At 40.5% G+C, this 72,089-nt stretch overlaps 2 protein-coding genes and 2 non-coding genes across 7 annotated transcripts; 1 reads left to right on the top strand and 3 right to left on the bottom strand.

The window, feature by feature from the left end:
- Nucleotides 1-23,551: 23,551 nt before the first annotated feature.
- On the top strand, nt 23,552-43,514 carry pole3 (polymerase (DNA directed), epsilon 3 (p17 subunit)). Of its 3 annotated transcripts, none has more exons than XM_061887555.1 (5): nt 23,552-23,926; nt 33,009-33,094; nt 39,896-40,014; nt 41,053-41,185; nt 42,799-42,947. In XM_061887555.1, the coding sequence occupies exons 1-5, from the start codon at nt 23,861-23,863 to the stop codon at nt 42,803-42,805; spliced, it is 411 nt and encodes a 136-aa protein (XP_061743539.1). In that variant the 5' UTR covers nt 23,552-23,860; the 3' UTR covers nt 42,806-42,947. The 3 variants fall into 3 exon arrangements, with proteins under 3 accessions (XP_061743539.1, XP_061743540.1, XP_061743538.1); XM_061887556.1 differs by lacking the exon at nt 42,799-42,947 and adding an exon at nt 41,412-41,430; XM_061887554.1 differs by lacking the exon at nt 41,053-41,185 and having other exon boundaries at nt 23,562-23,926; nt 42,799-43,514.
- Nucleotides 43,515-47,874: 4,360 nt separating this feature from the next.
- Nucleotides 47,875-54,792, bottom strand: rpl12 (ribosomal protein L12). 2 transcript variants are annotated; one of them, XM_061887552.1, is made up of 6 exons: nt 54,626-54,792; nt 52,381-52,454; nt 48,654-48,752; nt 48,460-48,541; nt 48,309-48,395; nt 47,875-48,022 (listed from the first exon to the last, which is right to left on the bottom strand). In XM_061887552.1, exons 1-6 carry the CDS (start codon nt 54,660-54,662, stop codon nt 47,904-47,906), a joined length of 498 nt encoding a protein of 165 aa, XP_061743536.1. In that variant the 5' UTR covers nt 54,663-54,792; the 3' UTR covers nt 47,875-47,903. The 2 variants fall into 2 exon arrangements, with proteins under 2 accessions (XP_061743536.1, XP_061743537.1); XM_061887553.1 differs by having other exon boundaries at nt 54,528-54,676.
- LOC133543218 (small nucleolar RNA SNORA65) lies at nt 48,100-48,229 on the bottom strand. Its single transcript, XR_009804343.1, has one exon. It is a non-coding gene; the product is annotated as a small nucleolar RNA SNORA65 (small nucleolar RNA).
- On the bottom strand, nt 52,215-52,341 carry LOC133543219 (small nucleolar RNA SNORA65). Its single transcript, XR_009804344.1, has one exon. It is a non-coding gene; the product is annotated as a small nucleolar RNA SNORA65 (small nucleolar RNA).
- Nucleotides 54,793-72,089: the final 17,297 nt, after the last annotated feature.

The raw sequence follows: 72,089 nt of genomic DNA, 5'->3' as shown, positions 1-72,089 counted from the left end.
TCCAACCGGTAGGAGGCCACCAGAAAGACCCAGGACACATTGGGAAGACTATGTCTCCCGGCTGGCCTGGGAACGCCTCAGGATCACCTGGGAAGAGCTGGACGAAGTGGCTGTGGAGAGGGAAGACTGGGTTTCCCTACTTAGGCTGCCGGCCACGCGACCCGACCTCGGATAAGCGGAAGAAGATGGATGGATGGATGAGTGGATACTTCCTCTCCACTCCAAACCAGAATTGAGAAAGAGTCTGAGTGGTGAACCTCAGCTTCAGGGCGGAGTCAGATGTCAGTTCAATAAACTGGTCCTCCTCAGCAGACATGAAATCAGCAGGTGCTGCAGGTAGATTACAAATTAATAGGCTTACTTTATTTTTCATTACATAATAAATGCAAATAAATCTGTTTGACAACAATCATCTGGACACAACAATCTGGACTAAAATTTCAGTTAGTAAGTAGCATACAACGCAGATAAAATGCATGTATAATATATGAGTATAACATTCAATAAAAATGTCAAAATACCAACCTGCTGCATTGAATGTATCCATAACCCACTTGTACTGAGCACTGTTGATGGGGAAGTATTTGTGAAACATTTCTCTCAGGGAGGAGATGTGTTGCTTGGTGCACGGGATCACTGTGGTGGCACCAGATTCAGTGGTTTCAGCAACCTCACCCAGGTTCTCAAAGGCATCAATATTTTGTTGGTCAAGGCGCCTGCCCCATCCCTCGAGCTTTCGGGAGAACGCAGTGATTTTGTCTGCCAGTTGGGGTATGTGCTTATCCTTGCCTTGGAGCTGAATATTTAACTCATTCAGCTTGCCAAAAATATCGGTGAGGTAGGCCAGCTTCAACAGAAATTGTTCATCACTGAACTTGCTTGCAGCCTCATGCATGCGCTCCTCCAAAAAGATCTGAATCTCTGCCCTGAGCTCAAAGACGCGCGACAGCACTTTGCCCCAGGAGAGCCACCTTGCTTCACTGTGAAACAGAACGGTTGTATGATCTGCTCCCATCTCCTCACACAGTGCAGAGAACAGTCGCGCTTTCAGTGGTCGTGTTTTGATAAAAATTTACCGCGCTCACAACATCTGTTAAAACCTTATTGAGCTGCCTTGAAGCGAGTGCTTCCCGGTGAATGACACAGTGCGTCCAGTGCGCATTTGGCGCAACCCTCTTTATTAGAGCCTGCGGCCCGTTTCTTGACCCTGCCATGGTCTGTGCGCCATCAGAGCAAAAGCCCACACAGTTTCCCCATTTAAGATTGTGTTCTTTGAGGAAACTGTCCATTATTTTGAACAGCTCATCAGCAGTGGCTCTATTTTTTATGCATTTGCAAAACAGCAAATCTTCGCACAGTGACTCGCCATTCACAAAGCAGACGTATGCTATAAACAAGCAGTTTTCATTGCTGTCAGTAGCTTCGTCCACCTGTAAAGCAAAGCGACTTTCTTTTAATTTGTCTATGAGTTGTTCCTCAAGATCATTTGCAATGTCGCATACACGTCTCGCAACTGTGTCGTTTGACAGTGGGACATCTTTTAATTTTGCTGCGCTTGTCTCGTCAAGCATGACTGACACCATGTGTATTGCAGCGGGGAGAATCAGCTGCTCAGCTATTGTGTGTGTTTTTTTGCATTGTACAATTCTATATGCAACTCTATATGAAGCCATTTGAGCGTTACTGTTTTCGGATGCAGCTTTTACCATGCGCTTCTCCTGTTGACGGTACTCTGCCAGTTTTCTTTGAAAGAATTCAAGTGGCTTATTGACGTGATAAGGGTGTGTGGTCTCCAGGTGCCTGTTTGATTTGTTGGGTCTCATGCTGTCTGCTGCTAGCGGTTTTAGACACAGTACACACAGAGGTCTCTCCTCTGCCCCCACCACCGCTGCCCTGAATCCAAGAGCAGGATACCCTTCGTCATATTTTCTTTTCGGTTGGCTTTTTGGTTGATTAGGAGCGTCAGATTTTGGTTTCTCTGCAGATGCTTGCTCTGACTCGACGACTTTTGAGCTGCGAGTCACAAATGTATCCATTTTGTGTTGTGGTCCACACATTAGCATGCTACCCATCCGCACGAAAGTTTGTTCTGCTTAGCCCCACCCCCATTAGTTGCTGTTGCAATGTTACGACTTGGAAATGAGAGGACCCAGGTGCAGAGAGGAAGATTCCAAAAATAACAGCTTTTATTTTTAAATAACTTTTTAACCTCCGGTAAAAAAGTATTTCACAAAAATATATACAACGTACGGAAAATGAATCCGAAGATGAACACTTAACTCAAAAAATCACTCCAAAAAATAAGGAGGAATACTACTTTTAGAAAATAACCTAACAAAAATAGAATATCAAAAAGATTTAACAAAAAGCGCTCCAACAGGAAGAAAAATAAACTCTAATAATATATAGAAATACAATATCTATGAATAAACAAAAAAATCACTCAATCAATGAGGAAATAAAACGAAATTTGGAATGACAAAAAACTCACCAGTTAGGTCGACGAAGGAAAATTAAGGACGCTCTAAGGAGGAAAAAAGTAAACTCAAAATTTCAGCAAAAAATAACTGCCATGATCAAAAATTAGGGAGAACAAGAAAAAACAGGAGCAAGGCAAGGAGGGAATCAAGGACATGGACGTGGACATGAACATGTACGCTAGAAGGCACGATAGACGAGACGATCTTGCAAAGGATAAACGGAGAAGTGAGCTTAAATAGGATGTGGGAGTGATGGGGAACAGGTGGAAACAATCAGGAATCAAGGATGACGTCAGACTGGTGACACAAGAGGAAGGACCCATGATCTGAAACAAGAGGGTAGCTTTTCAAAATAAAATACATAGATCACAAGACAGAAAAATAAACAAGACTTCGCTCACCGCGGTGTGACATGATATGTCTGTCAGACTTTCGCTCCTACCTCTACAGGAAAAAGGAGTAATTTACATTTATTTATATAGCGGATTTCACAGACAGAATCACAAAGTGATTTTCAGTGTGTATAGAAAAAGAAAGCACAGTAAAAAAAAAAAATCTAAGAATATAATAAAAAAAAAGAAATTAAAGTGAAATTTCCTCCTGTTCCTCACGCCCCACCTGTAATGCCTATATTCCCCACCAGTGGGCCGCGCCCCACACTTTGAGAAACGCTGACCTCTAGATTCAATCTGCATGGGACCACAAACATCACTGTGAATCAGCTGCATCTTGCGTTTGGAACGGATTCCGCCAATCGACCTAAATGGCTTCTTAGCCAACTTGCCTTCCACATATCCTTCACAAAAGGGAATATCTTTTTCTGCAGAAAAGTTCACCAGATCTTTGAGTTCTTTAAGCTTGGTAGTGTGACCAAGGCGCTGGTGTCACAAGCTGACCGCTACAGAAGCACTGTGAAATACAGTTTTACTTCCTTCAATATCCAGCTGATATAGTCAATCAGCTCTTTGTTTTCCCATTCCTTGAAGTGTTCCACTTTTTCCACATACAGTATATAGCAACGAGACTTTCTGAGCTGCACTGTATTCCCTTTCTTGGAAGCAGCTCCCACTGAGAATAAATTCCCAGACAGCTTTGGAACATACAGCACATCATACATTGTGACATTTTTTACATCACTTAATTTGAAAGTCATTTTCAGCTTGACATTTCCAATTCCTAGGGCGTCAACTATCCTGCCGTCACCCAGTTTCACAGACTGTGATTTTGTGAACTGCTGGTATTCTTGAATAATGTCTTTATCACACGTCATGTGTTTTGATGCTCAAGAATCAATTAACCACTCAGCCTGTTGTGGTCTGTCACTGTTTGCATCCCTGATCACAAAGGCACTTTCAGAGGAATCTTATTCATCCTGACACATCATGTGCTTAGCCTTGTGGATTTTCTTTCGAGGTTTATTTTTCAATGTTGGACATTCGCGCTTGATACGGCCTTCTCTACCACATTTGTAACATATCCACGTACTTTTGTCTGCTGCTCTCACTGTCTTGGAGGTATTCTGCACATTTCCCGGAAATTTTGACGACATGGCGGATGCACCACCTGACGTAGTACCACTGGAATCATTAGCATTCACTTGCTTTTGCTCTTCATTTATTAATGCTTGCTGAACAAACTTCAATGTCAGGTTGTCAATCTTTGTTTCTAGTGCAGTGACAATTGTACCATAACTTGGTGGCAAGCTACCCAACAGTGTTACAATTTGGTCTTCATCTTCAATTACAGATCCAATTGCTGATAGCTGATCAGTTAGCTCCTTCATTTGATTTAAATGATCAGTTAAAACCTCTCCTTCCTTCATTTCACATCTGAAATATTTTTTCTTCAGGAACAGTTTATTTTTTTTATTTTTTTATTTTTTTTTGTCCTGTCCAGCTTCTCAGGCAAATCATATAGTTGATGTAAATGCTCATATCGGCTATTCAGATTTACTTTACAAAAGAGAAGTGTAAGATACTTCTCTTGTTGTCTTATTTGAATGTGACTTTATTAAATGTATTTATATTATCATTTGGTGCAGCCGGGCCGGAGCAGGAGGGGATAGAAAGAGAAAAAAAGGAAGACAGAGGGGGAAATTGTGGGGATAAGAGGGGGATTAGACAGAGAGACAAAAACAACAACAGCAAATACAACAATAACAACAACAACAATCGAACAACACCAGCACATACATAATATGTACAAATATGATCGTAAAAGTGATAGCAAATAAGCAGTTAGTGAAATAAATAATATAGTAATGACAATGAGCATTTTTACACTAAAACTGGAGCAATACAAATACCAATAGAAAAAGCGCTATTGATCATGAACAAAACCAATAGATTACCTCTATTATCAACAATAAAGTTGTTCAAATGCAACAATACGTATACATAATTATAGCTAGAAAGATAATTTAAATAAATAAATAAATAAAAACAATAAAAGAAAAAAGAAAAAAAAGGAAAAAAGAAAAAGGAATACAGTTTATTAGCCAAAGTATCCCTCTCAAAATGGGCTTTCAGCGTGGTCCACGCCTCTTTGGGAGTTTGACAGTTTGTTATCAGATACAACTGGGGTGTATTTACATTTAGCTCTAACATAGAGAATGTTTTCTCTCTCCGTCTTGTGAATTCCGCCTGTGCTGCTGCGTTAGCATCTGCGGCTAGCCTCTCCGTCTCCATTAGCATGCTCCATATTCCTTCAGCCTTTAGCAAGTGTTCCATCTGAAACTTCCACGTTGCCTAGTTCTCTGGTCCGCTCAGTCTGTTAATAAACATCTTTATCCTCCATTGTGAGTTCCCACAATACAGTTTATCTTCACACAAAGTCCGTGCACAATAGCCTTTTAGCGACGATCTGGGCCCATAACCTGTTCTTAGGCAGAGTTTTTATTTAACTGGCAGCAGAGATAATACAGCAAGTGCAAATACAAAGTGGAATGAAAAAATAAACAGTACAACAGTCCCATCTATTGGAAAAACTACTGCATTACAACATTATGTTTGAAAAACTGTCATATTGAGTGTGACCGTATACTGTCATAGTGAGTATAACCCATTTTTTGTATTTGTAAACCTTTCCAAAATACCTGATTCTGGTAAAACGCACATAAATTCAATAATACAGGCTTTGTTAGACAGATTTTTTGTTTGGTTTTGGAGTTATGTTTGTATACCTTTCATATTTAGTATGATATTTATACTGTGATATTGAATAAAAAAAACTAACTTGTGTCCTTGCAAACATTACAAAATATATTTTTTATAGTAAAACTAAGAAAGATAAATATCTCTTGGCATTATTATTTTGCATGAGTTTTTAGAAGTTATGTTTGAATGCATTCACGGTGGTATAGGGGTTAGTGCGTCTGCCTCACAATACGAAGGTCCTAATAAATATTTCTAGGCATTATTAGCCATTTTGCATGTGTTGTTTGTAAGTTGTTGAGTTGAGTTTAAGTTTATTTCGAACATGCAAGCATACAACATGATACATCACAATTTCCAGTTTCTCTTTTAACATGTTGGAAAAGGAGTAGGAAGAAGCAGAGTTTATTTCATCCTACCCCTTTTCTTTTACATAACAGTTGAACATTTTTTGTTCACTTCCTGTTCTCAATGTAATCACAATATACTCCATAAGTAATCGCAATAGAAATAAATAAATAAATAATTGGTGAAGTAAGTTTTATTCCATACGATGGGATAAGTAAGATTATTTTGAGAATGAAAGAATGAATGGGTTAATAAATTCAGAATGTTTATCTTGGTTCTTCTTTTTTGTACTTTGTAAACACTTCCAGTTTGAAGAGTTTCTTGAAGTGGATCATATTAGGACATTGTTTGATTGCTTTACTTAATCCATTCCATAATTTAATTCTACACACTGATATACTGAAGGTCTTAAGTGTTGTACGTTCGTACAAATGTTTTAAATTACATTTTTCTCTAAGATTACATTTCACCTCTTTTGTTGATAAAGAATTGTTGTATATTCTTGGGTAGCAGGTTATAAATTGCTTCGTGTATAATTTTAGCTGTTTGCAATTTCACTATGTCGTGGAATTTCAATATCTTTCATTCAATAAATAAAGGGTTTGTATGCTCTCTATATCCAAAATTATGTACTATTCTAACTGATCTTTTTTGTAACAGTTAGTGAATGAAGTGTACTTTTGTAATAATTTCCCCATATTTCTGCACAGTAACTCAGATATGGAAACACTAGTGAGCAATAGAGAATATGAAGTGATTTTTGGTCTAGAACATATTTGGCTTTAGTCATTATTGACGAGTTTCTTGGTACTTTATGTTGTATATTTTTTACATGAGATTTCCAGTTCAATTTATCATCAATCATTATACCTAAAAATTTGGTTTCATTAACACTTTCAATTTCTATTCCGTGTATTTGTAATTGTGTTTGACTTTCTCTTCTACTATTACCAAATAGCATTATTTTAGTTTTACTGAGATTCAATGCTAGTCTGTTTTTGTCAAACCATTTTTTTAATTTGTTCAATTCTTCTGCTATTGTTTGTATTATCTTCAGTGTGTTCTCTCCTGAACAAAACGCTGTTGTATCATCCGCAAATAATACTAACTTTAAATCTCTTGTAACTTTACAAATGTCATTTATATAGAGATTGAATAATTTAGGTCGTACTATTGATCCCTGAGGTACACCACAGGTTATATTTAGCGTTGTAGAAGTGTGTTCGCCTAGCTTCACGTATTGTTTCCTGTTTGTTAGATAACTTTTTATCCAATTTAAAACTAACCCTCTGATGCCATATCGTTCTAGTTGTTTCATTAAAATATTGTGATTAATTGTGTCTAATGCTTTTGTTAGATCTATAAACACTGCTGCCGCACATTTTTTACAATCTATTGCATTGGTAATTTATTCTGTAATTTCAATTAGAGCCATTGAAGTTGAAACATTAGCTCTGTATCCATATTGGTTCTCTTCGAGTATTCTATTGTTATTTATGAAACTCTCTAATCTGTTATTGAACAGTTTTTCAATTATTTTAGAAAATTGTGGAAGTAAAGAAACAGGTCTATTATTTGTAAATAGATGTTTGTCTCCAGTCTTATAAACTGGTGCAACTTTAGCTATTTTCCTTTTGTTTGGAAATGTACCTGTTTGAAATGATAGGTTACTAATATACATTAATGGTCCTGCGATCTCTTTACTAACCTTTTTTATCGTTTCCATATCAATTCAGTTGAAGTCTTGAATTTATATTTTTTCACGATTGTAACTATTTCCTCCTGTGTCACATTACTGAGGAACATGGAGTGCCATTTTTAATAATGCTATTGAGAATGCCCCATGTTGCTCTCATATTATTTTTGTTCCTGTCCAATAATTCACTGTAATATTCTTTTCTACATGATCGTAGTATGTTTGTTAACTAGTTTTTATACGTTTTGTACTTAATTTCTGCCTCTGTAGTTCTTTGTGCTATACATTTTCTATATAGTGTATTCTTCTTCTTACAAGCATTTTTTAAATCATTTTGTCATCCATGGTTGATTATTCTTTCTCTGCTTACAGCTGAGTTGTTTTGATGGACAATGTTTGTCATAAAGTATTATGAACCTGTTTAAGAAATGTTCATATGCTTCATCAACCTGTTCTTCATTGTACACATTGTCCCAATCTTGCTTTTGTAGCTCCATTTTGAAAGCAACATCCTCTTCTTTGTGATTTTAGGATATAAACTGATGCTGTACATTGTATCAATGAAGTCATCAATAGACTTTTGCTTGTTAGGGTTCAATAAGTCAATATTAAAGTCACCGCATAAGAAAATCATTTTTTTTACCATCGTCCATATAAGTTGCCTAAATCCATTCTTCAAATGTTTCTATACTTGACTTAGGTGATCTGTATATACAACTGATAAATATGTTTTTGCATTTTTCCTGACATATTTCAATGGTAATACATTCTAAAATATTATCTAAAGCAAATGACATGTTTTTTACCACTTTGTAGTTCAGGTTCTTCATCACGTACACAGCTACTCCTCCTCCATTTTTGTTGGTTCTGTTAATATATCCTTCAAGATCAAAATCTATTCCTTTTTTATCCTTAATCCGTGTTTCTGTGACGGTGATTACTTTGAAGGGTTCGTTGATGTGTTCCAAAAAGTTATTTATGTTGTTAATGTTTGCATACAAGCTTCTGCTATTAAAATGAATAATTGACCATTTGTTATCACATTTAATGTTGCTATTGTAATAATATTGCTATTGGAGTTTGCCCAACCAGTCTACATGTGCTTTGTGGACTTGGAGAAGGCATTCGACCGTGTCCCTCGGGAAGTCCTGTGGGGAGTGCTCAGAGAGTATGGGGTATCGGACTGTCTTATTGTGGCGGTCCGTTCCCTGTACGATCAGTGCCAGAGCTTGGTCCGCATTGCCGGCAGTAAGTCGAACACATTTCCAGTCAGGGTTGGACTCCGCCAAGGCTGTCCTTTGTCACCCATTCTGTTCATAACTTCTATGGACAGAATTTCTAGGCGCAGTCAAGGCGTTGAGGGGTTCCGGTTTGGTAACCGCAGGATTAGGTCTCTGCTTTTTTGCAGATGATGTGGTCCTGATGGCTTCATCTGACCGGGATCTTCAGCTCTCGCTGGATCGGTTCGCAGCCGAGTGTGAAGCGACCGGAATGAGAATCAGCACCTCCAAGTCCGAGTCCATGGTTCTCGCCCGGAAAAGGGTGGAGTCCCATCTCCGGGTTGGGGAGGAGACCCTGCCCCAAGTGGAGGAGTTCAAGTACCTAGGAGTCTTGTTCACAAGTGAGGGAAGAGTGGATCGTGAGATCGACAGGCGGATCGGTGCGGCGTCTTCAGTAATGCGGACGTTGTACCGGTCCGTTGTGGTGAAGAAGGAGCTGAGCCGGAAGGCAAAGCTCTCAATTTACCGGTCGATCTACGTTCCCATCCTCACCTATGGTCATGAGCTTTGGGTCATGACCGAAAGGATAAGATCACGGGTACAAGCGGCCGAAATGAGTTTCCTCCGCCGTGTGGCGGGGCTCTCCCTTAGAGATAGGGTGAGAAGCTCTGCCATCCGGGAGGGACTCAAAGTAAAGCCGCTGCTCCTTCACATCGAGAGGAGCCAGATGAGGTGGTTCGGGCATCTGGTCAGGATGCCACCCGAACGCCTCCCTAGGGAGGTGTTTAGGGCACGTCCAACCGGTAGGAGGCCACGGGGAAGACCCAGGACACGTTGGGAAGACTATGTCTCCCGGCTGGCCTGGGAACGTCTCGGGATCCCCCGGGAAGAGCTAGACGAAGTGGCTGGGGAGAGGGAAGTCTGGGTTTCCCTGCTTAGGCTGTTGCCCCCGCGACCCGGCCTCGGATAAGCGGAAGATGATGGATGGATGGATGGATGTTGCTATTGTATTGCTCATCTGTATAATAAAAACAATTATTACTGATGTAGGAGAAAAAATTTGTATCTGGATCTATATCGTTTTCCCAATCCTGGTTTTTATTATCTTTGTTGCAAAAGTTTTTTAGTTCCATATTTACTTGTTCAACAATCTTTCATGTTGTTTCAATAATCTCTATAAGTGTAGATGGATGCAATCCTGAATTTAGGTCATATTTTAGTCGTTCCTTGGATCATAGTAGTGTTGATGTTGAGTTTAGGTGCTTGTTTTCTGTCAGAGTCCATTATCATCGTTGTTGTGGAAGCTGTGTAAACTTTAAAAATTGTCCAGGTCTTTGATTTAATTGCTTCTGGACCTCCATTCAGCTTGATGTAGCTTTTACAGTTGGCGCTCCAAGTTCCCTGGATTTTTCCCTGCTTTCTCAAGTCGCTTGCTTTCTTGGCGATTCCAGCATTACGTTTTGTGAGATGCTCATTCATGTACACATTTTTTCCCTTGAGCTTCTTTCCCTGTCTTGGCAAAGCCATTTTAGATGTTCTGTTTGCGAGTTTCACGAGCACGACCGGAGTGGCGTTGTTGTTTCTTCTGTTCAGTGGGATGCATGTTTCAATGGTATTAAGGTCGATTTTAATTTCCTTTGATTGCAAAAAGTTGACCACTTGCTGTTCTGCTGAGACAAGATCCATTTAATCTGGTTCACCTTCATTATTTACAGCTTTCGCATACAATCTTGGTTTAATTCGGTGCCCTGTCACGATGATATCATTCATTCGTTTATCCTGCTCCATAACAACTATGATGTTCCACAGCATGTAGTTGTCTTCTTGAAGGGTCTTCATTTGTTGGCGCATATCTTCTTGAAGGGTTTTCATTTGTTGGAACATCTCAGCGGCTTAATTTTTCCTGGTGTTGTTCTGAGTTTGCAGACTTTGTATGTTTTGCTGCAGACTTTTCGCATCTTGTTTGTGTTCGGTTGTTGCTTTTCTCAGATCTTTTTTCATTTCTTTGACTTTTTTTTCATTTCTTTCATATCTTTTTTCCATCCACCCAACATTTCTTTAATTTCTTCTTTCATTTCTTCTTTCCTTTCTTCTTTCATTTTTTTTTAGATTCATGGAGTATTTTTTGTAGTACCCCTTCTTGATTCTCATCATGTCCTGTGTCCAGTCTCAAATCTTGTTCCCAGTTGTGTCCTGTGTCGGCTGACACCGAGCGTTTCGGGATTTCAGTCTTTCCTTTGACTTTTGGCATCGCGGCATGTCGATGACGTAAGTGCCAACCACTTTGAATTGCGGTAAGACACTGATGGCTTGCGTCTAACAGCTCTTCCAACTTGTCTTATTTCAGCGTATCAGTGCCTCTACACTGACCAAAATCAGGTCGAAGATGCCAGGTGACTCTCCTGTGACTGTGATCACAAATCAGTGGTCAAAATCTTCAGAATTAACAAAAACTCCGGTAGCAAAAGCGGAGCCTTTTTCTTTGCGTCTTTTCTCATTGATAGGAAGTGACGAATGAAGTTATGTTGGAATACATTTTTATTGCTTTTTTCGCATTATCTCAGGATTGTAAGTACATTACTGTCAAATTGAGTAAATAATTACTTTTTGTTTTTGCAAACCTTACCAAATGTTGTTTTTTCCAGTGAAACTCATAAAGATACATTTCTCCAGGAATTATTAGACATTTCGCGTGTGTATTTTTGGAGTTATGTTTCAAAAACTGTCATATTGAGCGTGGCAGTATGCTGTCATAGTGAGTAAAACCTAATTTTTGTATTTGTAAACCTTTCCAAAATACCTGATTGTGGTAACACTCAAGCTATTATGGTCCCAGCACCTCAACCCCTAGTAAGAAGCAGTGGAAGTTTGAAGTTCCTTGGAGTAGCCCAAACAATCGAGGTGGATTCGATTACGTATCTGGCAACCTCAGTCTGGGAAGGGTTGGGCTTCAGAATTTTGACCACGATTGCAGTCCCATCTCTGGCCTGATTTTCGCATATGGTTCCTTTAAACCCAAAGTTTTTCGATCAATATGTGCCAAAGTCTGAAAATCAGTTTGTATCTTTAAAAATTGTCACTATCGAACATATCTTCAACTATGTAAACTTTTTCAGCTTTTATGCAAAATAATGTTTTATGCATAAAAAACACTATTCAAGGGAGGCGTTCGGGTGGCATCCTGACCAGATGCCCAAACCACCTCATCTGGCTCCTCTCGATGTTGAGGATCAGCGGTTTTACTTTGAGCGCCTCCCGGATGACAGAGCTTCTCACCCAGCGGAAGAACCTCATTTCGGCTGCTTGTACCCGTAAACTTGTCTTTTCGGTCATGACCCAAAGCTCATGACCATAGGTGAAGATGGGAACATAGATCAACCAGTAAATTGAGAGCTTTGCCTTCCGGCTCAGCTCCTTCTTCACCACAACAGATCGATACAGCGTCCACACTGTCGATCTCACGATCCACTCTTCCCTCACTCGTGAACAAGACTCCGAGGTACTTGAACTCCTCCACTTGGGGAAAGAACTCCTCCCTAAACCGGAAATGGCGCTCCACCCTTTTACGGGCGAGAACCATGGACTCGGACTTAGAGGTTCTGATTCTCATCCCAGTCGCTTCACACTCGGCTGCGGACCGATCCAATGAGAGCTGAAAATCTTGGCCAGATGAAGCCATCAGGACCACATCATCTGCAAATAGAGATCTAATCCTGCAGCCGCTAAACCAGATACCCTCAACGCCCTGACTGCGCCTATAAATTCTGTCCATAAAAGTTATGAACAGAATTGGTGACAAAGAGCAGCCTTGGCGGAGTCCAACCCTCACTGGAAACAGGTCCGACTTACTGCCGGCGATGCGGACCAAGCTCTGACACTGATCATATAGGGAGCGGACCGCCACAATATTCTCTGAGCACTCCCCACAGGACTTCGGTCGAATGCCTTCTCCAAGTCCACAAAGCACATGTAGACTGGTTGGGCAAACTCCCATGCACGCTCAAGGACCCTGCCGACAGAATAGAGCTGGTCCACAGTTCCCCGACCAGGACAAAAACCACACTGTTCTTCCTGAATCAGAGGTTTGACTCTCCGGCATAGCCTCCTCTCCAGTACACCTGAATAGATCTTACCGGGAAGGCTGAGGAGTGTGATCCCACGATAGTTGGAACACACCCTCCGGTTCCCCTTCTTAAAGAGAGGAACCACCACCCCGGTCTGCCAATCCAGGGGTACCGCCCCCGATGTCCACGCGATGTTGCAGAGTCTTGTCAACCAAGACAGCCCCACAGCATCCGGAGCCTTAAGGAACTCCGGGCGGATCTCATCCACCCCCGGGGCCTTGCTACTGAGGAGATTTTTAACTACCTCGGCAACCTCAGACCCATAAATAGGAGAGCCCACCACAGAGTCCCCAGGCACTGCTTCCTCATAGGAAGACGTGCTGGTAGGATTAAGAAGGTCTTCGAAGTATTCCCTCCACCGATCCACACCATCCGCAGTCGAGGTCAGCAGAACACCATCCGCACCATACACGGTGTTGACACAACACCGCTTCCCTTTCCTGAGGCGGCGGATGGTGATCCAGAATCACTTCGAAGCTGTCCGGAAGTCGTTTTCCATGGCTTCCCCGAACTCCTCCCATGTCTGAGTGTTTGCCTCTGCGACTGCTGAAGCCGCACACAGCTTGGCCTGTCGGTACCTTTCTGCTGCCTCCGTAGTCCTATGGGACAAAAGAGCCCAATAGGACTATTTCTTCAGCTTGACGGCATCCCTCACCGCTGGTGCCAACCAGCGGGTTCTAGGGTTACCGCTACGACAGGCACCAACCACCTTGCGGCCACAGCTCCAATCGGCCGCCTCGACAATAGAGGTACGGAACATCGTCCACTCGGATTCAATGTCCAGCGCCTCCCTCATGACATGTTCAAAGTTCTTCCGGAGGTGGGAACTGAAACTCTCTCTGACAGGAGACTCTGCCAGGCGTTCCCAGCACACCCTCACAATGCGTTTGGGTCTGCCAGGTCTGTCCGGCATCCTCCCCCACCATCGCAGCCAACTCACCACCAGGTGGTGATCGGTAGAAAGCTCCGCCCCTCTCTTCACCCCAGTGTCCAAAACAGGAGGCCGCAAATCCGATGACACAACTACAAAGTTGATCATGGAACTGCGGCCTAGGGTGTCCTGGTGCCAAATGCACATATGGACACCCTTATGTTTGAACATGGTGTTTGTTATTGACAATCTGTGACGAGCACAAAAGTCCAATAACAAAACACCACTTGGGTTCAGATCCGGGAGGCCATTCTTCCCAATCACGCCTCTCCAGGTTTTATCGTCGTTGCCAAGTAGAAGGAGGGAATCACCCGAGGGAGCACTTTCAAGTACTCCCTCGAGTGAATCCAAAAAGGGTGGGTACTCTTAGCTACTGTTTGCTGCGTAAGCGCAAACAACAGTCAGGACCCGTCCCCCACCCAAAGCCAGAGGGAAGCTACTCTCTCGTCCACTGGATTGAACTCCAACGCGCAGGCCCTGAGCCGGGGGGAAACAAGAATTGCCACCCCAGCACGTCGCCTCTCACAGCCGGGAACGCCAGAGTGGAAGAGAGTCCAGCCCCTTTCAAGAGAAGTGGTTCCAGAGCCTTTGCTGTGCATCGAAGTGAGTCTGACTAAATCCAGCCGGAACTTCTCCACTTTGCGCACTAGCTCAGGCTCCTTCACCCCCAGCGAGGTGACATTCCACGTCCCAAGAGCTAGCTTCTGTAGCCAAGGATCGGATCGCCAAGTGGCCTGCCTTCCGCTGCCGTCCAGCTCACATTACACCCGACCTCTATGGCCCCTGCTATGGGTGGTGAGCCCTTTGGAGGGGGGACCCACGTTGCCACTTCGGGCTGCGCCCGGCCGGGCCCCATGGGTACAGGCCCGGCCACCAGGCGCTCGTCATTGTGCCCCACCTCCGGGCCTGGCTCCAGAGGGGGGCCCCGGTGACCCGCGTCCGGGCGAGGGAAATCTGGGTCCTTCGTGTATTTTCTTTATAAGAGGTCTTCGTGCTGCTCTGTCTGATCCCTCACCTAGGACCTGTTTGCCTTGGGAGACTCTACCAAGGGGCATAGAAGCCCCCGGACAACATAGCTCCTAGGATCATTGGGACACGCAAACTCCTCTACCACGTTAAGGTGGCAGCCCAGAGAGGAGTGCAGGCTAATCGGGAACAGGTGGGTGGGTGCCATGATTGGGTATAAAACCAGCTTCCCAAAATATGCTCCGTCTTTCACCCCTTTTTCCACAACTGCATGAGCAAATAGTCAAACCGTTTAAGAACAATGTTTCTCAAAGTGCAATTGCAAGAAATTTAGGAATTTCAACATCTACGGTCCATAGTATCATCAAAAGGTTCAAAGAATCTGGAGAAATCACTCAACATTGAATGACCGTAACATTGACCGTGACCTTCGATCCCTCAGACGGCACTGTATTAAAAACCGACGTCAATCTCTAAAGGATATCACCACATGGGCTCAGAAACACTTCAGAAAACCACTGTCACTAAATACAGTTCGTCTCTACATCTGTAAATTTTTAGTTAATGCCGCCGGCTTCTCTGGGCCCGAGATCATCTAAGATGGACTGATGCAAAGTTGAAAAGTGTTCTGTGGTCTGACGAGTCCACATTTCAAATTGTTTTTGGAAATATTCGACATCGTGTCATCCGGACCAAAGGTGAAGCAAAACATCCGGACTGTTAGTGACGCAAAGTTCAAAAGCCAGCATCTGTGATGGTATGGGGGTCCATTAATGCCCAAGGCATGGGTAACTTACACATCTGTGAAGGCACCATTAGTGCTGAAAGGTACGTACAGGTTTTTGAACAACATATGCTGCCATCTGAGCGCCGTCTTTTTCATGGACGTCCCTGCTTATTTCAGCAAGACAATGCCAAGCCACATTCAGCACGTGTTACAACAGCGTGGTTTCGTAAAAAAAAAGAGTGCGGGTACTTTCTTGACCGCCTGCAGTCCAGACCTGTCTCCCATCGAAAATGTGTGCGCATTATGAAGCGTAAAATATGACAGCAGAGATCCCGGACTGTTGAACGACTGAAGCTCTTTATAAAACAAGAATGGGAAAGAATTCCACTTTCAAAGCTTCAACAATTAGTTTCCTCAGTTCCCAAACTTTTATAGAGTGTTGTTAAAGAAAAGGTAACACAGTGGTGAACATGCCCTTTCCCAACTACTTTGGCACGTGTTGCAGCCATGAAATTCTAGTTATTATTTTCAAAAAATTTAAAATTAAATTTATGAGTTTGAACATCAAATATCTTGTCTATTTAGTGAATACAATTAAATATGGGTTGAAAAGGATTTGCAAATAATTGTATTCCGTTTATATTTACATCTAACACATTTTCTCATCTCATATGGAAACGGGGTTTGTATTACATTTAATAGGATAACATAAATGACTTACTTTCCTATGAAAGAGGAAATTAGCAAGTTGGCGTCAGATGAAAACATCTTCTCCGCCTTCAATCATCTCCATCTTTCAAAGGCATCCCTTATACAACTCATTGTTTTGTTCCTGGCTTCGTCATGAATAAGATGAGAATCGAAATGACACCTTTTAGATTTACTAAGGTCTGACATGTTTAATAACTTCACCAATGGCAGTAGCTCAACGAAGATGACGATGCATACCTGGCAACCTGGATGTGACACACTCACAGACTTTCTAATTGGTCAAACTGTGGAGGGCGGGACATCGAAATGAAAACAATTACAAGATTTTGGGTCTGTAAATCAAATTTTGTAATGAGCATATCTCGGCTGAACTACTGTTATCAGTAATTAGTATTCGAAAAATAAAACGATTTATTAATGCCTTTTGACATATCAGGGCCTTTAATGATGACTTGACATTAAATTACATATTGATTACATATGGCTCCTTTAAGTTACTTACCATGCAGCCATGGGGGGCAGAAATGTAATGTCACTTCCTGGTAAAAAAAAAAATGCAGGGGTGTTTCTTAAATCTAGAATCAGCCACGTCTCTAAAACTATTTTTCGGTATTGACACAAAAACTAGGGACATGATTTTTTGAGCATCATTTTTTAATTCAAAAATTAAACCCACATTAAATCTGTCTTTGAACCGCTGTTTAAACTTAATCACAAATATATTTTCAGTTACACCAGCTATATTTTTACAAATTGAAATTTAGGGTTCCAAATTGGGGACAGCCACTCCTCAATAGAAAGTACCCTATAAATCAGGGGTAGGGAACCTATGGCTCTAGAGCCAGATGTGGCTCTTTTGATGACTGCATCTTGTGGTGAACTGAATTTTTCATGTTTTTCTGTGTTGGTTTGCACGTCATGTTTACTGTCGCTCTCGCCCACAGTCTGGAGTGCAGCTGACGCTGGGCACTCGTGCACACCTGAAAGTTGATTAAGGTGGCCTATTTAGTCTGGGTGCTGACGGCCTGTCAGTGCCGGAACTTTGTATCCACTGCAAGTTCACTCGCATGTGTCTTGGCCTCCTACACACTCGCAGTCTTTCTAGTCTGTCTTGTGCACCTCTCAGGTTTGCCTATTTATACCCTAGCCTTGTCTAGCGCCTTTAGTTAACATTTTCTTTCTTTGTTTTACTTCGTGTTTTGAAGTAAATTATCCTAGCTTCGTCTAGCGTCCTTATTTTGTACTTTGTACTCCTGTTTTGTATTTTTCCCAGCCTGTATTGTTCCTAGCTTTGTCTAGCGTTTTCTGTTCTATTTTTGGTTGTTTGATATAGTTATTTATTCATGGTGTGTTTTTGTAGTTCCACCATCGCCTTTTGTTTTGGCTAAGTTCCACTTCCACCTAAATAAAGGAAGAACTTAACTATACCAAACTACGTCCCTGCATCCTTGGGATCCACTCTCCAATTTCGTAACACATCTGGCCCTCAGATGAATCTTAGCTGACATTGCTTAACACGATAAGTAATTAATAATTCCACTGGTAATCACAGTGTTTAAAATAACGTTCAAATTACAAAACATTCTCATGCATTTTAATCCAACCATCCGTTTTCTACCGCACATGTCCAAGATGTCGCATTAATGGTAAGAAGTATTTTATTTATTATTGGTTAACTTTAGAATAACAATGTTGTAAAAACAATTAGAGACTTATTATACTCTCAAAATGTTGGTCTTAAAAATGCACGCATTTAGTTGTATTCAGTGTTAAAAATTTTTATATGGCTTTCACAAAAATACATTTTGAAATATTTGGTTTTCATGGCTCTCTCAGCCAAAAAGGTTCCCGACCCCTGCTATAAATGATCCATCCAGCCATCCATCCATCCATCCATTTACTGCCGCTTATCCCTTTTGGGGTGGCTGGGGGTGCTGGAGCCTATCTCAGCTATAACTGTGTTGGCCCTATAAATGATGATATTGAATTTATTTATCTTATCATTATCTCTATTAATGACGTGGGTTTATACAGGTCAAAACATAATCTAAGTAAACTTACATGTCTGATTATTTTAGACTGACTACAAGCCGGGCGGTCCGGGCGAGGTTTCTTTAATGACTCAAACATCTGGCGTTTTGAGTCAGGGTTGCGTGTATTTTAAATGCACATACAGGGTTAAAAAGGGGTTGAAGAAAAATGGTGAAGCGATTGTTAATCAAGGCATATGGGTTCAACAGCCATACAGGTCACACTGAGGGTGGTCGTATAAACAACTTTAACACTGATACAAATATGCACCACACTGTGAACCCACACCAAACAAGACTGACAAATACATTTCAGAAGAACATCCTTACCGTAACACAACAAAAACACATCAGAACAAATACCCAGAATCCGCCACCTCCCACCTTAACCCCGATTACGTCACATCAAATATTCCACTTTGAAATATAATTTTGGTGGAAAATTTTACATGTTTTGTGTGTTTGCCATAAAAAAAACTGTTTTGTTTGACAAAAAAGGGCGGAAAACAAAAAAAAATCAACATAAAAAAACTAAAAACATTTTGAAACAAGGAATAGATCTGAAGTTGATATAGACTCCAGAGATTTAAGCATTAAATATAAAATGTATGTATGCCCTGCACACAACTATCATCATTTCATGACCCAAGCAAAACACCTTTGACACTTTTATACTGAAATAAATACACCAACAACTTATTCAATAAAAACATAGAAAAAACCACCAGCAGCGGTAAAGTTTAGATTCATGAAGAACAGAAGAAAGTGAATGACTGTTTATAACTGAATACATTTACATATGCATACAAATTATCTTCTTTTTTCAATTATTTATTTTAATGAATGAAGTAACATTTATGACAACCTTTTTCCAAAACACAACACAGAATGTAAGATGTAACAGGACAATGCATACGTTTATAATTTGTTTTCAAAACGCTTACAAAAAAGTGGGACCCCAAAATTTTACTGTGGGACCCCATTTTGAAAATTCCTAGTTCCAACACTGCTGTCAACAGAGGAGAAAAAATCCATCCATCCATCCATTTTCTACCGCTTATTCCCTTTTGGGGTCGCTGGCGCCTAACTCAGCTACAATCGGGCGGAAGGCGGGTACACCCTGGACAAGTCGCCACCTCATCGCAGGGCCAACACAGATAGACAGACAACATTCACACTTACATTCACACACTATGGCCAATTTTTAGTGTTGCCAATCAACCTATCCCCAGGTGCATGTCTTTGAAAGTGGGAGGAAGTCGGAGTACCCGAAGGGAACCCACGCATTCACGGGGAGAACATGCAAACTCCACACAGAAAGATCCCGAGCCTGGGATTGAACCCAGGACTGCAGAACCTTCGTATTGTGAGGCAGACGCAGTAACCCCTCTGCCACCGTTAAGCCCAAGAGAAAAAATGTTTATTTAAATACAAAAATTATTTATAAAGCAAGTTCAAGTATCATTAGCAAATTTTCACTTAGTCCCGGCCTTGGTGTGCTGCCCGCCTTGGCACGCATATATGTGTCCTCTTTTTGGGATTTCACAGTATGGTCAGCCTAGAATATTTTTTTGTTTTGTTAAACCCTTTTTGGTAATGGGAAAGCACTTTGAATTAATTCTGTTGAATGCCTCATACACACCCACACAAGTATGTACTGACATTACACAGCCATCATTCTCCATCCATCCATTTTCTACCGCTTATTCTCTTTGGGTTCGAGAGGGGCGCTGGAGCCTATCTAAGCTACAATCGGGCGGAAGGCGGTTTACACCCTGTACAAGTCGCCACCTCATCGCAGGGCCAACCCAGATAGACAGACAACATTCACACTCACATTCACACACTAGGGCCATTTTAGTGTTGTCAATCCACATATCCCCAGGTGCATGTCTTTGGAGGTGGGAAGAAGCCAGAGTACCCGGAGGGAACCCACCCAGTCACGGGGAGGACATGCAAACTTACACAGAACGATCCTGAACCCAGGACTACTCAGGACCTTCGTGTTGTGAGGCAGACGCACTATCCACCGTTCCGCCCAGCCATCATTGTATTGGCTATTAATCAGTTATATTGTCAAAATAATTAATAGAAATGGTGACAAATCAATTTGACGTGTATAGATTACCCGTCCAATGTACATTATTTTTCAGTAAAAACTAAACAAAAATGTAAACCCAAGTTCTTGTTATATCTTGACGAATGTGACCTAAGATTGAGGCCAGACTGCAGAGTAGGTTATAAATATAGTCGTATCTTATTTTATATCCAGAGGTGGGTAGTAACACGCTACATTTACTCCGTTACATCTACTTGAGTAACTTCTGGGAAAAATTGTACTTCTAGGAGTAGTTTTTATGCTACATACTTTTACTTTTACTTGAGTATATTTATAGAGAAGAAACGCTACTTTTACTCCGCTCCATTCATGTACATTCAGCTCGTTACTCGCTACTTTTTTTTAATCGATCTATTAATGTTTGTTTTTGTTTTTCAAAGTAGGATCTACGCATGCCTGCATTTCACCAATCATATGTAGTCACTGGTGGCGTTGGACCAATCAAACAGAGCCAGACGGTCACGTGACCGTCACACGTCGAATCCGACTTAAAGAAGTTGAAAAACTTATTGGGGTGTTACCATTTAGTGGTCAATTGTTCGAAATATGTACTGTACTGCAAGGGAGTAGGTTTAATTTTGAGATTTGGCGGGGACACAAAAGTGCTCCAAGGCAGCACTCTGAAAGTTTACTTTTTTTTTCTTTCACATTAGCAATCATAATTTCACATCATGCAGATGTTACAGGGTAAAGTAACTAAAATGAAAGCAAAGGAGACAACTTCGAAGAGTACTCATCTGTACTCTTTAGTGTAGGGCTGTAGTGCAATTGTGCATCATACTGTCAATTAACATAGCCTACTATCTATCAACAACATCAGAAATACATTCATGCAATACAACATTATAAATAAACATAAATGAACTGTAATAAACTTTTCCCCAACTTGTGTTTAAATCACTCACAATGTTTCCCTTCATCCACTTCTTTCTATTGCTCCTTTTGTACTGTAAATATGTTACATGAAACTAAAAAAAATTCAAAAAATAAAACGGAAAGGTGAAATCCGGCGATCTGATTGGCTGTTAACCGTGGTTTAAATATTGAGCACGGCTACTATTCTAAAGCCTTATCACAGCGTAGGCATCACTCCGCCTCAGGCACGTATGACTGGTATGAATGGAAGTTGTTGTCATGTATCCATGACAACGGACTGTTGCAGTCCGGAGAAAAAGACAGCTGATGTTTTTACGATGTTAAAAAACACACTAAAGTAGTTGAATTCACATGTTTAAGGTTAACTTTCACCCACGGGGAGGGTTAACAATGCTAGAGGGGACTGAACATTGACTTTCACCTGGAAAAAAAGCAGAGGAAAAGACGAGATGCAGTGCTAATTTGGAGCTAACGTCTGGATAGGTGGGACTGTTTTTTCCACAGTGAGGAGTGACAGCGGGGAAAGCCAATCACACGTAAGTTAGCTTGAAAGTGGCAACCAATCAGGGAGCGATATTTACGTTAGAGGCGGGACTTCTAGCAGAGACCGACATTTAACCCTTTCTGTGCCATAATCATTGACTAAACATTACGGGCAGCGGTTGTATTGAAAGTGACTACACAGTAGCGGCTGGATATTGGTAGGGACGTGTCCCTAGCGTCCCTACCCAATTGTACGCCCTTGCTGTACTGTGCAATCTACTAATAAAAGTTTCAATCAATCAATCAAAGGTGTAAAGGAAAAAATACACTTTTTATTTAAACTGTACTCCCGTCAAAAGCCTACAGGCTGATGGCACAGTTCCTGTCTTCACAATAAAAGTGCCGCTCCATCGCGCCTGCGCTTAGTGCGCTAACAAAATAAGAGTCCCCGAAAGCCAACGCAAACAAGCGAGCAAGCTACGGAGTTTGCCGCCGATGTATTTCGTGTAAAGTGTATAAAAACGAATATAGAAGCTGGACAAATAAGATGCCAAAAAACAACGACTTTCAAGTGGTATAAGACAGAAAGGAAGAACTTTTTTTCTCCTCCATTTGAAAACGTGGACGTTTTCAGCACTACTGATTCCAATCAATGCAAGTCATCAGAATCAGGCAATACAACAACGTATATTCTTGTTTTCATGAAAGATAGGAATCTATGTGTTAAACATGCACATATATTCATTAAAACACCTTTAACATGTAAACAAAAACGGCAAAATAAATAAATATAAATTATATACTGTGTATATATATATATATATATAAATATATATATATATGTGTATATATATATATATATATATATATATATATATATATATATATATATATATATATATATATATATATCCATCCATCCATTTCCTACTGCTTATTCCCTTTTGCGCTGGCACCTATCTCAGCTACAATCGGCGGAAGGCGGGATACACCCTGGACATATTAATATATATGATATGATATGTGTGTGTATGTATATTATACGTGTGTGTATGTATATATGAGGTAGATCACCTCGACTTGGTCATTTATTAAATAATTGATTGACGTTGAAAAACTTATTGGGGTGTTACCATTTAGTGGTCAATTGTACGGAATATGTACTGTACTGTGCAATCTACCAATAAAAGTTTCAGTCAATCAATCAATGAATGCCTACTGAGCCTATGGTGCTGTTAAGTTATTGTGGCTCAATTTGCCTTTTTTTATTCTAATGTATTATTATTTAATATATATTATTGTTTTAGTTGCTTAAGAGATATATCCTGCCTCTGAATTTGCTCATTGCTATTTTTATTTTTTTGTGCATTATTTGTTGCCATAATGAGGTTACTCATCAGTTACTCAGTACTTGAGTAGTTTTTCACAACATACTTTTTACTTTTACTCAAGTAAATATTTGGGTGACTACTCCTTACATTTACTTGAGTAATAAATGTCTAAAGTAACAGTACTCTTAATTGAGTACAGTTTTTGGCTACTCTACCCACCTCTTTTTATTTCTATACCATCCAGCTATCCATTTTTTACCGCTTGCCCCTCTTGGGGTCGCGGGGCGTCGCTGGAGCCTATCTCAGACGAAGCAAATAAGAGTAACCGCCATTGTAAACACAAAATACTGAGTATGCGCATGCGCTAGAGGTTAAAGTTGAAAGTGCACGGGGCGGTTCGCGGGAAAAAATCCAAACTAGTAATTTTTAAAGCGCAATTACTTTTTTAACTGTTAAAACTACACCCATTCTCCACCGTTTACATTTAGTTTGTAAGTTTTTAAACGTTCGACTAAAAGTATCCTAGCTAGCAGCTCTAGCTAGTGAGCTGCGCGGAGTCATTGTCGGTGTGGTTATATAGCCGGCGCTTGAAACGAGTTTGTGAGACTTGTGTCGGGCGGCGAACTGTCAACTCATTGTGTGGCGAATACGACAAACTGAGAGAAAATGGCAGAAAGGCCAGAAGATTTGAACCTTCCCAATGCGGTTATCACTCGCATCATCAAGGAGGCTGTAAGTAAAACACAGCAGGTAGTAAACACATGTATTCAAAAACATGCTAACCCAGTAACATTACTTGAAAAATGAAGTCAATCAAAGCTCATTCGCTTCCCCCTCTCGTATTAATGTAATATGCTTGTTGTATTTATACTATTAATATTGCGGCTTCATTTATGTAGGTTTTCGTTGTTACTAATGTGTTGTGTTTTGTGTTTGCACTTGAAAAAGGAACTGGGGTTCTATTTTTGTTGTTTCACACTTTACAAAGTAAAAACGAATAACTAATATTTTGTTTAGCCCCGCAATTACATATATAAAAGTAGAGCAGTAATGTTATTGAAGAAGTTATAGTTTGTTTGGGTTTAAATTAATTCACAAACTATATGCAGGTTAACCTCCTTATTTGTTAGTAATCCATTCCAAAAGGTCAGCTAAAAAACAATTTTTTTTCCAATTAATCCGATCCTAAGACCCCAAAATTATTACCATATATCACCATCCATCCATCCGTCTTCTTCCGCTTATCCGGGGTCGGGTCGCGGGGGCAGCAGCCTAAGCAGGGAAGCGCAGACTTCCCTCTCCCCAGCCACTTCGTCCAGCCCCTCCCGGGGGATCCCGAGGCGTCCCCAGGCCAGCCGGGAGACATAGTCTTCCCAACGTATCCTGGGTCTTCCCCGTGGCCTCTTACAGTGATGGGTATTTTCCGCGGATCCGTGCAATTCCATCGATTTTGGCGCTGCCAGGGTGGTTTTTGTCTCTGCGTTAGAGATGCGTGGATAGTAGGGGTGTAACGTACGGTACGTGTATTTGTATTGAACCGTTTCGGTACGGGGGTATCGGTTTGGAGGAGAACCGAACGTCACGGAGATATTAAGTAGCGCACCGCACGTTGTGTAAACAATGCACTCCGAGGCACCATGAATTGATTTACGTGGACCACGACTTAAAAAAGTTGAAAAATGTATTCGGGTGTTACCATTTAGTGGTCAATTGTACGGAATATGTACTGAAGTGTGCAATCTACTAATAAAAGTTTCAATCAATCAAAAAAAAACAACAACACACGGCATGCTAGCAGTGATCAAGGTATATGATAGACTGACCACACCTCCTCTTTTCACGGGATATGTCCTCTTTGCGGAGCTGTCCAGGTGGAGTTTCATAAATGCCTCAAATGTCCGGCATTTTAAGTTCAGGGTTGCGTGTATTTTCAATGTACGTTCAGGGTTGGGAAATGGGTTAAAAACAAAGTGCTGCACGGCAGCAACATTTGTGAGGGAGGGGCAGAGACAGAGAGAGCAAGAGAGTTATGATAAATTCGCATGCGTCGCCAGGCTCTGCTTTTTAACCATAGATTTATCTGATTTTATTTTTTATTATCTATAGCAGTGGTGTCAAAACTGTGCCCCGGAGGCCAATTGGGGCCCACAGCTAATGTTTTAAAGGCCCACGACACATTCTAAAAATACTATTAAAATAAACAAAAACATGAACAAAAGTGAAATAAAAAAGCCCAAAGGCTAAATGTAATTTAGAAAAAGTTGCAACGTTGACTAATAAAACAAAACAGTTTTTTTTTCTTTCAAAATTTCATTGCTCAAAACATAATATTGAATCAAAATCAATGTTATTATGAATTATTGACCTATCCAAGTTTCCGATTACTTCACATCAAATATTCCACTAAGAAAAACGTTTTTGGTGGAAGATTTAACAAATTTGTTAAATAAATAATCAAAAAATTTATATTTTGTTGTTTTCTTACTGTAGCGAAAATGAACCGAACCGTGACCTCTGAACCGAGGTACGTACCGAACCAAATTTTTTGTGTACCGTTACACCCCTAGCGGATAGGCAATTATATCATCCGCAACTGCATCACTAAAGTCGTCATCCACCCGCCCGCCACCCAAACCAACATTTTATCAAAGCCACAACCGCCCGCCACCTGGCTGTTGTTATATAGCTAATATAGACGATGCAAGGCATTAGTGAGGTTAGAAAGTGTAACTCCCTCCAAATAGCACAGACACAATGGCTTTCTTGAACTGATTTATTTGAAGGCTTCCTTTCCCTTCAAATTCAACATGAAAATTGTAATAAATAAAGCACGTTACCAACGTAAAAATAATAACATTTTACCAAGTAAATTACCAAAAAATGATAAACAAATACCTCGTTGGCCATACCCGGAAGTAGCTTCCTTACATCCGTCGACAGACCAAACGAGACACTTCAAAATAAAAGTATGCCCACATACTGTTTCAAAGAGTGCTGCTTGTTTTTCGTATGTGGGTAAAAACATTTAACTATTTATAAATGCTTGATTTATATAGGCTAGTAAGGTAAAGTGTTGTACCTGACAAGTTTCGGCTACCTTGCTTCTGCATCCGTCATCAGAGGTGTCACGTGATGTTAGGGTGACGTTGTCTGTGACGTGTTATATGGATGTACCATCAAGTGCTGTCAGGTACAACACTTTACCTACCAGCCTATATAAATTAACCATTTATAAATACACGTCAGTGGGCTAAATGAACCTCTTCAACATAACATTTAACTATGTATATATATTTCCGAATCGTTCAACCGCCACCCGCCCGAATCTATTTTTTCGTCATGTCACTCTCCCGACCCGCGTCCGCGGATGAAACCGCAAACCGCACATCTCTACTCTGCGTTGACATAGTTATCAGTACAAGGCAAATAATTCCAAATAATCCAAAAGTGTGCAAGAATTTGATATATGTGTAAACTTGCATACATAAATTTCATCACATGATACATTTTTATGAAAATATTTGCTAATAAATGTGAATTTTTTTTTAGGAGAATATTGTTAGATTTTGACTCAAAATAGATGGAAATGTATCCTAAGCTAACATAGATTTCAAAATTTTTCTGGGGGGGCAGGCCCCCAGACCTCCCTAGCAGGCGAGTGCACTGAGTGCACTCGGGTGCGGCCTTCCGCAAAGCAGTGTTTTAGGATTAAAACATTTTCTGCTGATTTTGTAAATCTTCATTCCCATCCCTGCTCCTTACCAGTCGTACGTGCTCGAAACACCTCCCTAGAAAAGTGTTCGGGTGGGATCCTGACCAGATGCCTGAACCACCTCATCTGGCTCCTCTCGATGTGGAGGAGCAGCAGCTTTACTTGACGGAGCTTCTCACCCTTTCTCTAAGGGAGAGCCCCGCCACACGGCTGAGGAAACTCATTTGGGCCACTTGTACCCGTGATCTTGTCTTTCGGTCATAACCGAAAGCTCATGACCATAGGTGAGGATGGAAACGTTGATCGACCGGTAATTTGAGAGCTTTGCCTTTCGGCTCAGCTCCTTCTTCACCACAACGGATCGATACAGCGTCCGCATTACTGAAGACGCCGCACCGATCCGCCTGTTGATCACACCGATCCACTCTTCCCTCACTCGTGAGTACTTGAACTCCTCCACTTGGGGCAAGATCTCTTCCCCAACCCGGAGATGGCACTCAACCCTTTTCCGGACGAGAACCATGGACTCGGACTTGGAGGTGCTGATTCCCATCCCAGTCGCTGTGAACCGATCCAGTGAAAGCTGAAGATCTTGGCCAGATAAGGCCATCCGGACCTACTCAGTGGCCTAGTGGTTAGAGTGTCCGCCCTGAGATCGGTAGGTTGTGAGTTCAAACCCCGGCCGAGTCATACCAAAGACTATAAAAATGGGACCCATTGCCTCCTGCTTGGCACTCAGCATCAAGGGTTGGAATTGGGGGTTAAATCACCATAAATGATTACCGGGCGCTGCACCGCTGCCGCCCAGCACTGCTCCCCTCACTTCCCAGGGGGTGATCAAGGGGATGGGTCGAATGCAGAGGACAAATTTCACCACACCTACTTTAACTTTAACATCATCTGCAAATAGCAGAGACATAATTCTGCAGCCACCAAACCAGGTGCCCTCAACGCCCTGATTGCGCCTAGAAATTCTGTCCATAAAAGTTATGAACAGAATCGGTGACAAAGGGCAGCCTTGGCGTTGTCCAACCCTCACTGGAAACGGGTCCGACTTACTGCCGGCAATACAGACCAAGCTCTGACACTGATTATACAGGGAGCGGACCGGCACAATACAACAGTCCGTTACCCCATGCTTTCTGAGCACTCCCCGCAGGATTTCCCGGGGTACACGGTTGAATGCCTTTTCCAAGTCCACAAAGTACATGTAGACTGGTTGGGCAAACTCCCATGCACCCTCAAGGACCCTGCCGAGAGTATAGAGCTGGTCCACAGTTCCACGACCAGGACGAAAACCACACTGTTCCTACTGAATCTGAGGTTCGACTACACTCAAAAAAATTACTCATTGGATGAACTCAATTAAAATGAGGGCGGGATTTCCATCCAACAAATATATGTTGCCTCAACTCCAAATTAGTACATTCTCTCAATACAATAAAAAGGAGTTAATCCAGCAAATTTTTTTTTAGCAAATAAAGCCAAACTATAATTATTACAATAACTAAGCAAAATGTATTTACATTTGTAAGACTAATTTTTAACAAATACAGCTAAAATTAAATTATTTTGGTTACTAAGTGAAATTGATTATGTGCCCAACTCAAAATTGATTGTATTTTTTTCAACAATCTTGAATATAATACCACAAGATGTCAAAGTTACTTGCAAACACGAATAAAAATGTTTTGTTTGAGTGAAAACAAAACATCAAGAAGTAAATTTTACATAAAGATGTCAGATTTGCGTACCAACACAGACCAAGAACTTTGTTTTATACAAACAAAGATGTCAAATGTACTTGATACAAAGCACACAGATCTCAGTCTTAGGTACACACCAAGAAACAGTTTTACCTTTTTTTAAATAACTCGAGGCAAACTTTGCGAGAAATGGTTCTCCAAAATAGCTCAAAGTGGTGTAAAATGAACACTCAGCACCACAAAGGAAACTGCAAAAACATATTTGTGTCCTGCGCAAGTGTGCTAATGTAACCATTAGCCTTAATGTACTAGAGTTCCATCCATCCATTTTCTACCGCTTGTCCCTTTTGGGGTTGCTGGAGCCTATCTCAGCTGCATTCAATAAAGAAAAGAAAACAAGACAAATACAAAATTCCCATTGGTAACAAACACAGATAAATAATAAAAACTTAACATTCAGAGACCAGGAATCTGATGTTAATGGGATGCTAGTAGCAAATATCCTTTGAATGTAAGCAAGTGAAAACAAAACATGAGAACAGTACTAGCTATTCAAAAAAAGAAAAAAAAATCCAAAATCTTCAATCAAATTTAATCCATTTATCTTGAGTTGAGTGATGAAACGGGGGAGAGAAATGGATGCGAGAAGTGTGGAGGGTAGTCACACAGAGATTAAACGGTGAGGTAAAGTTTATCCAGTCTAACCGCCCCCCCCCACCCCCCCACCACCCCCCCCGTAATCGCTCTCCACTCCCCATGACTGCATTTCATATGTTGATCATGTACTTCCGGCCATTTAGTAAACAGCCTCTTCTTCCCTGAAACATTGTCAATTCTCAAATTCTCAAGTTCAAAATGTTTTAGGTTATAGATTGTCTTTAAATGGGGTGAAAATGAAGGCAAAAACAATACAACCAAAAATAAAGATCCGATAATGAGCTTCGTCAACAAGTGTTCACCTTTCATGCAAACAACTTGATTTTCAGCTGCTGTATCTTTGTGTTCAGTTTGTGCCCATCCAGGTTCATTAGGATCTTCTGGAATAACTCAAATCTGTACTTGAAGTTGTCTGGATAGCTCAGATCAGGGGTCACAAGCACGTTTGCCCGCGGGCACCAGGTCGCTCGTAAGGACCAGATGAGTCGCCCGCTGGCCTTTTCTAAAAATAGCTCAAATAGCAGCACTTACCAGTGAGCTCCCTCTATTTTTCAAATTTTATTTATTTACTAGCAAGCTGGTCTCGCTTTGCTCGACATTTTTAATTCTAAGCGAGACAAAAGTCGAATAGGATTTGAAAATCCAAGAAAATATTTTAAAGACTTGGTCTTTACTTGATTAAATAAATTCATTAGTTTTTTTTTACTTTGCTTCTTATAACTTTCAGAAAGACAATTTTAGAGAAAAAATACAACCTTAAAAATGATTTTAAGATTTTTAAACACATATACCTTTTTACCTTTTAAATTCCTTCCTCTTCTTTCATGACAATTTAAATCAAAGTTCAAGTTTTTTTTTTTATTGTAAAGAATAATAAATACATTTTAATTTAATTCTTCATTTTAGCTTCTGTTTTTTTGACGAAGAATATTTGTGAAATAAATTTAGCTACTTCTGCTGTTTTGGGAGTTTTCTGTTGACCATTAACTATGAACTTTGTGTGTATGATTTAGTAGCTTACTCCATGGGCAATCTGTATATGGACATGGATAGTGATAACTGCCCCTTAAATGCCCATGAGTCTGCCTAAAATGCTGCAACAACAAATGCATGCTAGCTAGTTCCAAACTGCATTCTTTACACTGCCACATTCATAATCCTGACATAGAGAATAAAGAGAATTAGCATATATCACATCAAAAGGATGCTAATGATAGAGATCAGCTTGTACCAGCATTAAACACATAACCTATTACTTACAATCACTAGGCTGCCACAAGGAGCTTGGTAACACATAACATTAGGAGGCTGCCGCACAAAGCTTGAAAAAAATGATCAATCTGCAAAAGATGATGACATTTTGAGTTGTGAGCGCAAGTAACATAATACCCAGAAATGCAGACAAGTTGAAATTGAATAAAAGCTCTGACCAATAAAACAAGATAACATTTGAACATTTAGGATAGACTACCAATTATTTGACAAACAAATACGTTTTACACAAGTCAGGCCGGGATGAACGTGCGGAGCAGCGTTAGCGTGGAAGATAATTGCATGCATTTCTGTCCGACTGTCACGTCAATAATCGTCCCCGCTAACGCTGCTCCTCACGTTCATCCCGGCCTGGCTTGTGTAATAGTGAGGGAAAGTTCGTTCACCTCACAACCATCTTCCAGTTTTCCGACTGCCGTGTTCATGTGTGGACTATTAATAAAGCAAGTTCCCATTCTGGAATTTACCAAACTAGCATGCACACTCGGACTTTAAAAATAAAGTTCGCCCCCAGAAACAATTCACAAAGTGTGGTATAAATCACTGAATACACCAGCGGTACAGTACTACAGCTATATAAAAAGAAAAAATACTTACCAAAGACCGAGCTCCAACCTCCAAGTTCTGAACTCATTTATTCTGTGTTGATCAACATCAAATCAATCCCATAGGATCAATTATGAGAAATGTTATGTTTCACATACTAAATATATATGTGTATATTTTAAAACTAGATATTTTTTAATAAATTCAACAATACTTAAATGTGTCACATCTAAGAAGGGCTTGAATCATTTGTTGAGTGTATCCGGCATAGCCTCTTCTCCAGTACACCTGAATAGACCTTACTGGGAAGGCTGAGGAGTGTGATCCCATGATAGTTGAAACCTACCCTACGGTTCCCTTTCTTAAAGAGAGGAACCACCACCCCGGTCTACCAATCCAGAGGTACCGCCCCCGATGTCCACCCAATGTTGCAGAATCTTGTCAACCAAGACAGCCCCACAGCATCCAGAGCCTAAAGGAACTCCGGGCGGATCTCATTCACCCCCGGGGCCTTGCCACCGAGGAGCTTTTTAACTACCTCAGCAACCTCAGCCCTAGAAATAGGAGAGCCCACCACAGATTCCCCAGGCACTGCTTCCCAATAGGAAAACGTGCTAGTAGGATTGAGGAAGTATTCCCTCCACCGATCCACAACATCCGCAGTCGAGGTCAGCAGAACACCATCTCCACCATACACGGTGTTGACATTGCACTGCTTCTCTTTCCTGAAGCGGTGGATGGTGGTCCAGAATCGCTTCGAAGTTGTCAGTCGTTTTCCATAGCTTCCCCGAAGTCCTCCCATTTCCGAGTTTTTGCCTCCGCGACCGCTGAAGCTGCACACCGCTTGGCCTGTCGGTACCTGTCTGCTTCCTCCGCAGTCCTATGAGCTTGACGGCATTCCTCACTGCTGGTGTCCACCAGCGGGTTCTAGGATTACCGCCACGACAGGCACCAACCACCTCGCAACCACAGCTCCAATCGGCCGCCTAGACAATAGAGGTAGGGAACATCGTGTCATCAATGTCCACCGCCTCCCTCGTGAAATGTTCAAAGTTCTTCCGGAGGTGGGAATTGAAACTCTCCCTGACAGGAGACTCTGCCAGGCGTTCCCAGCAAACCCTCACAATGCGTTTGGGCCTGCCAGGTCTGTCCGGCATCCTCCCCCACCATCGCAGCCAACTCACCACCAGGTGGTGATCGGTAGAAAGCTATATACATACATATAACACATCTTATAATTATAGTTTTACATGTATAAAACAATGCAAAATACAAATAAATGACAAATTAAATGTACAAAGGAATATCTGACATCTGTTTTACTTTTAATGGAAGACTGTTGTTTCTGGTTGGCGGAGGAGGTGAAGGGATGAGCTGCCTTCGTACTTTGCTACGTCATTTCTTGAATTTAATAGTGTTTCTCATCTTGATCAAAGTGCTGGCACTTGTAACTTTTTTGGGCCTCGCGATTGCCTATTTTGCACTGATACTCTATGAAATAATAAGCACGTAGACTTGTGGTTTAACTGTGTTAATTCGCCAATAACTACATAATTAATTGGCGGTAATGTCATATGGGGCGAAAAAGTTGGGGAAGAAGGGAAAATAAAATTTTAGTCAAAAAATAAGGCGTACAAAAACCTATGTCGCACAGGATTAGAGTCTCAGAAGTCCTATGAAATCTATACAGTTGTTGTGTATTGTGAACAAAATTGACAATTATATTATCAATTACGCAGTACATGCTTACTCGCCTGTTGTTATCACTTTGACTCCAGACAACTCACTTTGACCAAGCGCTACTGTTCTTTTTGCAGTATGGTGTTTTCCTCCCTTTGAAAGTAAATATCTGCCAGCTTGTGTGATCTTGAACGTCTTTGCAGTTTTGAGATAACTCCCACGCACCGTTTGTTTTCGACAGCTCCCAGATGGGGTGAACGTGTCAAAAGAAGCAAGGAGAGCAATATCCCAAGCTGCCAGTGTGTTTGTGTTGTATACAACATCTTGGTAAGTGTACAGAAAACCGAGTGAACTTGTGTACTGATTCAGAATATAAGAGTTTGACTGAAGTGTGAAGACCCGTCCCTCTAGAAATTTGCAATAAGGCAATAGCGCCTAGTTCACGCAATTTTAACAAATTCCCGCAAATTATTTATTGCATCACAACCTCATCTAGTGTTTGCAACTACCCTACGGATTCTAAGCAAATATGTCTGATTAGTGGTGTTCAAACTAATCAAAGCTTAGATTTATTTCTTGTGTAGACGAAGCAGGAACAACAGTGTGTAACAATGCTCAAACCTAGCAATTGTCATCCTCACTCGAAGCTCAGACCTACTTCTGGTTCTTATCTACAGCGCTAATCTTTCTGGATAATGTAGTATATAAACATTTAGCCAGTGGTGGGCGGTCAGGGCCAGCAAGGCCTTCTCTGCTGGCCTAAAATAACCAGAATTCATGTTGATAATTGCGATAGCCAATCAGGTCACGAGTTGTTGTCAGTAAGGCATTCTAGCTGGCTTCACGTTAAACGTGACATTTACGCGTCCTGTGATTGGATACTTACTGGTTTGAGCCCTGGCGGTTTTATGCAGATCCGCAGAGCAACGGGACTGTTAACGGAAGAATTTTTGTAAATGAACAGAACACATACAGTTGATAGAAAGTTGCGAAAACTAATCAGAGCACAAGTTGACAATAGCCTATCTTGGTAACCTGAATTTAACAAGACTAAGTAGATAGTCACTTGTCACTCCAAACTGAGTATCCATTCACAAGTTTCAATTTAACGAAACAGGAAGTGTTGCACCGAAGCCATACCGGGCTAGCAGAGAAATCACCAATACTTCCTATTTTAACCCATAAAGCAGGAGAACTAAACGTTGATCATAACGTTGATTAGGTGGCAGATATATATTTTCAAGGCCATTTGCAGAAGGATATTTAAGAGAAACTACATCTTGTAAGACGATGTAGGCAAACCCCGGAAGGTAGTTCAGCTGTGATGAAATGGGGAAATGCCTGCCACCTCCACTCGAGTCAACCGACTACGAGCGGTACCATTTGCTTTTACAGCGTTGAATGGGTGCTACAAATTGTGAGTTCAAATATTTTATTTCTTTATTTTTTTCAGGTTTAATGTTTTTTCTAATGTTTATTTTGACAGTACCACATAAGATATATTTTAATGGTGGATGCAGGTTTGTTGATTTTGAAAAGCGCCAGGAAATGGCTTGTTTTGTACACTGTTGAGGTGTTTCAATGCACAGTAGTGCGTAAATTTGTTTCTTTGTAGAATATCTCCAGCAATGGTCATGTGGTGACATAAAATATGGTATTTTGAGAGGTAATCATTGAAGTCGGACATCACTGAAGGCCTACGTGGGAAATGTACGGCCCACCACTGCATTTAGCAGGCGTCCTAACTCCCCAGTTTACATTTATTTGTATGTTTTTTAATTCGGAGTAAGGCAAAAAAGACCAATTTCTCATTTGCAATTCTGACCATAGCAAAGAGGCAGCATTTACATGACAGCGATCTTGACGTGTGACGATAAGCTGTCATCGTTTCTAATTTACCAACAAAAATATTGCTCTCAGCATTTCACAAATGTTATTAATGTGCAGCGGTTTAATGTGTTGGAAGATAGATAATTAAAAGTTTAAACTGGACCAATTGCTTTTTAAATGTACAAACCCCGTTTCCATATGAGTTGGAAAATTGTGTTGGATGTAAATATAAACGGAATGCAATGATTTGCAAATCATTTTCAACCCATATTCAGTTGAATATGCTACAAAGACAACATATTTGATGTTCAAACTGATAAATCATTTTTTTTTGCAAATAATCATTAACTTTAGAACTTGATGCCAGCAACACGTGACAAAGAAGTTGGGAAAGTTGGCAATAAATACTGATAAAGTTGAGAAATGATCATCAAACACTTATTTGGAACATCCCACAGGTGTGCAGGCTAATTGGGAACGGGTGGGTGCCATGATTGGGTATAAAAACAGCTTCCATGAAATGCTGAGTAATTCACAAACAAGGATGGGGGGGTCACCAATTTGTAAGCAAATTGTCGAACAGTTTTAGAACAACATTTCTCAATGAGCTACTGCAAGGAATTTAGGGATTTTACCATTTACGGTCCGTAAAATCATTTAAATGTTCAGAGAATCTGGAGAAATCCCTGCAAGTAAGCAATATTACGGACCGTTGATCCTTCAGGCGGTACTCCATCAAAAACAAACATCTGTGTGTAAAGAACACTTCATAAAACCACTCTCAGTAACTACAGTTGGTTGCTGCATCTGTAAGTGCAAGTTAAAACTCTACTATGCAAAGCAAAACCCATTCATCAACAATACCAACGAACGCCGCTGGCTTCGCTGGGCCCGAGCTCATCTAAGATGGACTGATGCAAAGTGGAAAGGTGTTCTGTGGTCTGACAAGTCCACATTTCAAATTATATTTGGAAACTGTGGACATGGTGTCCTCCGGAACAAAGAGGAAAATAACCATCCGGATTGTTATAGGCGCGAAGTTCAAAAGCCAGCATCTGTGATGGTATGGGGGTGTATTAGTGCCCAAGGCATGGGTAACTTACACATCTGTGAAGGCACCATTAATGCTGAAAGGTACATACAGGTTTTGGAGCAACATATGTAGTCATCCAAGCAACTTTGTCATGGACACCCCTGCTTATTTCAGAAAGACAATGCCAAGCCACGTGTTACAACAGCGTGGTTTCGTAGTAAAAGAGGGTGGTTACTTTCCTGGCCTGCCTGCAGTCCAAACCTGTCTCCCATTGAAAATGTGTGGCGCATTATGAAGCGTAAAATACGACAGCGGAGACCCTGGACTGTTGAACGACTGAAGCTCTACATAAAACAAGAATGGGAAAGAATTCCAATTTCAAAGCTTCAATTAGTTTCCTCAATTCCCAAATGTTTATTGAGTGTTGTTAAAAGAAAAGGTGATGTACCACAGTGGTAAACATGCCCTTTCCTAACTACTTTGGCACGTGTTGCAGCCATGAAATTCTAAGTTAATAATTATTTGCAAATAAAAATAAAGTTTATGAGTTTGAACATTGTACAAACCCTGTTTGTACAATGTTCAACTATACAATGATTTGCAAATCCTTTTCAACCCATATTCAGTTGAATGCACTACAAAGACAATACATTTGATGTTCAAACTCATAAACTTTTTTTTTATTTGCAAATAATAATTAACTTAGAATTTCATGGCTGCAACACGTGCCAAAGTAGTTGGGAAAGGGAATGTTCACCGCTGTGTTACATCACCTTTTCTTTTAACAACACTCAATAAATGTTTGGGAACTGAAGAAACTAATTGTTGAAGCTTTGAAAGTGGAATTCACAGATGTGTAAGTTACCCATGCCTTGGGCACTAATACACCCCCATACCATCACAGATGCTGGCTTTTGAACTTTGCGCCTATAAAAATTTGGATGGTTATTTTCCTCTTTGTTCCGGAGGACACCACGTCCACAGTTTCCAAATATAATTTGAAATGTGGACTCGTCAGACCACAGAACACTTTTCCACTTTGCATCAGTCCATCTTAGATGAGCTCGGGCTTCCTTGGTGGTGTTGATAAATGGGTTTTGCTTTGCATAGCAGAGTTTTAACTTGCACTTACAGATGTAGCAACCAACTCTAGTTACTGACAGTGGTTTTATGAAGTGTTCCTGAGCCCATGTGGTGATATCCTTTACACACTGTCAGTTTTTGATGCAGTACCGCCTGAGGGATCAAAGGTCCGTAATATCATCGCTTACGTGCAGTGATTTCTTCAGATTCTCTGAACCTTTTGATGATTTTTTGGACTGTAGATGGTAAAATCCCTAAATTCCTTGCAAGAGCTTGTTGAGAAATGCTGTTCTAAAACTGTTCGACAATTTGCTTACAAACCGGTGACCCCTCCATCCTTGTTTGTGAATTACTTAGCATTTCATGGAAGCTGCTTTTATACCCAATCATGGCACCCACTTGTTCCCGATTAGCCTGCACACCTGTGGGATGTTCCAAATAAGTGTTTGATGATCATTTCTCAACTTTATCAGTATTTATTGCCACCTTTCCCAACTTCTTTGTCACGTGTTGTTGGCATCAAATTCTAAAGTTAATGATTATTTGCAAAAAAAAATAAAATGTTTATCAGTTTGAACATCAAATATGTTGTCATTGTAGCATATTGAACTGAATATGGGTTGAAAATGATTTGCAAATCATTGTATTCCGTTTATATTTAGATCTAACACAATTTCCCAACTCATATGGAAACGGGGTTTGTAAAACACACTTGGAGTGTCTTTAATTTAAGTACAACAGAGCAGACAGCAGACAACGAGGGTGTTCTTTTCTGTCATTATTATCACTACTATTAGTTTTTATTAATTAGAATAATTTGACAAGGAGCTCTTACTGCTTTTATTGCCATCTAATGTTTACGTTTAAATGTGTGTGGTATAAAATTAGTAAATTATTCATAGAGTATTTGTTTTTCATCTTGTTAAAATCCTGTGCGTTCTAAGGTAAGGGTTCAAGGAACATTTAAAACATTGATAACAAATTAATAAAATCACAAGTTGATACAACTTTTGCCACAACTTTCTAAAAAAGCTGTCCGGAACTTTTGGCTTAAGCATATGCAAAAAAGCCAGCCAAAATCTGGAGAGACTGGCAAATGACAACTTTCCATTTTGCTTGAATGAAATTTTTTTTTTTTTTTTTATGTGTTCATGGTTTCTGACTGAAGTGCACCTCTGTCATCGTCATGGCAACCATTATCAAACAGTGGTCATTATAAGACATTAAGATCTATTGTTGCAACATGGACCAGGGGCCTCATCTAAAAAAACAAATGATTGTTCCGACTTATAAAAGATGGTGCACGCACGAGTTTGAGTAGAAGTGTGCACAGGTAACACTACATCATGGCCTCGCCAAGCATGATTTTGCCATAAAAAGTTTAAGTACCACTTATAGTCACACACACACTATGTGTGGTGAAATTAACTTCTGCATTTGACCCATCCCCTTGTTCCACCCCCTGGGAGGTATAAAAGATCAACGCAAAATGACTCATTAATCCGGCATAATTTTCTGGAGACAGAAGCTCGAGAGGTGTAATCTTCGTACAATGTTTTGGTCCGCCGTGCTGAACTTAACAAAATGGCTAAAAAATCAGTGCATAGTTTAATCTTTAGTAAGCATGTTTCAAGAGTTTGATGTAACTGACCTTTTAAAGGCCTACTGAAGCCCACTACTACCCACCACGCAGTCGGATAGTTCATATATCAATGATGAAATATTAACATTGCAACACATGCCAATACGGCCGGTTTAGTTTAATAAATTGCAATTTTAAATTTACCGAGAGTTTCTTATTGAAAACGTCGTGTAATGACGTGTACGCGTGACGTCACAGGCTGTTAGGAAAGATGAGCGCTGCACACACACACAGCCATAAGTCGTCTGCTTTAACCGCATAATTAGACAGTATTTTGGAGACCTGTGTTGCTGAATCTGTTGCAATTTGTTTAATTAATATTGGAGAAGTCAAAGTAGAAAGATGGAGTTGGGAAGCTTTAGCCTTTAGCCACACAAACACACGGTGATTCCTTGTTTAAAATTCCCGGAGGTGAAACTTTACTATGATCAGAGCGAACATGGATCCCGACCGGATGTCAACCAGCAGGTTTCGGTGAGAAAATTGTGGTAAAAAGTCGCTTCTTACCAGAGATCAGCTGAGCTTGTGCTGCCCATAAAGTTGTCGTCGACACTGTGCGTCAAGACACCCGTGGACACACACCTCCGACTATCAGGTACTGTAAACTCACTAAAACACTAGCAAACTATGGAAAGATAAGGGATTTCCCAGAATTATCCTTGTAAATGTGTCTAAAAACATCTGAATCCGTCCCAATGCAATCGCGTTTTTTTTTTTTTCTAGTACGTCGCTATCAATATCCTCAAACACGAATCTTTCATCCTCGCCCAATTAATGGGGAAATTGTCGTTTTCTCGGTCCGAATCGCTCTTTTTGTTACAGGCTCCCATTAAAAACAATGTGAGGATGTGAGGAGCCATCAACATGTGACGTCATCTTCTGCGACTTCCGGTAAACGCAGGGCTTTTCTGCGTTGCGAACTTTATCGTGGATGTTTTCTACTAAATCCCTTCAGAAAAAATATGGCAATATCGCGAAATGATCAAGTATGACGCATAGAATGGACCTGCTATCCCTGTTTAAATAAGAAAATTTCATTTCATTAGGCCTTTAAATTTGAAAGTAAGACACAGCTGAGAGTCAAAACATGGATGAAGTAAGGCCACAGATTAATTTGCGATAAACATTATGCAGATTTTAACACCATGGAAATGTCACAAATATTACCATTATTATTATTTTGAGATATTTAGGTGTATTTGTTAGTAAATTAAAAGTAACTTAAGGCACAGGGCTCTGACGCTCTTCACACTAAGAAAACAAATACATGTTGGTATTAATGTTTTTTTAATGCTTGTGTACTGGTGCACACCTTCTGACGTCAGCTTGTGTTTTCATAGATCACATACATTGTGTGGAAACACCGTACGCAACTTTGTGGCCCTGTTTTAGGCGTATGCAAACTTTATAGCTCTATTAGTGGTTACCCAGCACATTCATTCATGATTTTTGACCAACAAATGTATGCTTGTGGCTTTTGATGTGCAAACTACACTTCACACACATCTTATTTTTATGTAAATGTTTCCTGTGTTAACAGTGCAAACAACTTTGCCTTGAAGGCCAAGCGGAAAACTCTGAATGCAGGTGATGTCTTAGCCGCAATGGAGGAAATGGAATTTGAGCGTTTTATGGAGCCCCTTAGAGAAGCTTTGGAGGGTACGTATCAAGACGCAGAACAAGGAAGATCATGTATAACAATAGATGTTTGAATAATCAAAAGTCAAGATTTTTGTATTCTTGATCTTCACCTACATTCAAAATGCAGTTATTCTCCCTGCACTTTTTATTGTCCTAAAATTATGTAACGCCATTAAATGGAGGGAAGTCAAACGCTTGTGCCAGGTGAAATAACCATGGCTAAGACCGCCCACGAGCTCATTTATTGACTTTCTTGGACTGCCTTCTTGCCAGCTGGCCTCCTCTCTCCACTCATTTCTTAGGTTTTGCCCTGTTCGAGTCACCACCACTTTGTTTTTTCCTACCTTTTATGTCATTTCACACACCGGGGTGACATCTTTGCTTCCGCGAACGACCTGACATGATGGACGCTTTACAGACAGCCGCGTCGAGACTGAGGGGCGGGGCATACAGTGGGGCAAAAAAGTATTCAGTCAGCCACTGATTGTGCAAGTTCTCCCACTTAAAATGATGACAGAGTTCTGTAATTTTCATTATAGGTACACTTCAACTGTGAGAGACAGAATGTGAAAAAAAAAATTGAGGAATTCACATTGTAGGAATTTTAAAGAATTTATTTGTGAATAATGGTGGAAAATAAGTATTTGGTCAACCATTCAAAGCTCTCACTGACGGAAAGAGGTTTTGGCTCAAAATCTCACGATACATGTCCCCATTCATTCCCTCCTTAACACGGATCAATCGTCCTGTCCCCTTAGCAGAAAAACAGCCCCAAAGCATGATGTTTCCACCCCCATGCTTCACAGTAGGTGTGGTGTTCTTGGGATCCAACTCAGTATTCTTCTTCCTCCAAACACGACGAGTTGAGTTTATACCAAAAAGTTCTATTTTGGTTTCATCTGACCACATGACATTCTCCTATGTGCTCTCTGGCAAACTTCAGACGGGCCTGGACATGCACTGGCTTAAGCAGGGAGACCCGTCTGGCACTGCAGGATTTGATTCCCTGTCGGCGTAGTGTGTTACTGATGGTAACCTTTGTTACTTTGGTCCCAGCTCTCTGCAGGTCATTCACCAGGTCCCTCCGAGTGGTTCTGGGATTTTTGCTCACCGTTCTCATGATCATTTTGACCCCATGGGATGAGATCTTGCGTGGAGCCCCAGATCGAGGGAGATTATCAGTGGTCTTGTATGTATTCCCTTTTCTGATAATTGCTCCCACAGTTGATTTTTTCCACACCAAGCTGCTTGCATATTGTAGATTCACTCTTCCCAGTCTGGTGCAGGTCTACAATTCTTTTCCTGGTGTCCTTCGACAGCTCTTTGGTCTTGGCCATAGTAGAGTTTGGAGTCTGACTGTTTGATGCTGTGGATTTTGTACAGATAACGAGTTCAAACAGGTTCCATTAATACAGGTAACGAGTGGAGGACAGAAGAACTTCTTAAAGAAGAAGTTACAGGTCTGTGAGAGCAAGCGATCTTCCTTGTTTGAAGTGACCAAATACTTATTTTCCACCATAATTTACAAATAAATTCTTTAAAAGTCCTACAATGTGAATTCCTGGAGGGCTTCACTGTAGCAGAGGGGTTAGTGCGTCTGCCGCACAATACGAAGGTCTTGCAGTCCTGGGTTCAAATCCAGGCTCGGGATCTTTCTGTGTGGAGTTTGCATGTCCTCCCCGTGAATGCGTGGGCTCCCTCCGGGTACTCCGGCTTCCTCCCACTTCCAAAGACATGCACCTGGGGATAGGTTAATTGGCAACACTAAATTGGCCCTAGTGTGTGAATGTTGTCTGTCTATCTGTGTTGGCCCTGCGATGAGGTGGCGACTTGTCCAGGGTGTACCCCGCCTTCCGCCCGATTGTAGCTGATTAAACAATGAAAAACATCCTCATCAGGTCAAACCAAACGGTTCAAATTCTTTTAATAAACCGTCCTCCCTATTATGTATTATGAATCATGTAAGTATGTTTGGGATTAGGAAAATGGTGATGTGAATGGGGGCAGGACATCAGAAAAGGTTGCCTTTCTGGCTCCCTGTTGGACACATTCCATACTTTTTTGCACAATCGGTGGCTGACTAAATACTTTTTGCCCCACTGTAGCATGCACTCCACAGAACTACACATACAGTATGTGCTCCAAACTGATTAAACAATGAAAAACATCCTCATCAGGTCAAAACAAACGGTTCAAATTCTTTTAATAAACCGTCCTCCCTATTATGTATTATGAATCATGTAAGTATGTTTGGGATTAGGAAAATGGTGATGTGAATGGGGGCAGGACATCAGAAAAGGTTGCCTTTCTGGGTCCCTGTTGGACACATTCCATACTTTTTTTTTTCTAAATAATTGTTCTCCCTGTGTCTATTGTCTTATTTTATTTTGTCTTTAAGATATTTTTTGCCATTGTTGTGGTTTGTAATAAATTAATGAAACATGGCATAATAACCCCGATTGCTTTGGTCAGAGCAACAAACAAAATTCACCAATTTAATTATTTTATTTTTTACATTGTTAGCCACTGGAAAAAAAGATTTGCGCATGTACAAAAACTTTGTTGTCATTGCCGTCAAGACATAATACTCTGTTAGATAAGCCCTAAGTGTATAAAGTATTTTGGCTAGTTTTGATTTCAGTTACGTCGACAGCAGTTTATGTCAACGTTTGTCAGTCCGAGTAGCGTCAACTTAAACGGGTTCCACTGTAATCATATAAAAAGTGCGGGAGTGTACAACTAGACAGATCTGTTATGTTTTGCTGTTTCCAATTTGACAGTGGGTGTTTATTCTCTCAACAGTGTTTAAGAAGGGCCAGAAGGGAAAGAAGGAGGTGTCTGAGCAAAAGCGCAAAGATAAAGACAAGAAGACGGACTCTGAGAATGATAAGAGCAGGGAGGAGGAAGAAGAGGAGCGAATGGAGGAAGAGCCGGAAGCAGAGAACGAGGTGGAAGATGAAGAGGTGGAAAATTGAGGACGTTCCTCACAGGTCGAAGCTCTGTTAAAATAACGAGAAGCACTCAGTAGTCCCTTCAGAAGTTTTCACTGTCTGGATGACAAGTCTTGGTCAGGGTCGCAGTAAGATCCTATTCAAGGATTGGATTCCATCTGTAATGTTATTTTTTACATGTTATACTGTACTTCCAATGTCTTAGTGTTTGACAAAATGTGACAAACTTGCACTAACTTTTTCTACTTAGTGCAAGTAGCAAATAGCTTCTGGCTAAATATTTGCATAAATGAGTCATGAATACTGGGATACAGTCTAACAGTAAATAATCCAACAGTGAAGATCCATACCATATGAAAACCTGCTATGCCACCTTTGGGAAAGAATTCGGAGTTGTTTTGGTTTGTAGCAGTCATTTTTTTACGTAGAATTATAAACTAAACCTTGACCACAAAAATCTGTTTGCTGCATCACTGACATGTTTGTATCAGTAACAATTTATACTTTTGTAAACATCTTTGTTAGTGGCTGAAATTTACAATAAATATTTTCAGTAAAACTTAAAAATGCTGAGAATTGCCTTTTTGAAAAATTAACCAAGCAATTAGCACAATTTAAAATTAGGATGGCACTTAGGAGCTCCATCCATCCATTTTCTACCGCTTATTCCCTTTCGGGGTCGCGGGGGGCACTGGCGCCTATCTCAGCTACAATCGGGCGGAAGGCAGGGTACACCGTGGACAAGTCGCCACCTCATCGCAGGGCCAACACAGATAGACAACATTCACACTCACATTCACACACTAGGGCCAATTTAGTGTTGCCAATCAACATATCCCCTGGTGCATGTCTTTGGAGGTGGGAGGAAGCCGGAGTACCCGGAGGGAACCCACGCATTCACGGGGAGAACATGCAAACTCCACACAGAAAGATCCAGAGACTGGGATTGAACCCAGGACTGCAGGACCTTAGTATTGTGAGGCAGACGCACTAACCCCTCTGCCACCGTGAAGCCCAATATTATGTTTTTAGGTCTTAAAATTCCTATTTATTTTTCTTATTTTTATCTTTTTTAACCATTGATTACATTTTGTACAAAACATGCATTAAATTGAATTCAAACTTGATTGAAAAGGTAGAAAAACCGTTTCCAAAAATAAAAAGGTATGAAAAATACTTAGGAGCTCATAAAACAAATATACTTCTTGCATGAATTGGGTTGAAACAAAAGTAAAAGCTCTTCCTTATGTTTTCCATTGAGGGTCGTGTGCAGACTTCAGGGTGTCTTAGCTAAAAACCAATCAAATGTCGGTCAATATATGCTAAGCTAGTTGTCAATTATTTTTCACCAAGTCCCACCATTAAAATACAGTAGTGCAGTAGGCCTCAATATTCATCAAAAACAAGACAGATTTTACGCGCCTTCAAACCCCTGCGCAAAAAATATCTTAAAGACAAAATAAAATAAGACAGACACAGGGAGAACAATTATTTAGAAAAAAAAAAATCAGTTTGGATCACATACTGTATGTGTAGTTCTGCGGAGTGCATGCTACAGTGGGGCAAAAAGTATTTAGTCAGCCACCAATGAGGTGGCGACTTGTCCAGGGTGTACCCCGCCTTCCGCCTGATTGTAGCTGAGATAGGCGCCAGCGCCCCCCCCGTGACCCCAAAAAGGATGAAGTGGTAGAAAATGGATGGATGGAATAATAAAACCTTAGTTTCAATAGGGTCTGCCAGGCCCATTTATTTAACAAGTATAGTTGATCTTTTTGACCACAGTTTAAAGAGTAACACTGTTTGAATATTTAAGTGATTATTTAGCTTTATACTAGTTTGAGCCTTTGTGCCAGTTTGGGAACCCCTGTAGGTCAATAAATGCCAGACCCTCTCAAATAGTGTGGTGGGGAGCCTGTGAACATATTATTTTTTGCCGTAACAGAATGTGATGAAGCGTATGTAGCACTTGGATGCACTGTAACCACGGTGGAAGATAAGGAAAGACACGTGTCTTTCCTTTGTTGCTAATAAGCTGACAATGTTATGCAGAGGTATAGTTATAACAATTTTATAGACAAATTATACTCTTTGTGGTCACAAAATCTTGTCTTCCTAGGGACAGAAAATATAAGCACTGATACTGTATATGCTGAAATATTTGAAGAAAACATTGGCTTTGTGTTGTAGTGTACAATTTTAGTAGTTATCACAGTACATACATCAATTTCTCTCCTGCTTGTCCTCATTTGATGTTTATTTTGTTGACCACTGACTAAAGAAATAAACTAAAAAAAAAACTAAACGTTGGCCTAGCCACTCACACATGGACAATTTAAAGTAACACATACTTTTCAGAATGTAGAATACTAAGAGAAACCCCACGTAACAAGAACATTTTACAGTGAAGACCAAATGGATTCCAAACTATGTGGTGTAGTATCTTTAATTCCATGGACTGCACTTTATACTCCTGCTGTAGCCCCATCTTTTGCCTTTTGTCCCCCCAGCCAAAGATAAAGTAAGCGTGAAATGTGGAAATAAATTAAAGCTGCAAGCAGCGTTGGTCGGGCCCGCCTTTGGCTGCTGCCCCTGTGACCCAAGCCCTGGTCTAAGTCAGACCTACATAGAGGTTTTTCTTTCATGTCTCTACGACATTCCTAACAGAATTTACAAGCAGTTTTGTCTGGGGTTTTTCCTGGGGGGCGCTAGAGCGCAATATTGATTTTTGGGATTTGGTTTTTTTTATAAGATGGCAATTTTCGCCAGTCCTGATGTGTGTGTAAAATTTGGTGAGTTTTGAAGCATGTTAAGGGGGTCAAATTACAGCTCGACTTTTCTGGATGTTGGTGATAAATGGCTTTCGCTTTACATAGTAGAGCTTTAACTTGCACTTTGAATCATTTTAAGGGGGTCAAATTACAGCTCAGAGGCAAAAATTACATTTTTTTGGAAACTTTGCGCAGGGGTTCTTTGAAGGCGCGTAAAATCAAAACCGGAGCAGTAATCAAAACTCTGTGAAAGATTTTTAATCAGAAGGGTTCAATCTCTCTCCTGTGCCAGTTTGAATCTGACACGACAAACGTGCTCAGAGGAGAAAATGTTTGAAAAAAGGTGACAGGTTTTTACAAAACTTTTATTTTGAAGGGGTAATTTTTAATTTCCTATTGATTTTTGCTGAAGGATGTCTGAGACCCACATCGAGGTTTTTGTTTAATGTCTTTCCGACATTCCTCCCGGAAGTTACAAGCAGTTTTGTCTTCCTCGGAGCAGTTTTTTTCTGTGTTTTATTCAAAAATTGCACTAGAGCGCAATCTTGAGTTTTGGGGTAAGGTTTTTTCATTAGATCGCAATTTGCGCCAGACCTGTGTGTGCCAAGTTTGGTGAGTTTTGAAGCATTTTAAGGCGGTCAAATTACAGGTCAAAGAGGCAAAAATAGCATTTTTTGCAAAAATTTTGTTTTGAAGGGGTTTTTGCCAACTTCCTGTTGATTTTTGCCATAGAAGTTTAAAATTGGGAAATGTATAAGTCAGTCCTACATAGAGGTTTTTGTTTCATGTCTCTACAACATTCATAAAGGAAGTTGCAAGCAGTCTTTTTCCTAGGGGGCGCTAGCGCGCAATTTTGATTTTTGGGGTTTGGTTGCTTAATAAGTTGGGAAGGTTTGCCATACCGACGTGTGTGTCAAATTTGGTGAGTTTTGAAGCATGTTAAGGGGGTCAAATTAGGGTGCGAAGGTGTGGAATGTCTGTTGGCCCTGCGATGAGGTGGCAACTTGTCCAGGGTGTACCCCGCCTTCCGCCTGATTGTAGCTGAGATAGGTGCCAGCGCCCCCCCTGTGACTCCAAAAGGGATGAAGTGGTAGAAAATGGATGGATGGAATAATAAAACCTTAGTTTCAATAGGGTCTGCCAGGCCCATTGCAAAAGGACTCCCAAAGGAGTCCTTTTGCAATGGGCCAACATATGCTAACATAGGATTTAATTGTGGCCCAAACCTGTCCCTATGGCTTCAGTTCAATAGAAGATTCCTACACCCACACCAGAAGATTGAAGTTTGTAGAATTGTGGTACATTTGAAATTAAGTCAAATGTTTTAATCCTTTCATTTATTTTAGCATTATCTCAACAGGGCACAAATGCTCGAGTGGTTGAAATGTACTTCCCATCCATCCATTTCCTGATTATTCCCTTTTAGGGTTGCTGACACCTATCTCAGCTACAATCGGGCAGAAATGTACTTGAAGCTGTTAATTCACAAACTAAAATGTCCTAAAGCTGCAAAGTGTGATAGAACATGTTCAATACTTGAACAGTGGCATTAACTCAGGTTAAAAAAATCAGGAATGCAATATTACAAGTGCAGGAAAAGAGTATGTCTAACATTAGGTAACGACTTGTCAAGAGTGCAGCAGAGAAGCTCCGGCGACCCCGAAAGGGACAAGCGGTAGGAAATGGATGGATGGCATTAGGCACTGAAAGATGAAGCCTGTTGGCTAGTCACACCGGTCCCGCAAATTGTTCAGAAGCACCAGATGTGACGTTAACTTTGATATGACTGCAAACATTGCCAAGAAGCTATAAACAGTTAACCAAACTAAAATATCTAGCAGCTCACAACAGTTGTCAATTAGCTTTACATTTAGACATTCACACAATTACATTTTACAAGATACATGTAAATGTGTGTTAAGGTTGTCTGTGTTGGCCCTGCAATGAGGTGGTGACTTGTCCAGGATGTAACCTGCCTTCCGCCTGATTGTAGTTGAGGCACCAGCGCCCTCAAAGGGAATAAGCGGTAGGAAATGGATGGATGGAAGATGTTTGACAATTTTGGTAACCATTGCTTTAGTTATGAAAACCATCCAACTGTTGCCCTACTAAAAAATTGCCGTAACTTACAAATGTTGGCTTAAAAACAAGTCAAAGGATTGTTTCACCCAATATTTTATTGGTGCATTTATTCAGACGGGCACTCTATTTTTCCACTGTTAATGTCATCAATGACATCATGGGGAGGACGACCATCAATGGTGCAGCCGACAGATTGAGCTGTACCCAGGATTTCTTTAATGGTTCCTGGCAGAAAAAAAAAAGTCAAATTACTTTTTTCCCCCCAAACACTAACAGGTCTAAGTAAAGTAACATTTTACTGATAATGTTCCAGGCTTTGCGGCACAAAGTTGTTCATTATGTTTGAGCAGCTCTGTTTCCTAAAGCTGGGTCAATCTGAGCCTCCACTGGATTACACTCATGTCACAGGAAGCAGACAGGCATAGTGGCGGGAGGCTCAAGAGCAACAAACCCAACAATCATTTAGGCACATATTCCGTTTTGCTGCCAGTCCAAATGTATTTGTGCTTACCGGACATTTCTCTTGAAATGGAGCGAGGCCTCATGACCCGGGCAATCCCCAAAATATCATCAAACGTCACACTTCCACTGTGCTTGACTGAAAAAGACATTTGTTTTTAGATGCTTACTGAAAGGCTAGTTTTGTTTGCATAGTCACTCACTGTTTTTGACCTTCTTCCTGTCGCGGGGGGGCTCCTTCAGAGCCTTGATGATCAGTGCCGATGCAGAAGGCACCACCTCAACCTAAAAACAATCATGAGCACCAAGCCAGCGGTCACACGTCAGTGTTTGGTCTTTGATAAGAAGAAGTCAGTCAATTGTATGCCTAAATATGAGAAGGCTGAAGAGCTCATACCGCTGCCTGTCTGTTCTGGATGATCAGCTTCACAGTGATCCTCAGACCCTTCCAGTCACCAGTAGCCTTGGCGATATCATCACCAACTTTCTTGGGAGACTAGATGAACAGGGATAACTTCATCAGTTAAGCACCTCTGCAACGACGACTTTTTTGATGAAACTTTTAGGAAATAGGACAATGAGGTTATATTTTTGGAGTGATCCAAATTCTGAATTGGACAAATGCCCAAATATTTTTTCCATGCTAAATGTAATGTAATAAATTACATCCATATTGCAGATCTTAATTTTCCTGAAGGAACTCTCCTGAAGGAATCAATAAAGTACTATCTATCTATCTAGATCTAGTGCAGAGAGGGAAGAGAGGAGAAGCTATGGTAGGCCTGTCGCCAAGACAGCTTAAATGTGAAGTTGTGAAAGAACAATTGCTACAACTGAAGTCTGGGGAAATAATTTAGACTTTGTGGTGATGGGGGCGTGGCCCCAACATCCCCACTACATAATTAGCGCAATTGGCTGTATGATTTTCTTTAACGATTCAACGTTTTTTATACATACATTTAAGAACTATTGTTCACCTATTTTCAATTGATGCTTATTGTACAACATACTTTGAGATTTTTCAAAGTGTCTTATTTGATATTTTAGAATGTACTCATTTAAAGATTAATTCGGTCCCTTAATCTCCTTGACGAAAAAGGCAAGCTACAGCGAGAATGACATCACGTGCCCTTTGCTGCTGCTCTAGTTGACCGTCTCTCCTTAAAAGCTGCCACAGTCCTTCCTTTTTATTTGCACATTTTGTAGCTTGCTGTCTGCGAGTATATCTTGGCTATAATAAAGTTACGTCCACATGGCAGCCAACACCCAATGGCATGCATCTTGTTTACATCCATCAATGTTTGTTTTTGTGGTAGCATCACTTGTCAATAGTGTGCATATTGGCTATCAATAACTTCTTTGCTGTCAACTACTGTATTCTACGCTGATTTTTAAGTAGCTAAAACAATGGAGGAATGTTAGCCACTAGCAAGCATGGACTCTTCAGTGCCCTGCGGAAGCGGTCGTTTTCTTCCATCCATCCATCTTCTTCCGCTTATCCGAGGTCGGGTCGCGGGGGCAACAGCCTAAGCAGGGAAACCCAGACTTCCCTCTCCCCAGCCAGTTAGTCTAGCTCTTCCCAGGGGATCCCGAGGCGTTCCCAGGCCAGCCGGGAGACAGTCTTCCCAAAGTGTCCTGGATCTTCCCCGTGGCCTACTACGAGTTGGACGTGCCCTAAACACCTTAAGGAGGCGTTCGGGTGGCATTCTCGAGAGGAAGGAGGAGCAGCTTTACTTTGAGTTCCTCCCGGATGGCAGGGCTTCTCACCCTATCTCTAAGGGTGACTCATTTCCGCCGCTTGTACCCGTGATCTTATCCTTTCGGTCATGACCCAAAGCTCATGACCATAGGTGAGGATGGGAACGTAGATCGACCGGTAAATTGAGAGCTTTGCCTTCCGGCTCAGCTCCTTAACCACAATGGATCGGTACAAAGTCCGCATTACTGAAGACGCCGCACCGATCCGCCTGTCGATCTCACCATCCACTCTTACCTCACTCGTGAACAAGACTCCTAGGCACCTGAACTCCTCCACTTGGGGCAGGGTCTCCTCCCCAACCCAGAGATGTCATTCCGCCATTTACCGGGCGAGAACTATGTACTCTGACTTGGAGGTGCTGATTCTCATTCCGGTCGCTTCACACTCGGTTGCGAACCGATCCAGTGAAAGCTGAAGATCCCGGTCAGATGAAGCCATCAGGACCACATCATCTGCAAAAAGCAGAGACCTAATCCTGCGGTCACCAACTCAGAACCCCTCAACGCCTTGACTGTGCCTAGAAATTCTGTCCATAAAAGTTATGAACAGAATCTGTGACAAAAGGACAGCCTTGGCGGAGTCCAACCCTCACTGGAAATGTGTTCGACTTACTGCCGGCAATGCGGACCAAGCTCTGGCACTGCTCATACAGGGAGCCGACCGCCACAATAAGACAGTCCGATACCCCATACTCTCTGAGCACACCCCACAGGACTTGCCGAGGGACCCGGTCGAATGCCTTCTCCAAGTCCAGAAAGCACATGTAGACTGGTTGGGCAAACTCCTGTGCACCCTTAAGAACCCTGCCGAGAGTATAGAGCTGGTCCACAGTTCCACGACCAGGACGAAACCACATTGTTCCTCCTGAATGCGAGGTTTGACTATCTGGCGTAGCCTCCTCACCAGTACACCTGAATAAACCTTACCGGGAAGGCTGAAGTGTGTGATCCAACAATAGTTGGAACACTCCCTCCGGTCCCCCTACTTAAAAAGAGGAACCACCACCCCGGTCTGCCAATCCAGAGGTACTGCCCCCGATGTCCATGCGATGCTGCAGAGTCTTGTCAACAAAGACAGCCCCACAGCATCCAGAGCTTTAAGGAACTCCGGGCGGATCTCATCCACCCCTGGAGCCTTGCCACTGAGGAACTTTTTCACTACATCAGCGACCTCGTTTTCTTGTCAAGTCAAAATTGCAGTGCATAGACATGCATCACACTACAACAGCGGTTCTCAAATGGGGGTACTTGAAGGTATGCCAAGGGGTACGTGAGATTATTTTTTAAATATTCTAAAAATAGCAACATTTCAAAAATCCTTTATAAATCTATCTATTGAATAACACTTCAACAAAACATGAATGTAAGTTCATAAACTGAAAATAAATGCAACAATGCAATATTCAGTGTTGACAGCTAGATTTTTTTGTGGACATGTTCCAAAAATAATGTTGAAAATGTATTTTTTTTGTGAACAAATGTTTAGAATTACGTTCATGAATAAAGCGGGCACTTTAAGTTGATGATTACTTCTATGTGTAAAAATCTTTATAATTGAATCACTTGTTTATTTTCCAACAAGTTTTTAGTTATTTATTTCTTTTTTTCCAAATAGTGCAAGAAAGACCACTACTAATGAGCAATATTTTGCACTGTTATACAAATTAACAAATTAATAAATCAAAAACTGATGACATAGCGCTGTATTTTGCTTCTTTATCTCTTTTTTTCCCAACCAAAAATGCTTTGCTCTGATTAGGGGGCACTTGAATTAAAAAACTGTTCACAGGGGGTACATCACTGAAAAAAGGTTGCGAACCACTGCACTACAACAATAGTAACGTTTTATCGCCAAACTTGTTTTAAAAACACCACTTGAAGAGTGTTTAGAGCTTCACCTTTATCACTTAATTTAAGCCAAAATACAATCACTCCCTCTCTTCGCCTCAGACCATTTCCACATTTAAGTGCTCTGCGTATGGACTCATTACCCCAGTTTTTTTCAAAGGCAGTGTAGTACCTCTTTTCTAGTTTATGAGTACCAGTATATTGTACAACCCTACTAACAACGGCCGCATGTGTAAGTGAGCCCTTTTTTTCATGAACACGGACTGGTACTTGAGTTGACTGACAGACTGTACCAACTTAAACAGGTTGCACATATACTTAACAGGCAAAAAGACCATTTTCATTTTACTAATAATGTTCCTGACTTTACGGCACAGAGTTGCCCACTTGTTTGGGCAGTTCCGTTTCCTAAAAGCCGGGTCACTCTGAGCCTCCACTGGATTATAGTCAGTCACGTTGAAGACTGCCATAGTGGCGGGAGGCTGCTTTGTTTACGGCTACATAATTAAAAATCTCACCAGGCCCAGGGGTCCAATTTTGGGGGCCAGGGCAGAGGTGGCACCAACTTCTCCTCCGGTGCATCTCATGTACACTGAAAGACAAAGAAAACATACATACTTGCATTAACACAGCATTGTAAATGGCAGTAGGATGTTAAATTACATTCACAATATACAATCAATTTGTATCATCCTTTTAAATTTATAGCACAAGCGCGATCATGAGTATCACAAATCCCTCAAGTAGAATTGTGAAGTGAGGCAAGCAGCATCTGGTTTGATTACCATGTTTTATCCATGAAAAGTTTGTTTTTTGCATTATTGGCAACACTAAATTGGCCTTAGTGTGTGAATGTGAGTGTAATGTCTGTCTATCTGTGTTAGCCCTGCGATGAGGTGGCGACTTGTCCAGGGTGTACCCCGCCTTCCGCCCGATTGTAGCTGAGATAGGCGCCAGCGCCCCCCGCGACCCCAAAAGGGAATAAGCGGTAGAAAATGGATGGATGGATCTATTCAAACTATTAATAGCTTGAATAGATATTATATAATAGATAGCATTGACCGGTTTCAACCTTTAACACCTTATATTTAAACCTTTAACTAGGACTGTGCGACATATAGATATACAAGATATATCGCGGGTTTGTCGCTGTACGATATAGCAAATGACTATATCATGATATTAGAGTATAAGTTCTCACGCGATTGCTTTTGGCTGCGGGAATTAAACCGCATGCGTTTTCCACTCTTCTCTCTCCTTCAGAGACATTAAACAAGTGCACCCTCTTACATATGTCACGTGTGCAACGTCACACGACCTCCCCGAGCAGAGAGGTAGCGACATTGGTAACATTAGCTGTGATGCTAACGGTCCGGTGCGCGTGGTAATACGAGAGAGACAGTGCAAATCCGGTAACAAATGGATGAAGAATTAATTCCAAAGAAAAACAGCACGGGGTTCATCGTCTGGCGGTGGTTTGGCTTCAAGCAGGAATATGTTGAACATTTATGTGACAGAAGCCTTGCTACCAAAAGTAGCAGCACTATTAAATTGTAGCATCATTTGAAAAGAATGAAGAGTGCTTCAAACTGTGCATTTCAACATCTCCGTTCGGTGCCACAACCAAAAAATGTCAAAGCAACCATTTCCACATCAACACCGTAGGACATATACTATTTGATATGCAGCTCAATTTTGTGGCACTTATTGAAATATCTTGTGACATCATGCACAAAAGTGCACTTTTTTTTCTATTGTAGTGGCATTTTGTACAAAACTTAATTTAGTGTTTTGATATGTCATCTAAGTGATATGCACCAAAGTGCACAAATAGCTTGTTTTTAAATGTCTGACAATCTTGCACTTTTGTTTTGGAAATGACATGAATGTTTGTGCCACTGCATAATAACTGTTTAATAAATACACTTTTGGTCAATTGACTGTTGTGATTTCCCTCTCTGCATGAAAGTTTAAAATGAGCATAAATTAATGCAGTACGAACCAGAATGTTTAAATGTAGAAAGAGAAGCATCATACTGCTGGGATTAGATCAAGTGTTACTTCAAGTCTAAGGCATCATATGAAGATGTATATCGTGCATCATGATATGGCCTAAAAATATCGAGCTATTAAAAAAAGGCCATATTGCCCAGCCCTACCTTTAACACCTTATATCTAATGTAATGAAGACCTTAAAAAAAATTATATACGTTGAACTCTTAGCAGCACAACATTACGATGTGACCAATGTAGTAAAAAATTAATTGGGTATACAGCATTCAACACAACATGAAATGATGAAATTACTTTTTCAAGATAGTGTAAGGACACACCGACAACCATACGATGGGCCGGAAACGGGCCTGTGTCGTACTGGAGACTGCTGACTTTTATTGTCACGTTGCTTGTCCAGGACATACTTTTAAACAGCTAAAGACGGTTTATTAGTAAACGGGTTCTCGTTAGTCAACGTTTGAAAGGTCTGCATGTCCCCCAACTCAAATGAAATCCCATCAGCTAATGCTTAGCCGCTAGCATGTGTCAACCACGTGTCATTCATCCTATGCGTTAAATATTGATACAACAACGGTGGCTCGACCGCCACCACACTTTTCAACACGAACATATATCGGCGTTTTCATCACATTTGAGACCCAAATATTACCGTTGCAAACCCGCCGTGGGGTGGCCAACACGTAGCGACGCCATCTTGACTGTCTCGAAAGCGCCTGCTTTAAGCACCACTCTACAGTATAAACATACCAATTTTAACCTCGTTGGGATCGAATTTGGGAGGCATGTTGTTCAGCTGGAGGTTGAGCGCTGCTCAGTTTGCTTGGTGATGGTGTCGGATGAACCCGGTTTGGGACGACCGATTACTGTTGCACCGTCACCGCTAGATGAAGAAAGAAAGGACAGGGAGGAGGGATATCCTTTATATATACTTTCACCAAATATCGCGAGACGTGTCGTCATCGTGTAATCGTGTATGGGTGGAGCTAAGTTGCCTCCATTATTCTATTTTTTTTCTTATTTTTTTTTCTTTAAAGGTTTATTTATAAAGTTCAACAATTACAAACAGTAAGACAAACAACAATATACAACATTATAAAACATTATGATAACAGTACAAAACAGCGCCAGGGGGTTGTAAGTTCAAAATAATAAAAAAAGAATACAAACATATATATATATAAATAATAAACAAAAAGCAAAGCCGTAGGCTTATTCAGATTCATCAAACAACTTAAATTTGGAACACAGCATCATCGTTTTCACAGCTTTTTTGTTGTTAGAGGTAGAGAGCGTTTTAATGTAAAGTTCCAGATCTTTTTTAAAGGCACAAAAGATAGGACGGGTATTAAGAAACTTACATTTATGAATATAAAACTTAGCCAATAAAATAATGAGGTTGCAAAGGTAGAATTCCTTTTCAAATTTTTGTTCATACAGTGTAAAACCAAAAATCACATCTTTAAAGTAAAGCACAAATTTGTCATAAATATTGTCCAGGATGAAGCGACAGATGCCCTGCCATAGTGATCGAGTGTTTTCACAAGTCCAAAACAAGTGGTTAACAGTCTCTGGGTGCATGTTACAAAAGGTGCAGGTGACATCAATGTCCTTTTTGTATCTAACCATCACAGTCTTTACAGGGTAATAGCGATGGATGATTTTAAATGATATCTCTTTGACTTTGTTGGTAAGTAAATACCTGTTAGGAAGGGACCACGTTTTGGTCCAACAGATGTCATTTACAACATTATTCCATAAGGAAATTACATAGGAGACAGACACACAATCATTTTGGAATAAGCTGCGGATTTTTCTGTTATTTTTTTGATCAAAGCAAAGTTTCCCCACGGGAGTGTCAAGTGGATCATTCAGAATTTTTACAGCAGAAAGAGGAGGCGTGTAAGCGCTGTACAACATAATAACACCTGTTGGGATGGCATCAAATACAATAGCAAATTGTTTGGGAGTCACAGGTATCTTAAATTGGCTGAGAAATTCTTGGTAATTAAAAAGTTGACCTTCCTTATTGAAAAGCTGACTCACTAAAATAATGTTATTGTTAAACCAATTGTTGAGGAAAATAGATTTCCTTTTGTAACATATGTCTTTATTGTTCCAGATGAAATATTTGGTAGGTGAAAAATTGTGCTTGTATACAAGAGACCATGCTAGAAGGGCTTGTTTGTGGAAGTTTGAGAGCGCAACAGGAATCCTGTCAATGTTATAATTACACAATAGCAAACATTTTAGGCCTCCAAGGTTAGAGAATACATGATGAGAAATAAAGTTCCAAATTGAGGTAGGGTCTTTCAAGTAGTGTCTTATCCAATTAATTTTAAAGGTGTTGTTTAGTGTAGTGAAGTCAAGAAAGTTTAGACCACCCTGATTGTAATTGTTCATTATAACAAATTTCTTAATATAATGAATTTTGTTTTTCCAAATAAAGTCAATCAGTATTTTGTCAATAGTTTTACATATTTTTTGGTTAACATCTAAAGAAATAGCTGCATACGTAAGCCTGGAGATACCTTCTGCTTTGGAAAGTAAGGTTCTGCCTTTTAAGGATAAATCTCTCTGTAGCCATTGGTTAAATCTTTTCTTAGTTTTTTTCTACAATTGGATTGAAGTTCAATGCCGATCTAGAGTTTAGATTTTTAGTGATATGTATTCCTAGGTAATTAATACTATCCTTAACTGGAATTTGAGATACAGACATAATTTCACATCTCTTCACAGCCATTAGTTCACATTTATTCACATTTAGACGGAGACCAGAAACCAAGGAAAAAACATGAATCACATCCAAAGCTAGGGGAATTTGAGAAGAGTCTTTCAAAAAGAGTGTTGTGTCGTCAGCCAGTTGGCTGATAATTATTTCTCTGTCTAATACAGAAATCCCCTTTAAATGACTAGTTTTTATATGAACCGATAACAGTTGGGTGGCTAACAGAAATAAATATGGAGAAATAGGACAACCTTGCCGTATCCCACGTTTTAACTCGAATCTTGGAGATGTACCAGATTTGAGCTTTATAGAACTATTACCATTGCAGTACAAAGTCTTAATTGTTTTGCGGAAAAAATTGCCAAAGCCAAATTTCTCAAGTGTCCTGAATATAAATTCATGTTCGATCGAGTCAAAAGCTTTGTAAAAGTCCAGGAAAAGAAGGAAGCCTTCTTCATTAATGACCTCTGGGTAATCCAGAATGTCAAGTACAAGCCTGATATTATTAGATATGTGTCTTCCACTCATTAAACCTGACTGTGTCTCATCAATTATGTCATCCAGAACCAATTTTAACGGTTTAGCAAAAATAATAGCTACAATTTTATAGTCATTGTTTAGAAGGCTAATTGGACGCCAATTATCAATGATTAGTAAATCTTTGTTTGGCTTGGGTATAAGGGTAATAAGGCCCTGTGTTAAAGTTGGAGGAAGGGCACCTGTATCAATACTTTCACAAAATACTTCTAGTAAGAAAGGAGCTAGCTCTTCTGAAAATATTTTATAAAATTCAGATGTAATACCATCCACTCCAGGAGATTTGTTATTTTTTAAACTATTAATTGATTCCACTACTTCCTTGAGACGGATTGGACGGTAACAGAATACTTGGTCAGCTGTGCTGATTGATTTAGTTTCAGTTAAGGTATCCATAAACTTAACAGCATCACTTTCAGAGTATTGACTATTGTATAATGTTTTGTAAAATTGAGAACAAAAATTTGCAATCTGTTTTGCGTCATTGCAAACCACATCATTTATTTTCAATTGATCAATGGTGTTATTTTGAGCCTGCAATTTTTCTAAACGAAAGAAATACGCAGAGTTTTGTTCACCTTCCTCCAGCCATTGTTTTCTAGATCTTACAAAAGCTCCTTCTGCTTTTGATTGATACATTTTGTCTAATTTATTTTGGTTTTCTAAGAGACTTTCTTTTTCTTCTGCTGACATATTATCTGGACGTATAGAGGATAATGCAGTAATGATGGAAATCACATTTTCCTCCTCAGAACGCTTATTCTTAGCTAGATTGCTGCAATATTTTCTAATAAATTTACCTACCTCATATTTAAGGAGTTCCCAATTAGTACAATAATTATTTTGGGTTTTGGCTTTATTAAGAAAAAATTTTATTAGATCATTAATCCTAATTTTAACTGCTTCATGGCATAAAACTGAACTGTTGAGTTTCCAGTATGAGCTTTTTGAAGGATTGTGAGAGGGATGTAAAGAGATGTGAATCTGAATAGCCCTATGATCAGTCAAAGGAGTGGAGAGAATTTGAACAGTAACACAGTTTTGAAGTGATTTAGAAATTAACCACATGTCTATTCTAGACTTTTTTGAACCTGATTTATTGGACCAGGTAAAGGATGTCTTATTCTGATTTTTATATCTCCAGGCATCAATTAAATCAAACCTTTGCATTAATAACTTCAGATTTGAGCTGACACTACTTTGAGAGCCTGGTGGCCATCTATCAAGTGAATTGTCAATGACAGTATTGAAGTCACCTCCGACAAGTATATAAGCCTTTGGAAATTTGGCAAGCCAGTGTAAAATCTTATTTTGCACTTCATTGAATAAAATAGTATTGTCAGGCACAGAGTTATATCCATAAATGTTAGCAACTACAAAGTTTGTTTTCTGAATCTCAAAAACCTGACAAATATAATGGCCATTTTTACCATAATCACTATGATGCAATAAGACTCCTGTAATTTTGTTTTTGAATGTGCCAACTCCTCCAGAACGCTGTGATGCATGAGAGCAATATATCTCATTACCCCATTGAGATCTCCAAAACTTTACATCATCATTCATACTGTGTGTCTCCTGTAAAAAACATAAATCTGTTCTACATTGTTTAAGAAATAAAAATAAAGCTTTGCGTTTCAAGTTCTGCCTTAACCCCCTGGCGTTGAGAGAAACTATAGATAAAGACAGATTTAAATAAAAAAACGATTGGAATTAGAAAATGCTTTGAGTTAGAAACAAAGCAACTAGACGCTGCGGGAACAACATCATATGAAAGTTCAGAAAGTGCAAAAAAAAACTGGCTGGTGCGTGAGTTGTGACTCCTCATCTATCCATCCTTTTCTTTTACCAAAGTACAGTCAAGAGAGAGTTAAAGCCTGAAAGGTGTATCTTCAGATTGGAGGAAGGATTTCTTTTTTCTCAATAAAAGCACGACCGCCTACAAAATAGGCGATTTTCCCTGCCTTGCGAGCTTCATCTACCAGTGGGCATAACTTCATTCTTGCATCTCTGTCGACTTTGCAGAGATCCTCGGCGAAGCGTAATCCGTTGTCTCGTAGGTAGGAGGAATTCTTTGCAGCGGCCCAAATTGCAGCTCTGTGCACCCGGGAGGAAAACTGCACCAAAACACACCTGTTACCTTTCGGTTTCTTCATTCCAACGCGGTGCACGTTGTCGATAACATTAGGGAACCATTCAGCATCGGACGGCAGCAGAGCCTGGCAAACTCGGATCACCTCTTCACGTAAAACTCTGTCCTCCACACGCTCGGCCACACCGTGCAGTTTCAGGTTCCATCGTCTTGAATATCTCTCCATCTCGGTGATGCGTTCTTGAAGTGTATTGATTAGCTTCTTGTCCCCCTCCACAGCCCGTTCCAGCCCAGACACTCTCCCCATAATCTCGCTTACTTGTTTGCAAATTTGTTCCACTTTGGCATTTCCGCTAGCAATTTGAATAGCATTGGCCTGGATCAACTTTTTCAACTCTTCCGAGCGGGCCTCCGAGCGGGCGCTCAGCTCATCCGAGCGAGCATTAATTAGCGCGGATAGCGTAGCAACAATGTCACTGTTGTTCATTTCATCTTTACCTTTCTTGGTGGGAGGCTTCTCCGGTGTTACTGGTAGGGAAGGGAGATTTTCTTCACTAATGAGATGCACTTTCATGTTGTTTTCACCGATGAAATAGTCATGGCAGTTCTTGAATAGCAAGTTTGAGTGTCCGGTTGTATCGTTATCCGCCATTTTCTTTGCTTTATCTTTCCTTTTCGAGCCAGAAGACATCGCCAAAGTTCGAAGAAGCAGTCGTCAAAGTCCAGCCAAAAGTATCATAAAACGATCCAAATACTATAAATAAACTATTTAGGCTTTTTATAATTATGCACGACCAGTTTTGCAAGGTTATATTCCTTTTTTTAGATGCTGCTCCCGCATGTAGGACCGTTCACGGCACCATCTTGGATCCCATTATTCTATTTTCAACCTTTTTTAAAAGTAGATAAAAACTATATATATATATATATATATATATATATATATATATATATATATATATATATATATATATATATATATATATATATATATATACATATCTAAATATGTATATATACACACACACATATATATATATATATATATATATATATATATATATATATATATATATACATATATATGTATATATACACACGTATATATATATATATATATATATATATATATATGTATATATATATATATATATATACATATCTATATATGTATATATACACACGTATATATATATATATATATATATATATATATATATATATATACACATATGTATATATATATATATATATATATATATATATATATATATATATACGTGTGTATATATACATATCTGGATGTATGTATATATATATATTAGGGGTGGGCAAATTAGTGCGTTAATTCTGAGTTAACTCATCAATCTATTAACGCCGACAATTATTTTATCGCACATTTGTGTATGTTGTGTACATGCTTTTATTTTGTTAACGCCTTTTCTTAACAAGATGGCGTCGCCCGGCGTCGAGTGGCTCTTGGTAAAGATGGAACATTTGGCAAAAATACCGGACAATTCTGCAAATTTCATGGCTGGCTTACAGCGTGGTCACTCCGGGATCACTTTCGACCGCCAGACAATTCTGAATGTGAATGCGTCATTCAGTTTTGGACTGAATGACGCGTGCTTGCTAGACCGGCTAGCTAGCATGGAAATACTTCGCCGGCTACATCCAGCGGCCTGTGAAGCAGCGGACTATATGTGTTGTCTGTTTATTTATGAATAATGCAGACGAGGCGTATTGGCTGAGTTCTTAACGTTTGCTTTCAGAGCGTGCATATCACAACATACAAGACGCCGTCATGGCGACACAACCTATACCGGGCTACCGCACATGCTCGTCACTCCTGTTGCATGCTGGGTAGGGTAGTTCTTTTATTCCCTGGCTCATAACGTCACAATATAGTACCATGTATATGATGCGTTCAGTTTATCAAAGCACCAAGCAAACAATCGGAAAATTCCCATCATATCAATTCCTAGATATGGTCATAATTATTTTAAGTGCACTACGCAGAATAAACACAACATTATTAATATTGCTACTACGGATAATTTGATCAAAAATTCCCTAAAACAGCCCACTACCTATAATATAGGTTTTTTAAACATAAGATCCCTGATAAAAAAATTGTTTCTGCTGTTACCTCAGAAATTGCCTGTTCAGATGTTATGATTGTGGCTCAGAGATTTGTATGTAGATTATATTTATTTTCCATAACAAACAGGATAACTTAAATACCCTGGCAGTGGTAGTAATAAGCTTAAATGTTTGTATTTACATTTTTTGAGTTGATTTTCATAAAATATGCTATTTAACTGCTACTGTTTAACAAGGACTGATTTAAATTGTGTTTGCACAACAAATGTTTTGGCGCTTTTGTTCATGTGGGGGAATATTCCAATAATGGTGCACTACACACTACTTTTGAATTCATTATTGGGCTTTGCGTATACAATGCAGTTAATCGCGATTAATTAGAGAAATAGTGCGATTAACTTTGATTAAAATTTTTAATCGTTGCCCAGCCCTAATATATATATATATATATTATGTATATATATATATATATATATATATATATATAGCTGGTTTGGGGGGGGTGGGGGAAGAAAAAAATAGAAGATTAAAATAAAATTAAAAAATCGGTCTTAGCCTAGGCCCTGGAGTGGGGGTGCAGACTGGGGCCAAGGGAAAAAAAGCCTCATTGTCATCGAGCACACCAGCTGGAGTCTCACTCATCTTTAAACTGGCGTATGCATTGACCTGGAGGCTCATGTATTAAGCGTGTGTACGCACAAAAACTTGACGTACGCCCTTTTTCACGGCAAAGTTGAGATGTTTTAGCAGAGACATCTTATAAGTAGACGCAGCATTAGCTGCTGTGAGGCAAGAAATTCGGCCGCCATCTTGAAGTGGTGATGAGGAGTCGGCGTGCAGCCTAAACTGACAGTTGACAGATAGAAAACAAAGACAGCATTTTCCCGCTCAAATGAGCAGACTGTTGAAAATAGGAGTTGGAAGATTACTTTTCACAAGTAAGATTTAACATTGACGTACTATTGGATGTATTTTGTGAAAATAATATTACCACAGAGTTGAGAAGGAGCAAAGATCTTCAGCAGTACTGAAATCGTAGCCGCTAGTAAACAAGAGTATGACTATAATATAATTGCTTGTCAATTAAATTAATACAATTTAAAAATGTCATACTTGAGTAACATAAAGTTCAGAATAAATGATGAAGATAAAGATTGTAAGACAGAAATTGGTTTTATTTTGAATCCAGTGAAACAGATTGGTGGTTTTAGCGGATATAAAGACTTTCTGGTGTTTATATATGTTTATGTTTAAGTGTTTGGCAGACGCTTTTATCCAAAGCGACAAACATAAAAAAATTGTATAAAAGAATCGCTGTAAACATTTTCATTTAAGGGAAGAATGCAATACAACATATCACTACAAAGTGTCAAGACATAATAAATTCTCTGCTGCTGCAGCAACAGAGATACAGTCTATAGGTCCCTAAAATATATAGATATCTAATGTATTCATACATTGTTTATGTAGGATATACGTATGTATATATAACTTAATCATATTGTTTCTTCAATTTAAAAATAGCTGACTGTTTTTCCTTCTCTGGGATTATATTCCTAGTTTTGATCTCGGACGCCTGGTCATTTATATCATATAACAATATTCTATTACCGTTAAGCAAACTATGAATAATAAAACACTCCAAAACATGTGTCCTTTATCATAGCTACACATATGACAAAAAAGCGCGTGGAAATCAGTGGTATTCAGTAAGGTAAAATAAATTAAATGCGCTGACAAATGAATTGCACTGAGTAGAGCGGATCACCACTCAGCGCCAATAGGCAGTAGCGGTGGATGCTGCGTACCCATATGAGACGTTTATGTGTGTCAGTAGTGAATTGGAGGTTGGAACGTGCAGGGCCTCGCACCAACTTTATGCTTCATGTACGCACATCTCTTCATGCAGTGGATACTTTGGCGACACACAGAGGTGGTCATTCAGGGTGTGCAGATCTCAGGCGCATGACTAATTTAAATATGACTTAATTATTTAGTTGCATTTTAGTCACAGGTTATATTTTTGGTTTCATAAATGAAATAGAAGACAATATCTCATTATTTGGATACACATGCAATTTGGTCATCAGAATGTCATACAGGACCGATTTAAAAAAAATGTTTCATTGGACTGCAAGTCATCGATTTGCTCAAAACTTGATGAAAGTAAGTATAATAAGAATTATGCCCGGGTTGCTAACGCATTGGTATATCGCCCTATGAATTAATGTCAATAAACAATATTTTTGCCGTTATTTTTATGAGACCAAATTAACCATTGATGTAATGATAAAACATTACAATATTGCATATATATCCTTTCAAATGCAATAAACGTGTGTTTCTCTTATATTTTTACATTGTAAATGAAATGTACACTTAAATCTCCAAGTTAAATAAAAGAAACAATAACTAAAATTTACTTTGTTAGCAAAATTTTGCATTTAATAACAAAAAGCAACAAAATATGTTTTGGGGAGGAGGGGTTGGAGGCCCTCAAATATACCAAATAAAATCTATAAAAAAAATAGCAGCATTTTAAAGTATTGACACTTCACTATTGAACATCTAGGCAGAGGTAGAGTTGTACGTTACTTAACTGACAATCAAGTTAGAACCTTTTTAAACAAAAGTGCGTAATAAACACGACCGTATACGCAGATTTATTACAGGTTATATGCAAAAACAAAACTTAAGTGAGAAAACGCCAACATGACATGACAAACGTCTTTCAAACGTTTGCAGGACTTTTAGAAATTCTACCTTTGCAACAGTATTAAATGGCAGCGTGTCTTTGGCTATGTAGTGGTGATTCAAACCAAAATATAAGTAAGCGCACACCTTTTTGCGCTGTTTTGATTTCACTGTCCTGGCTTGTTCACCAAATGCCTCAGCGAGTGTGCCAAGTGGTTGTGTTTCAAGTGGGCATGCAGGTTTGTCATGTTTAGCTATGTTCGTGTTCGAGCCCATTTGTCAAACTGGATCCTCGGTGATGATACGTTCACCTAGGATCAGGTGTGTCCAATTTGGCCGTCCCCTGTCGAGAAAGGAAGCACTGAGGAGGAGAAACAAAAAGACAACAGCAGGGACGAAATAATAGGGAAAGCGGGCGAGCAAAGAACATAACAGGAACGCTCACAACTGTGCTGTGACGTCATTCAAACTTCTGAGGTAAATTGAATGCAGTATTAATGATGACAAGAGGAGTCACCCCTTTTTTTTCATTTTGCCATGGCACAAATGTGCTCAGCTGCTAAAACTGACGTAAAGCGTGAATGCTCTTAAACAGGCCTGAGCAATCATTTTGACCTGGGGGCACATTGAAAGAAAAAAATGTGTCTGGGGGCAGGTATATCTATCTATCTATATATATATATATATATATATATATATATGTATATTTATATATATATATATATATATATATGTATATATATATATATATATCTATATCTATCTATATATATATACATACATATATATATATGTATATATACATATATATATATATATATATATATATATATATAAATATATATATATATATATATATATATATATATATATATATATATATATATATATATATATATGTAGGTGTGGGAAAAATCACAAGACTACTTCATCTCTACAGAACTGTTTCATGAGGAGTTCCCTCAATCATCAGGAAAAAAAAAAAATCTCCTGATGATTGAGGGAACCCCTCATGAAACAGTTCTGAAGAGATGAAGTAGTCTTGTGATTTTTCCACACCTACATATTGCGCTCTACCACAGTATCGAGCACTATTCTCTGGATAATCCAATCAAGACATATATATATATATATATATATATATATATATACATATATATAGGGAATAAGCGGTAGAAAATGGATGGATGGATATATATATATAAATATATATACATATATATATATATATATATATATATATATATATATATATATATATATATATATATATATATATATATATATATATATAAATTTAGTCACGCACACACACACATATATAAGCTGTGACAATCTGCTGTACAATATGTGTGTTTGGGTCCTATTTTTAGGAACACTAGTACAAAACCTCACGATAAAACACTGAATATTAACATATAAACGTCACAACCTCTCTCCATCCCAAACAAAACCACAACACAAATGCAACAAACACTGCGAAATATGAATGTGAAGCGTAAAAAACCAAACCAAAACCCTACAATCTGACATGATATCACTTTTCTTCTAGAACTTTGTTGTAAAAATGTCCTTCCACGTCCGTCCCTGACACCTGCATTTCAGGCTCTGTGGAAACGCTCCCCAACCACACTGCTTGGTGCCTCGTCTGAGCTGCTGTAACTTACATTACCATAGTAACTAATTAGATTACCATAGTAACTAATTAGATTACTAAACAATTCTAACCAATACTTTGTATAGTTGAAGACTTACGGTCGTTAGAAAACATGACTGCACATCATAGTGGCAGCTATATGTTCTATCTTAAAGATCCAAAGAAATTATTTAAATTGCCGAGGTCTGCTCTTGAAGCATGCACAAGGCGAATTATTGACCCTGGAAAATTTACCGACTTAATTGTCATTTATTGTCAGTTAATTGACCTTAAGTGCACATTTTGAAAGTCTCTGCACACTAGATACAGATGTACATTATATTAATAGATAATGTAATAAAGACACCCATAAACAACGTTACATAGTGCACCACTTACATCAGTATTTTCTCTTGCTTATTTTAACCGGTTGTTTAAACAAATGTGAACCATTTATAATTTTTTTGCCGCAATTGGACCTGACGTGCTGGAAGTGCGTGTATGTGAGACAAGGTGCTTTGACCAGAGACCTGATGGTTGTCAACAAAGAACATGCCTCTTGATTCCCTTGTTTTGGTCTGTCTTTTCTGCTGGGTTACACAAACAAACTTATTTTCTTTTTCAGATTACAGTGCTGATCTCTTCTTTTGTACAAACTACCTCTAGTCTAGTCATGGGGACATGAATGGCATCGCGTTAACGTTGACAGCACTAATATGTATGCATATATGCACACCGTATTTCCTTGAATAGCCGCCGGGGTGCTAATCAATTTAAAACCTCTTCTCACTCCTGCGCTTATTCAAGGCATGCAGTAAAAGTAAGTAGACGCTAATACTTTTAAAACCTCTTCTCACCCCTGCGCTTACCGATGGCATGCAGTAAAAAATTCATTGTGATTAAAAAAACTAAAAAAATAAAAAATTACTTCTGCCGCCGCGACCCGGTGGTTGGGGACCACTGATCTACAACATGTCATCCACACACCTTTAAACCATTCTATCTGCGTGCTGGCCGGACGCATGCATTTCTCTGCTTCTCATACGAGATAGCAATGCATACTTGGTCAACAGCCATACCGTTTACGCTGAAGGTTGTGATATAAACAACTTCAACACTCTTACAAATATGCGCCACACTCTGTGAACCATAACCAAACAAGAATAACAAACACATTTCTGGAGAACATCGGCTCTGTAACACATTATAAACTCAACATAAGAATTACCCAGAATGTCATGCATCCATGACTCTTGGCTATGTTATACAAGCGCCCCCAAACCCTGCACACCTCAACCGACGCACGGAGAGGGGGAAGTGGGTGGCCGGGGTTTGGTGCTAGCGGTTTGTATAATATAGCCAAGAGTCATGGATGCATGGCATTCTGGGTAATTCTTATGTTGCGTTAAAAATGTGTTACAGAGCCTATGCTCTACCAAAATGTGTTTGTTATTCTTGTTTGGTGTGGGTTCAGAGAGTGTGGCGCATATTAGTAAGAGTGTTAAAGTTGTTTTATATCACAACCATCAGTGTGATCTGTATGGCTGTGGAACAAGACCCCTGGGGTTCACACAGTAAAAGCAAAATTAAACTCCTCCATCTTTTTGAAAATGACGACAGGGGAAGCGTCACTCGTGACGTCACGATATTTGACCCGGCGGTAAAAGTAAGGATGCGCTTATAAATTTGGGGAGCGAGTTAGATTGACCCGGAAGTAATTCAAGGCAAGCGCATATTACATGCCCGGCGGCTATTCAAGGAAATACGGTATATATATATATATATATATATACACAGTACATATATACATACATACACATATACATACAGTACATATATATATATATACACAGTACATATATACATACATACACATATGCATACAGTACATATATATATACGTGTGTTTAGGGCATGTCCAACCGGTAGGAGGCCACGGGGAAGACCCAGGACACGTTGGGGAGACTATGTCTCTCGGCTGGCTTGGGAACGCCTCGGGATCCCCCGGGAAGAGTTAGACGAAGTGGCTGGGGAGAGGGGAGTCTGGGCTTCCCTGCTTAGGCTACTATCCCCGCAACCCGACCTCGGATTAGCGGAAGAAGATGGATGGATGGATGGATGGAAGCTGAGCATAGCTAGAATGATCTTTTTTGTGTGTTTTTTGTTAAAAAGAGCAGAGTGGTGCATGTGGGTGTTAAGTGGATGAACATTCTCCCTAGCAGTAGAAGACTAACATCGCATCAGGATTGCGGTGTACAAAACCGCAAGGAACAGCATTTTATTGTTGTCCTCGCATACAGGTTTGAATGGAATGTATACAAATTGTGTTTTTCATTCTTTACTGACTCTTTAACTCAGTGTTTTTCCACAGGAATAGCAACAGAACACAAGGGGGAGTAAGTGGGGGAGAAGCAATGATCATCGCTGTTGAGCTGTTTAATATACACCATGAAAATCACCAATGATCAGAAATTCACATCTTGCGTTATGAAAGAAAAGTGTGCGTGTGTGTGTTTTTTTTTTAATGTATTGATTGGAAAGGGGGTCGCTGAACGGGACAAGCGATAGAAAATGGATGGATGATTGGAAAGGTCAATTTTGCAGAAGCTTGGCCTTAATAGTGATATGTATATATCAAAGCCCTGATTAGTAATTGCCCTCTTAATACTATCTGAATAATATACCACAGGAAGACCACTAAGAACATGATTAGAACAAACATTGCATATAGAAGTAAAATGGTGAGGATTTTACTATTTTTTTGAGGTGACACTGAAAAATGAAATTACTGTTTGTGTATGTCATCGTCATCTCTTTATTGACATATATTGGTTCAGCAGAAGCTCTCTCCTTTCTGATGATGATTGGTTCTTGTTCTGTATGCATACATTTGTTTTATTGTATTATTTGTTTTCTGGTTTTAGTCTTCCATTATGCAGGAAGATTGTTAAAGAGGTGGTCGTCTTCGGAAACAGTAGTGTTGGGTCTGTGTCATATATTATGCAATACCAGTACAGGATCGGTCCTTTTGAAAGGTAGTCTGTGGTACTTACAAAAAAGGAAAACATACATATTTCATCCAAACATTACGGAATTTTGGAACATGCAAGTTGAACACAGGTTATTGAATTACCTCAGTATTGTTAATAAAATGAAAACTAAGTAATATATTCACTAATTCTAAATATACCCATCCATTTTCTATTGCTTGTCCCTCTCGGTGATACTGGGGCATATCCCAGCTGCCTTCAGGCGGAAGGCAGGACAAGTTGTCACCATATTGCAGCACAACACAGATAGATATGTCAGGCTTGTCCCTGACAGTTTGGCCATGTTTTACAAACCCCGTTTCCATATGAGTTGGTAAATTGTGTTAGATGTAAATATAAACGGAATACAATGTTTTGCAAATCCTTTTCAACCCATATTCACTACAAAGACAAGATAATCGATGTTCAAACTCATAAACTTTTTTTCTTTGCAAATAATAATTAATTTAGAATTTCATGGCTACAACACGTGCCACCTCTCCACCGTGCTGTACCTTGCCTCCCGGTCCGACAGTTTCCGGTTGATGTGAAGCACAGAGCGGTCGACGCCCCCCACCCGCTGGGTCAACACCGCCCCCAGTCCCCGGCCAGATGCGTCTGCCTGTAGACAGAAAGGGATGTTAAAATTTGGCATGTGCAGTACCGGCTCCTCACAGAGTGCTGTTTTTACCTTCTCAAACACCTGCTGGCACCGCTCCGTCCACTGGACCAGATCTGGAGCACCCTTTCGGGTGGGGTCAGTCAGTGGGCTCGTCAGGTCCGCAAACCGGGGAATAAATCGGCGGTAGTAGCCCGCCAGTCCCAAAAACTGCCTCACATCTTTTTTCGTCTTGGGGGGTGAACAGGCTGCAATCGTCGCCTTCCCCCCCAAGTGGTACCCCAGGTACTGTACCTCCCTCCGACCAACCGCGCACTTCGCCGGGTTGGCGGTGAGCCCCGCCCGGCCGCAGATGATCTTCCCAGCTTCTACTCTGGATGATAACATCATCCAGGTAGGAAGCCGCATAGGCAGCGTGGGGTCGCAGCACCCCGTTCATGAGGCGCTGGAACGTGGCGGGCGCACCAAACAACCCAAATAGGAGTGTCACAAACTGGTATAAATCTTCTGGAGTGGATAAGGCCGTTTTTTCCAGGGACTCTGGTAATAATGGAATCTGCTAGTAGCCCTTGGTTAAATCCAGTGTCGTAAAAAAACGAGCAGTGCCCAGCCGATCCAGGAGCTCGTCGACCCGAGGCATTGGGTACACGTCGAAACGTGATACCTCATTCACCTTGCGATAATCCACACAGAAGCATACAGACCCATCTTTCTTCCCTACTAGAACAATAGGGCTGCACCACGCACTGTGGGATTCTTCTATTACCCCCAACTCCAGCATGGTTTTTAATTCGTTCCGAACTACTTTGCGTTCGTGCTTGGGGTGCCTGTATGGCCGAGACCGCACCGTAATTCCCGGGCTGATCTCAATATGATGTCAGATGAGATCTGTGCGCCCGAGCCATGAGGAGAACACATCTGAGTAGCACCACTGTAACTCAGCAACCTCCGCTCTCTGAGCCAATGTGAGCTGATCATGACAGGGAAGAGGAGGAGAAGAGATGGAGCGCGGGATCTATGGCCCCAACTCCTCCTCCTCTCTCACTTCTGTCACCATAGAGACAGGCACCGCCTCCCTATATGCTTTCAGTAAGTTTACATGGTAAATTTGTAAGTCTCCACCTCGGTCCGAGCGCCAAACCATCATTTACCTGCCGTGTGACCTCAAAAGGTCCTTGCCACTTTGCTAGTAATTTTGATCTGGAAGTTGGGAGTAGTACAAGTACTTTTTCTCCCGGTGAAAATTTTCTAAGCTGGGTTCCCTTGTTTTACGTGCGCTGCTGCCGTTGCTGGGCGCGGAGCAAATTTTCGCGTGACAAGTGCCCCACCTGGTGGAGTTTTGCTCGCAGGTCCATAACGTATTGTATTTCATTTTTACTGCGGCTTGAACCCTCCTCCCAGCTTTCTTTAATTAGGTCCATTACGCCGCGCGGCTTCTTGCCGTATAACAACTCGAACGGCGCAAAACCGGTTGAGGTCTGGGGTGCCTCCCACATCGCAAACATTAGGGGATCCAGCCATTTATCCCAATTAGGTTTGTCCTCATGCGTGAACTTACGGATCATGGTTTTCAGCGTTTTATTGAACCGTTCCACCAGCCCGTCAGTTTGTGGGTGGTATACTTTCGTGCGGATTGCTTTTATCCCCTATAACCCGTACAGTTCCTTTACCGTGCGTGACATAAAGGACGTGCCTTGGTCTGTCAGAATCTCTTTCGGGATTCCGACTCGGGAGATAACCTGAAACAGTGCTTGTGCTACACTCTTGGTAGAGATGGAGCGCAGGGGCACTGCTTCGGGATAGCGGGTTGCGTATTCCACCAGCACTAACACAAAGAGATAGCCCCGTGTGCTCGGGTGAAATGGTCCGATGAGGTCCATCCCAATTCTTTCGAATGGGACCTCCATAAGCGGTAATGGGCACAAAGGGGCCTTCGGGATAGCCGCCGGGTTAACTAGCTGGCAGTCCAGGCAGGCCGGGCAGGCCGCACACCAGCGGCGCACGTCTGCCCGGATGCCTGGCCAATAGAAACGGACCATGACCCGATTGAGTGTTTTGTCGTATCTCAAGTGGCCAGCGAGGGGATTGCAGTGCCCCGCCTGGAAAACCATTTCCCGGCGGTGTTTTGGCACCAATAACTGGGTGGACTACCCACCTGTTTGAGTGTCACGGCTCACTCTGTATAACGTACTCAGTGGCCTAGGGGTTAGACTGTCCGCCCTGAGATCGGGAGTTCAAAGCCCGGCCGAGTCATACCAAAGACTATAAAAAAATGGGACCCATTGCCTCCCTGCTTGGCACTCAGCATCAAGGGTTGGAATTGGGGGTTAAATCACCATAAATGATTCCCGGGTGCGGCACCGCTGCTGCCCACTGCTCTCCTCACTTCCCAGGGTGTGATCAAAGGGATGGGTCAAATACAGAGGACACATTTCTCCACACCTAGTGTGTGTGTGACAATCATTGGTACTTTAACTTTAATTTAACTATCTCTAATAATCACAAAGTGGGTTAATACCCGCGTTTACCCCGGGCGCACCAGCTGACCGTCGATGTAATCCACCTGGTCCCAGGCCGCGTGCAAAGTTTCATTGCGGGACTGCTCAAGGCGAAAATCCTCCGTGGGCTTCCAACGGGGGGCCAGTGGGGCTTCCCGCGAAGTCCTCGCTGGTTCCCGCTCGGCAGCGCCGGATGTATCCGCGTCGCCAGCGAGTACTGCATGGATATTCCCCTGTCCTGCAGTCCGTGAACTCATCCCCACACATTGTGTCACTAA

Source organism: Nerophis ophidion, linkage group LG25 (genome assembly GCF_033978795.1).
Source record: "Nerophis ophidion isolate RoL-2023_Sa linkage group LG25, RoL_Noph_v1.0, whole genome shotgun sequence".
Taxonomy (NCBI): domain Eukaryota; kingdom Metazoa; phylum Chordata; class Actinopteri; order Syngnathiformes; family Syngnathidae; genus Nerophis; species Nerophis ophidion.
The sequence above is the reverse complement of the archived record's forward strand: the minus strand, read 5'-3'. Positions and strand labels throughout refer to the sequence as shown.

Excerpts from the sequence above, each read along its gene's own strand:
- pole3 (XM_061887554.1), top strand. The coding sequence starts at position 23,861 with ATGGCAGAAAGGCCAGAAGATTTGAACCTTCCCAATGCGGTTATCACT. Across the intron at positions 23,927-33,008 it reads CTCGCATCATCAAGGAGGCT|CTCCCAGATGGGGTGAACGT; the intron begins GTAAGTAAAACA and ends TGTTTTCGACAG. Across the intron at positions 33,095-39,895 it reads GTGTTGTATACAACATCTTG|TGCAAACAACTTTGCCTTGA; the intron begins GTAAGTGTACAG and ends CTGTGTTAACAG.
- rpl12 (XM_061887552.1), bottom strand. The coding sequence starts at position 54,662 with ATGCCTCCCAAATTCGATCCCAACGAGGTTAAAATTG. Across the intron at positions 48,542-48,653 it reads TCCAGAACAGACAGGCAGCG|GTTGAGGTGGTGCCTTCTGC; the intron begins GTATGAGCTCTT and ends GATTGTTTTTAG. Across the intron at positions 48,396-48,459 it reads CAGGAAGAAGGTCAAAAACA|TCAAGCACAGTGGAAGTGTG; the intron begins GTGAGTGACTAT and ends TGTCTTTTTCAG.